Raw genomic sequence first — 52931 nt, 5'->3', positions numbered from 1 at the left:
TGGATGTACATGACGAGACAAATCTTTTAAGTCTAATTAGTGCATGATTAGTCATAAGTGCTACAGTAACCCACATGTGCTAATGATGCGGTCAAAGGCCTCAAAAGATTCGTCTCGCGATTTCCAAGTGAGTTCTGAAATTAGTTTTTTAATTACTGCCCGAAAAGCCCTCCCGACCCCAAAATTTTTTCTGTTTGGGAACTAAACGGGCTCAGAGACAACGTGAATCCCAGGGTTACAGGATAAAAAAATGCCACTGGTGGTGTTTAAACACACACACACAAATGCACAGAAAACAGAGGAGATGAATGAAGCATCTTTTTGTCTTAAAGAAATGCGAAAACGAATTGGAAGCCATGTGCCAGCCCTGTGCTTTCCCTCACCAACCGGCACGGAAAACCGATAAAAAAACGTGCAGCCCTGTCTCTCGGCGTCCCGAACTCGCGGTGCACGCCGTGCGCAGGGCACAGCAAAAGGGAAGAGAAGGCCGCTTTCGCCTCCCATTTTCGGAGGTGTGGCTCTTCGAAAATACAGTACCACGATAATTAATGCAGAAAAAAAGAAAGAATATTCGATACGTGTCGAATTTGAATTGTTTTGTCGATGATTTTGTTCCGGTGGTTTTAGTAGTAGCAAACGTTGTTACGCAGGCTGTCAGATTGCATGACGGAGAACTTGTTGTAAAATGTATTGAAATATTCTGATGGGCCACTTTAGGGCCGGATGAAATGAAAATTCAGGTGGGGGATTCTCTCCCCTCCCGGTGACCTTCAAAAAAAAAAGATTGCACGACGGATTGTGCACCAGCAAAAATGGAATGGAATGGCTTGGCAGCGACGTCAAGCTTTCACCGCGCCTCTTGCCGTGCGGTCCAAGGAGGTGTGAGATGCTGCTGCGGAGCTGCCTGCCTGCCTGCCGCTTGCGAGTCGCGGCTCGCAACCACACGCGACGACAAGGCCTTCGAGAGCCATATGGGACGCGTCGCCGAACAACTTTTCCACGTGCGTCGCGAGCCGAGCTGCAAAGCAAATGTGTGCCATGGAATGGTTCTCTTCGTCCTCGATGGTGAGGAGGAAGCATCTCTCTGAATTTTGGAATTTTCTCCCTGAAAAAAAAAGAAAGGTCTCTGAATTCCGAAATGCTCTGCTGGTTATGCGGCGCGATATGGTCCTTGCATTTCTGAGAACCAGCAAATTGGCTCGCCTAGAGAAGATACTATGCGTTCGTTTTTTTTAAAAAAAAAAGAGCACTCGGTATCTTCAATATTCTTTTTTTTTTGGAAAACATATCTTCACTATTCTAATGGTCAACCAATCAAACACCAACAACACAGTGTTCATACTGTTTTCCAGAAGCTTCTCGCCCATCACTACTACTTGCGAAGAATCGCAAAGCAGGGTGTTTTCACATTATTCCTGATCAGTGGCGCATCAAATGCAAAATGCCCTTCAACTCTGCATATTTCCATCTCTCCATCTTCATCATCAAGTCGGTCAGTATCCAAGTTTGATTCACATTTGTGCACGTTTGGTTAACACTTCAGCACGCTACCTCGGGGGAACGACCACGGAGGTGGAACCAAGCACATGGCGCCACGTTTAGGTTTTTTTTTTTAGAAACCGGGCTGTATTTATTATTATAAAATATTACATTTAAAGCTTAGGTCAGCCCACCGGGCCTGGGCGCAGCTAAAAGCGGTCACTGTTCGCTAGGCCCCGCAGCGTGCGCCGTCTCAGGCCCATCAGGACGCTGACCAGTTCCAGGTAATAAGCCGCGTGATCTCACCGATTGACCGACCGGAACCCATATAAATTTTCTTTCTATAAATATATAAATAATACTACTTGTATGCTTCCATTCCATTTCAAAAAAAATGTATGCTTCCAACAAAATGTCATAGTCGGAGATGTACATTTTTGTCGCACGTTACGAGTTGCGGCACCGGAACTCGGTAGTAGGTTTGTAGTATATTTCCAGCTAATAACTTGTCTTTTTTGGAAAGATTGCGTATAACATTATTGCATGGTATATGTATACGAAGAAAATATCGGGCATCATATCATTGAGCACATGCTGCTGAGCACTAACAGCTGCGAGGCAGCAAAACTGCACCGGAGGAAATAGCATGTCTCGATCTCCCCTTTTCTTTTTCAAGCAAATAAAGTTGACTTGCGGGCCGTTTTTATATAGCAAGTATTGAACTAAGATTAAGCGTAGCATTATTTGTCCAGCGTCATGCCAGCGGGATACAACTCAAAAAGCTTATCATACGTGTCTGAGTGCGTGCCACGTTGTGTATGAAGTAATATTGCTCCTGCCATGCAGCGTGAATCTTTAAATTTCCAGGGAGTCATGGTAATTGGTAATCTCCCTATCAAGGCTGACTGTTTGTAACGCACCCCAGGGTAATGGGCGATTAGTTACGGCGGCACAAAACAGAAATTTCAAAATACGCGGCTCCATTCGGTTCACCACCCACTGGATTAGTGGATCTCGGCGGGACGGTAACGTGCGCGGCCAATTTGAGCAGGACCTGGTCCGGCCTTAATTTGCTCCTTCAACTTTGAAATACAGTATCATTTAAAAAAACTAAAAAAAAACTTTGAAACCCACATGCCACAGGCTAGTTTACTCTAGATTTGCAGATGCCGCTTTGTGCATTCCTGCAGGTGCAGCAGGCAGAAATGTGCACATGCATTTGTTCATGATCGTTTCGCATTGGCCATCCAGCAGGCGTGAAAACGTTTTGAATTGCTTTACCGGATGATTCCAAACGAAACAAGGCGTCCACTTGGCAATTTGCCACAAACACGAACCACTGTCACGGGCTCGCTCATGTGCTAACCTAACCCGTGGCCGTTACCAGCGACCCTAGAATAAACCCCAGAAAGGAAAACTAATATACGTAGAGAAGAAGGGGGAAAAAAACTAAAAGAGGAAGAAGAGGACGACGAGGCGGAAGAAGAACAAGAACTAGAAGGACGCTGAAGCAAAGCAGGGTGGCGTACGTACGCGGTGTACGCGTCGCCGTACGTATTTGTACAGCTGGTCGCAGGCTGCCGCTGCGCTGATCTCATTTTAGCCCTAATTAAAAGGCCGTAATTAACCCTCCCTCCGATCTATGGGCGAACGCGTAGGCAAGCAAAGCAGCGGGGCCAGGCCAACGCAGCCGCACGTGGGGCCCACCGCTCCCACGCGTGCTTTATTGGTAACGCCACATATAAATGTCCCCGATAAAACGACTCCACCGATCGAGTCGAGCGCCCCCCCAGCTAGCCCAGGCCATCGATCCATCCATCCAGCCGGGGCCAGGGCCAGCGCCACCACCCCAACGAACGCGTACACCACCAACGACGCCGACCACTTCTAGGGAGGAGGACCCGACCGACCCGACCCCCGCGAGGGCGAGGGCGAGGGCGAGCGGCGAGCCGGGGGCCAAGGGGGGATTCCCCTCGTCGTCGTCGGCGGCGGCCATGGGCGCGGCCTCCGCGGCGATGTGGGCCGGGCTCGTGCTGGCGGCCTTGTTATTGGCGCAATCGGCGGCGGGGGCGCTGCCGAGGTTCGCCGAGGCGCCCGAGTACCGGAACGGGGAGGGGTGCCCGGCGCCGGTGGCGGGCGCGGGGGTGTGCGACCCGGGCCTGGTGCACATCGCCATGACGCTCGACGCGCACTACCTCCGGGGCTCCATGGCGGCCATCTACTCGCTGCTCAAGCACGCCTCCTGCCCGGAGTCGCTCTTCTTCCACTTCCTCGCCGCGGGGGGCGGCGGCGCGCCGCCGGTCGCCGACCTCCGGGCCGCCGTCGCCGCCTCCTTCCCCTCCCTGCGCTTCGAGATCTACCCGTTCCGCGCCGACGCGGTCGCCGGGCTCATCTCCGCCTCCGTGCGCGCCGCGCTCGAGGCGCCGCTCAACTACGCGCGGAACCACCTCGCCGACCTGCTCCCGCGCTGCGTGCCGCGCGCGATATACCTCGACTCCGACGTGCTCGCCGTCGACGACGTGCGCAGGCTCTGGGAGACGCGCCTGCCCGCCGCCGCGGTCGTCGCCGCGCCAGAGTACTGCCACGCCAACTTCTCCCGCTACTTCACCGAGGCCTTCTGGAACGACCCCGTCCTCGGCGCGCGGGTCTTCGCCGGCCGCCGCCGCGCGCCCTGCTACTTCAACACCGGGGTCATGGTCATCGACCTCCGGAGATGGCGCGTCGGCAACTACCGCCAGCGCATCGAGCGCTGGATGGAGATGCAGAAGGAGAAGAGAATCTACGAGCTTGGCTCCTTGCCCCCATTCTTGCTCGTATTCGCCGGCGAGATTGAGGCCGTCGACCACCGCTGGAACCAGCACGGCTTGGGCGGCGACAACGTGTTCGGCAGCTGCCGACCCCTCCACAACGGCCCCGTGAGCCTCATGCACTGGTCCGGGAAGGGCAAGCCATGGGACCGCCTCGACGCCGGCAAGCCTTGCCCGCTCGACCACACCTGGAAGTCGTATGACCTGTACATTGGAGAGAACGATTCATCAGCATCATGGCAGTCCCGGTCCTCCTTGTCATCATCGGCGGCATTGCCTGCTGGGGTGTTTTCTTGGTAGAAGAAGCTCAAGACATACACAATAATTCATTGGTTTGAGGGTGCCGTGGTTCTTGGCTGGTAATGGAATTGCCTTGCAATGCATTGCCACTGGCCACCACCACGGCTGCTGCTGCTGCAAGCGAGCTGCCGCCTTCGGCTGTACAGGACAGTGAGGGGAGGGGCGGTATACACATTGCGGCGGCAAGGGGATGAAGACAGTGAATAGAGGGAGAGCAAATTCTTGTTCATTTGCACTACGATTCAGATTGATTCGTTAGGCTGTGATTGGTGGTGACTATCAGGGGTGGGAAGGAATTACTTGATTGGTGGTGTACAATTCTTGGATAGGATAAACGTTTCAGTTTTTCTTTGGTCAGTTAGTTCAGAATTGTTTCATTTACATGTCTATTCAGTACACGCGTATAATATGGATTAAATTGATTTGAATCAAATTGAGTGGATCCTGTTCTTGTGCCTGTGCCGAGATCCTGTTATATTTGAGACATAGCCCATCATCCGAGAATGGCCTAATCTCCTGCTGTTACTATTTTCCTCGCTATATGTTGATCTAGGATTGGATGGTATAATAGCTGTTCCTTTTTTGCTTCTTATGCTCATCGAGGATGTGCCTAACCCATTGATGTGCTTGTCTTCCTTCCTTCATCAAGAATGGGCAAACATGTGACAGGTTCTGTAGTTTTGGTATTTGTTAGTAGTTTTACATTCTATTTGCTTCTTCAACCTCTTCACCTAATTGCAAGCATGTTTTCCTTGCCCATCTGTTTTGCTGTTGAGCTCCAAATGTTGCTTTCCTGTGTTCTGGAAGTCCCTGTTACTCTGGTGATTACTTGTTTGTTCTGGCTCGTGAGCTGGGGCCAATAGTGTTTCTTCAGTATTACACATTACCTGGAGCATCTGGAGTTCCGAGCATTAGGCTACGCGAGATCTTTACAGATGGATGTGCACCTAGAGGGCTGCAAACAATGGAGGAAAAGAACAACAATATTTCGGTTAGTTAGGATGAACTTTTTTATATCAGAAAGTGGAGGCGTAAGACGGGGACTTCTCAACAGACTCGTAATACAGTGCTAATGCTACTTGTAATCCCCCAACTAACGCCACCTAAATCTCCACAAAACCAGTGAGGCTGATAACCTCTCATTAAATTATCAGTCACGGGCCTCGGAATCTTTGAAAAACAGATATCTGGAGTGCATGCAGTAGGAAAGGAAACCATGCCCATTTGAAACCTGACGTAAAACATCAGTTCACAACGCTGAAGGCTCAATTATGTTCTGTGTCGATTGGGGAGGCTGAAAATGCAGCAGCTTACTGCTGAACAGGCATCTTCCATGTGCAAGGGCATCTCTCATGATAGCTTCCTGACCAGCTGTAGACTTTTGCAGCTGGACTGAACATATTGCTTTCAGTACAGACTACAGAACAATAAACTGTGATATCTAGTAGGATTCTGAAAAAAGCAAAACAAATCGCTCTCCTAAATATCATACTAGTCCCATGAACCGATGATATTCAGGGACAAACTCAGACCGCGGGGGCCCTGATCGGACGGCTCTGGAGCACGGTATCTGTTCCCCACATCGGTTGGCTACTAGACTACGCACAGCCGCCCAGGCTGGACGCCGGCGATGACCAGCTGGAGAGACGGAAACGCGAGGCAAGTGCAACTAATGATTGCCTGTATTCACATTTTTCTCTCTCTCTCAAAATCCATCACCTCCCTCTTGTGATTTGTGAAGTTGTGTGAGTGCGATGAACTCCATCCACCCACACCCGCTGCCGGTCATCAACCACCCTACGCCATCGTATTCAATTCCTTTCACATGCTTCATGCCCGTACGCCCTCCCATCCGGACAAGCGCACGAGTTCTTTTAGGCCGGCGCCATCGCCAATGATGGGCACGGCCCAACGACATCGGCCTGCGATCCTCAGAAGATCGCCGCCGTGGTTCATGCACATATCATTAGGCGAGGAGAGGCAGGCCACACCCTCCCTCCTGGAAGCTACCGGCTTCCCGCCACCATTATTGGCAGGGCAGGTCCGGTTGGTGCCGCCGCTGTGTCGGCTGGGCGGCCGGCCACCGATCCCTCACAGCCCGTGTCAACGAGGGCGCAACACCGAACGCGTTGGAAGCTTCGGAGCGGCGGGTCACGGTCATGGGTTGAGAAGACCGTGATGTGATCCGCCGGTGCGAGTTCTTTCAGGTTCACGGCGTGATGTGTTGGCCACTGTTAGGAATGGATCAATGGGAGATGGCATTTGGTGCTCGTTTGGAGAGTAGCATTTGTGCCGAACGGAAAAGTGTTTAGGCTACCCCAGGATTTTGTTAAGGAGATGATTGATCGTCGTTCATGTAGAGGGAGATGGATGGCAGCAGCAAATGGCGCCAAAGTATAGGGGGACAAGTAGCTTGAACTTTTCCCTTCGATGAAAAGTAGAGGACAGCACTTGGAAGCAAGTAATGATAGGAGCCAGCATAACAAACTCGATCAGGCACCTAAAAACCAACCACCGCGAGGCATCGATCGCGCAGCCGTGGCCACCGAAGCCCCCACTCGTTGTTATTCTAATGCCGAGGTCGACTTCAAGCAAGAACACCGTAACGGCAAGCATCGGCGACATTGACATCGAGTCCTGCTGACCAAGCCTTAGGCTCCTTCTCCTTGTCGAGTACAATGCTGATTGCCGAACGTCGAAATTTTTGATTAATTTTTATAAACAGTTTGAATCCCGCGTAAATTGGGGGGAAATTCCTGCATGGCGTACAATGGTTAATGGATTAAAGCATGGTGCATTCGTGCTTGTAACAGGCTAACAGCTCCCAACGACTTCTTCCCGTTCGTTGTCAATGTGACGATTAAGTAGCGCAAGAACAACGGATGGTGGGGCTATCTGTCCAACAATCCGAGTGTGAAAACCGTGGAATGTCTCTCAATGATTTGAGTTTGTCACTTGTGTTTTTGTTTGTGAGCTGGTTTGTTAAGCAACGAACAGGAATCTGACAGCGGGGTAGGTCACCTAAATGCGTGCAGGTAAGCTTACTCCCAGGGACGAAAGGAATATCACAGGCCCGGGTTAGTAGTACAGCACAGCCGCCGGCTGCCGGCCGTCCTCTGCTCGCATTCGGTGCACACCAACAGGCCTACTCCAAAGGAGACTGGGAGTGCAGGTTACTTGTCGTCAGTCTTCCATGGCACAGCGTGGATTTGGTGAGGTAGGTAGCGGCTGGTGTCATTGACACCTCGCTCGTTCTTGTCAAAACTCGGCGTGAGAAAGTTACTGTCCAAATTGCCTAGTTCATTAGCATTTCCTTGTCATCAGCATGGGCAAGGAAAGGAAAAATTACATAACATTCAAGAAAGTTCAGTTTGTCCAACAGATAACAGTTTGAATCGAGAGTGGAAATTTTTCCCAAGAGGGTACTGAAATGTGAAACTACCGGTGCCGGTTCATTGCTGCTGCTGCATCATGCTGCCGAAAATCCTGCAGGTGAGATCACAGAGAAGACAACGAGTAAATGGCAGAGCCCGAGCAAAGTATAGAGTCTAGTGAAGTAGTCTACTCCAAGGTATCAGATACTTGGGTAGAGGCCGGGGCACCCTTTGCTTGTCTCCTAAGCTTGTGGAACAGGCTCAGATGCAAAGCCTCGTTCCAAGACTGGTGCTTCTCCTCCACAACACACCAAACCCAAACTATTCGGGGAATAAATTCAGAGATAAGCACCACGCTAGGCACAATGGATCAGAAAGGATCGAGGCTTGGGAGGGTGAAACCCAGATGGAAAGGAAGCTAGCAAGCATCCCTCGATAACATGATAGAGCAGCAGATCCGAGACCAGCTGCACAGGCGTCGTTGTCGAAAAGAAAAGGGCGTTCTTTGCCTGCACGGCAAAAAGCACAGCCAGCATGGACAGAAATGCGAAAGGGATTCGGCGGGGGAGGGCCATCAGCGGGGGGCTTCGTTAGCATATGAATGATTTTTTTGGTCATTTGGAAAAGCTGCATGTCTTTTCCAGCTCTATCCAGTGGTCTCCACTCTCCAGTATCCAGTGAGCAAAATGTCCCATTTTATTTTTTTCATCCGGCCCATAGTCAGAAGATCAATCGTTACTTCAAACAGAACTGTGGCCCAGTTAGGCCACAGATGAATTGGGCTGGAGGACTGGACTTGCTGCGGTGAAAACTTTCAATAGCGATATGTGATTGGGATATGGATAATCATTTCGACTTTTTCTTGAAATTAGTAGTTTCTCTTTTTTTTTGAGATTTTGAAATTAGTAGTTTCTTAGTTTGTTGGCACGATCTGCTATGGATAAATACAGGGAGCGAAGGGAGTATTGACTAAATCGTGATCACGGTCTCGCTCGCAAAGCACTCCAATTATTAATGACTATTGACCTAATTTGCAAAGGCAAAAGAAAATAAAAAATGACAGGGTCAAGGACTCAAGGTCAAAAAGGTTGCTGGTTAAAGTAGTGACGGCTGACGGTAGTGTTGGAAAAACAAGCACCGTGTTGAAATATACGAGAATTTGATCCAATTTCTCACACTTAGTCCAGGTCAACAAAATGCTTGGAAAAAAAATGCGAAAGGAAGGTACCAGCCAGATAATTTGAGGTCCCATGGACAAAGGGCGCAGTATTCTTGTTTTCCAGTCCCTAGGAAAACCGTCCTTTAGTAGTTTATGACGAATTAAGTCATCAATATTTTTTGAAATAAAATAAGTCATCAATGTTCAACAACCAGCTACTAGTACGTAGTACTAGGCAACTGCTTCACCGGATTGTCCAAGGAAGCCAAGGCAACGAACTAGTCATGGGCCATCGACGAGCTGCTAGTACCATTTTCTGCTGACGAGTGCGTGCACGCGTGTGGAGTAATCGAAGAAACAGTCTTTTGCTCGCGTCGTTGCGTCGGGCTTTTTTTTCATTTTTATATTTTAAAAAACAAAATTTCAAAAATATATCGAATAGGAAAAATTTTAAAAATGGGTGCCTGTCGCCCCCCTAATGGGCGACCGGGTGACTGTCGCCCATCCAGTTGGCGACATGATTTAAATGTAAAAAAGTTTACATATTTACATTTAGGTCCTGACGCCCAGGGCGTATTAAACAGTAAGTTTATAAAATTGATATAAAATTGTAAAAAAATCAGAAAAATACAAACTCAACTGTTATGGATTCTATGAAATAAGATCTACAATTTTTGTTCATAAAGTTTTTCATTTGATCAATGTATCTAAATCAAGAAAAATAGTTCTTGTACCTAGAAAAATCTGAAATAATTCATTTGGTTTAGTTGTGCTTATCTAAAATTTACCAAACTTTTTTTTATAGCTCTTAGGAAATAAAATAATAGTAATGTAAAAGTTATGGCTTCTAATACTCAGTATAGCAGCATGGATAAATAACACATTTAAACTAGACATATTGTAAGATCTAATTTAAAAACTTATTCTAGAAATGTTTTCTGGGCCTACCAATTTTGTACAAGCCTATGCTCACCATATGCAACACTCTGGACAAAGATGACATGCATCCAAAGAATGGATATTGAGATTTAAATAAAAGTGCATTAAATTGGTATTTAAAATAGAGCAAGATACATTAATCAAATGAAAAACTTTATGTAACAAAAGTTGTAGATATTGTTTCATAGAATCCATAACATTTGAGTTTGTATTTTTTTGATTTTTCTACGATTTTATATCGATTTTAAAAATTCACTATTTAATGCGCCCTGGGCGCCAGGACCTAAATGTAATTTTTTTTTACATTTAGGTTCTGTCGCCACCTGAATGGGCGACAGGCACCCATTAGGGGGGAAACAGGCACCCATTTTTGAAAATTTCCCTATTCGGCATATATTTTTGAAATTTTGTTTTTTTATATAAAAATAAAAAAACGCCGTCGCATCTGCAAGATAATACGGCCCATTTATTTCTGGTCGTGGCCCAAATTCAGTAAGTGAAATGTTCCCTTCAGCGCAGGGCTTGGGCCGGTTCTGATCTGGGCTCCTAAATTGCTAATCCAGCAACTAACTACGGTTTTCTGCTTCCACTGACCACTGCCGCATCTTCTGAAGACTGAAACATGACTGCATGAGCTTCGAGAAGACCCCATGTTTGGGCGCTATGGCTATTCCACACGCGGTTCCCCGGCGCAGGAAAGTTCTATACGTGCTTTCAGACTACCTGGCACTGGTACTTTGACAATAGAAATTTCGAAAATTGATATGCGATTCGTGAGAGATGGTCAGGATATCAAATCTCGAAAGGTTTACGAACCGGACGACATAAATTCTATGGTCTAAGGGGGTGTTTGGATCCAGTTGATATTTAGAAGTATTAAACGTAGATTACTGGTAAAATCCATTCTATAACCCCTAGGCTATTTTGCGACACGAATCTAATGAGTCTAATTAATCCATAATTTGTTACAGTGATACTACAGTAATCATTCACTAATTATAGATTACTATACCTCGCTAGATTCATCTCGCAAAATAGCATATGGATTATGGAAGTAGTTTTGTACATAAATTTTATTAAATACTTCTAAATAGTAAGATTCTCTAAGGCTATTTTTTTTAGCTCTTTGGATTCAAATGAGCTCTAAAGTCTAACTGCTCTGCACTTTGGTGGTGGAAACGAAAGGCTTCCCAGTTCCCACAAAAATGTCAGGTAGGACTGTCACCATTGTATTACAACTTACAAGCATGTGACTAAAGCCCAACCCAGCGGTCCATGCGTCACTCACAAATCGCTCTGATTGTTAAAGACTATTGGCCTAAATTCCAACGGCAAAAGAAAGCATCGAAAAAAAAAGGGCCAGTGTCAAAACGACGCTGCTGGCTAATGTTGGCAAGCAAACACCCATTTGGGCATTTCGCCAGGACCAGAGCGTATGCATGAGAATATTTCTCGCACACCGTCCAGGTCAACAAAGTCAACAAAGTGCTTGGGAAAATTGCTTCTGCAGGATAGGCAGATGGAATGACACGAACGCGGCTATTGTTGTTATACGAGACACGAGTGTTCTTTACTTCTTTTCTTCTTCATTTATTTATTTGTTTTTTTTTCAGGTGCTCAGGTAGCCAGGTCTAATTGGTTCGGTTTTCTGTCACTTTCGAAGGAACGGTAGCCTTTCCCATGAATGAGCATCCACATGGCATGATAAATTAGAAAGGACAAAATCTAGTCTAAGGCACGTCCTAGTGGCAACGAAAATTCGCGATCTGAAACTTCCATTTTTTTAATTGACAAAAAGAATTAAATTGAAGCAGGCTGATAATATGACGAGTAATTCAATGGGATTATTTGTGAACACAGTTTGCGGAGAACCATGTTGGTGAATATTACTAAATACTCGTCATAGCAAACTGGAAGTATGTTTTTTTTTTCATTTCGAAAAATAAATTAAGCATGGAAGAAAAATGGGCGCCAGAAATGGTTGACGAAAAATAAATAAATAAAAGAAAATATTTCTTTTTCAAGTCAACTCTAATGATGAGGAACATGATGAGCTTCGTCCTTCGTACGTATAGAACTAGAGAAGGTCTCCGCCTGTCTAAACTTACGATGTCCCTACATTATCTAAAATAAATTACGCATGTAATAAGAAAAAAGGGCGCCAGAAATGGTTTGACAAAAAATAAATAAAAGGCATCTTCCTAAATCCTAATCCAGGTCAACTCTAATTGAGTACATATACTAAGGGGCCAAGAACCGGCGCAACGCCGTGAATTCTGGCCCCACGTGGGCCCCGCAGAGCACTATTCACAGCGGGCCACATATGCACTGTTCACAAGTGGGACAAACATGCACTGTTTAGAACTGTTCACAAGTGAGCCGACACTGTTGAGTACTGTTTGTGAGGGGTTTTTTTTACCCATTCCGGTATAAGTCTGCCTTCTGTTTTTTTAAAGAAAAAACTTCCCAATATTTGCTTTCTAATATTTAAAACACCAGTTATCTAATATACACTTGAGACTTCCTAATATTTATAGCACCAGTTATCTAATATACACTTGAGACTAAAGTTCTAACAACATTTATTTATATGAACGATCCAGCATATAAAGGGGTAGCCTATGTGTTAATCATCAACTGAGAATTTTAGATCGTTAAAAATATTTACCATCTAACTAATTGATTGTACTAAACCAAACTTAAAAAAATATATCATAGCATCTTATCTGTACTATACGATCTCATAAGTCCATGATGTCCATAAAAGACAATAATAACTATCGTTACACACTACAAGTCTATTGTAAAATAAAAAAATATACATTTTTATACAAAAAAAATAATTTCGTATTTCACAGTAATATATTTTTTTATATAATTTAAAACATCGTATGATCCTCTTTCGAAAACATTAAAAAAATATTACTTTGAGTTAGCAATTTCCTATACGGGCGCGCATAGCGCGCCTACCAAACTAGTAATATGAAACATGAAGGAGTTTCGTATGCAACTAGAAGGTCTACTGTGTAGGAAAAAGTACGATGCCCCTACATTATCTATAATACATTTTAAAAAAGTACCATCTTCTTATGTGAAAGAATGGAAGACGATCAGGATCAAAAATTGAACTGTTAATAATGTTTCCGATCCATTATATTGAGTCAAGTTCTCTCCAAAGTTACCCAGTTATCACCTACTCCTACACCGCAATAGTACGTGCGTTTTCCAATGGTTCGATCAAATCCTACGCCGTATCTCGACGATACCATAGCTTTTCTTCCTGTCCTCAACGATTTACAGTCAATTCAACAACAAAAAAAGCCATGCATCACCTATGCACACTTAATACTTGGGAATTTGGGATTATTTGCATGGTGAGTACTGCAAGTGTAAGACTAGTTTGGTATAGTGTTGTGCCCACCTGTGGATGCCATAATTGTTCCAGTTAAAACCTGCAATTGCTATGAAGAACCGAGGCTTACGATAACGGATGGTCGAGTGCACGACTCATTTAAGAAATAAGTAGAGTTACTGCACGAAATTAAAGAAAGGAAAACAAAACTGTTTTCATGTGCGTCATCTGAGTTGAGGCTGGTCAGCGGCACTCACCAGTTAGCAACCCCCTTAGAAATAAACGCAGGAGATCGGGTAGTTGTCTTCTTGACGAAACAAATCGTCTGCTTAGGAAAACATTTGTCTCGTCAGATCGCGAACCAGTCATGCGTGCGCGATGGAGCCAGTATCCTCCTCCTCTCTCTCTCTCTCTCTCTCTCTCTCTCGATGAGAGTGAGGTAATCGAGGATGCGGTCTTTGGCTACGACGACCCTCTCCGACGGAGTGGTAGAAGGAGTCCTCGCACGCAGCCAAGCACCTACAGGCCGCAGCTACAAAATGTACGCGATCGTTTTGGTCGCGACACGAGATGGTACGGTACGCACGCACGCGGGCTGGGCAGGCAAGGCGCAGCACGTTACGACGTCAGCACACGAGCAACTCGCCGAGCTACTGAACGCGAGCGACGCCAAAGGACGTCGGGCCAATTGGTTCGGCCAGTCCGGCGGCACTCCGGAGGTCGTGGGTTCGATCTCTGGAAGGGGCGAATTTCCGACTCCGGTTAAAAAAACTCCTCACCTGCCTCATGTCCAAAGCACTGTGGAGCCCGGCCTAACTCACAAGGCGACAGGCCCCCGTGTATGGGTGGGGCAGGGGTTCGGGGGTTTTCTTGACCTGCTATGAGAAAATCATTCTACCTCTCAAAACAATGCCGTGCGGCGGTCTACAGCTAAGTGTTTACTGAACGCGAGCGACAGCCATCAGCTCTCCGGCGTGACGACCACCTAATCCACTGACCTCTGCCTGCGTCGATGATCCTCATGTCAGTGGAATGGAAGTTAACGCCGGTGGCAGCATGCACCAGACCAGCTGCAGCCGCCGTGGCGTTTTGGACGCGGCGAGCGCTCCCGGGCCGGCAGGCGATCGAGCACCAGCTCATTGGTGCTGGCGGCCGAATCCAACGACGCGGCCTGGGGACTCCCGCCCCGCCGGCGCCGTCCACCGGCCATGTGCGCCCGAACCAAATCCACTGGCAGTTCAGTTCATCAGGAAATGGAATTGCTGCAGCCAGCACTCACTCGATCCACACATCATCAGCAATGAAAAAGCGCCGTTGGGCGAACGCGCAATCTGCCGCTCCCGACCAAAAACTAATCCCGGCAACTTTCTTTTTTTTTTAAAATATTTTTTAACAATTATCATCCCATCAACTTTTGAGAAGTGAGAAGAAAGCGCCGTGCGCTGAGTGGTGTCGGCTGTCGCTGTACAGATCGGAGCCTTTCACGTTTCACTTTCACCCCCGTGCCGGGCGGAAGCAGTGCCACTACCACACGACTTGCCGGATTTTTCACTCGGAACGCGACGCTTTGGAGCCGTCAGCCGTGACTCGGACTTCCACATCCGGAGACGCCGTAGAGGATTTCCCGTTCAAATTCCAGAACTAGGAATCACCTTTCTGACCACCCGATCTGAAACCGACGCCCCGGATGGCATGGATCCCACCGTGTCAACCCCGCGTCCCAGCAGCCAACACCGAGCGCCCCGGCGGACCGCATGCAACGGCTCGGCAGCGACGCGGACGCGCGGCGGCGGCGGCCGGCCGGCCGCGTGGTTTCCGCCCTGGCTCCTTCCTCCTGGCCTCCCTCCGCAGCAGCTCATTCCTCCTCCTCTGCCAGTGCCAGGGACCAAGGCCGCGAGCCCGCGACGCGTCTTGGCTTCGGCTTTCCACGCCGACCCACCCACGAACTTGCCTCGCCACGCCATCGTCCCGTCTCGTGTCGTCCCGCTCTCGTGCCGGCTCGGCCGGACCGAGTAAAAACAAGCACAAAACCCCCCACCCCACCCCCGAACCCGACCAAGTCAACACACGCCGCACGCAACCCGACCCGACCCAACCCAACCCAACAGCAACGTAGCCGGCGGCAGCAAGTCAATAACGCCCACCTCGTTCTCACATCCCGCCCCCGTCAAATTTCCATTCCCCCTCCCCCCACACCCTACCTCCACCTCATCGCGGCGATGGCTCCGCGTCCGCGCCCGCTCCTCCTCCACCTCCTCCTCCTCCTCGCCGCCCTCGCCCCGTTGGCCGCCGCTCAGACGCAGCGGAACATCCTGACGACCTTCCCCTCCGTCCGCACGCCGGCCTTCGCCACCCCGCCGCCGGCGATCGTACCCCCGTCCGCGCCCCCCACGACCGCGCCGCCCTCCGTCCCGGGGTCGTCGCCGCCGGCGGCTTCGTCGTCCGTGAAGCGCAGCGACATCGCGGTGGCGGTGGTGAGCACGGCGCTGAGCAGCTTCGCGGTCTCGGGGGTCGCCTTCTTCCTCTTCCTCCGCCACGGGAGGAAGAAGGAGCTGACGCCCGCGGGCGGGAATGGGTACCCCGACGGGCGGCAGGAGGGCGCCTTCGCGGGGAAGCGCCCGGAGAGGGAGCCGCGGCGGCCGCCGCGGGGCGGGGGAGGGGGAGGGGCCGGCTTCGGCATGGTGGACGAGAACGGGCTCGACGCGATATACTGGAGGGAGTTCGAGAAGGACGGGGATGGCAGGGGCAGGAAGAGCTGGCGGCCGCCGCCCCGGCAGCAGCAGCAGCGGGTGGAGATGTGGCCGGAGCCCCAGCAGACGTCGTCGCCGCCGTCCCCGCCGCGCCGGTCCAGGAGGAACAAGATAGATCAGGAGCCGCTCATCCCGGTCGGCTCCCTGGACTCCGCGTCCGACGTGTCGCTGCGCCCGCCTAGCGCTGGCTCCAGCTCATCCTTCTCCGTGGCCGCCGCCGGGTCGTACGCCGTCAGCTCCGTGCCCCGCCCGTCTCCGCCGCCAGCCCACGCCGGCCCACCAAGCGCATCGCCGGGGCTGCCACCGCCGCCTGGAAGAGCAAGCCCGCCACCTGCTCCATCCATCGCTGCTGCCTCAGCCGCGTCGCCTCCCCCGCCACCGCCAAAACCAGCAGCCGCGTCGCCACCCCCGCCTCCGCCACCTAGGGGCCCATCTCCACCCCCACCCCCGCCGCCCAAGGGTGGCCCACCGCCGCCACCTCCGAAGGGCGGCCCGCCTCCACCACCACCGCCCAAAGGCCCATCCCCGCCGCCGCCGCCGCCGCCAGGAGGGAAGAAAGGAGGACCGCCTCCGCCACCTCCGAAGGGAGGCGCATCGGCGTCCTCCTCGAGGCCGCCGACAGCGCCGGGCATGCCCTCCGGGGCCGGGGAGCAGCAGGCGAAGCTGAAACCGCTGCATTGGGACAAGGTCAATGTGCAGGCCACCGACCACTCCATGGTGTGGGACAAGATCACCGCCGGCTCATTCAAGTAAGTCCCAGTCCCTCCTGAATTTTAACACCGGTTCTCATTTCAATTGCTATCTAGCATAGTACGGGCATTATACGATCGAAATAGGCATGATAATTCCGGAATTCGGTGCTTCATGAGCCACTGGGATCAGGAGGAACAGAGTACTGACTACTGAGGCATAGGAATGGTCGAATGGAGAGTACAAAGTACGCAGAGTGCAGTCAGGACCTGAATTTCTAGAGTTCAGGTGTGGGTATGGTTACCATGCGAGGCACTGCGAATTTTGGAAACGCATAAACCAAAGTTTCGTCAGCAGCATTTAGCGTTATGTTTTTCAATAGTACTATTGAAATCACAGACCCATCAAAGTTGCAGAGTAGTTTAGAGAAGTCACAGACCCATCAAAGTTGCATGAAAAAGAATCGTCCCAGAATATACAAAGAGAGAGGCAAAGAGTAAATTAGTGAAAGGCCTCTTCGCTAGCATTTTAGTGGGAGCACTGCACATTCCTCGATGGGATCGCAAACCCAAACCCTGGATGTCGCTTTTTCGGTGGACTGACGTCGCAGCATCCTTGATCGGATGCCCAAATCCAGGCTCTCTGGTGCCTTTTTGTGCGCGTATGTTCTAGTATCTGGAGTACTTTATATGCAAGCTGCGACAAAGACAGGTGGCGAGATTTGCTTTTTATATCAAGCGCGTTCTCTGTCGAACATGAGCTTGCTCATTAAGAAATGAGTAGTAGAATTGGTATAGGGGATTTCGTGGAACAAGTATGCGAGTTGGTGTAGTATGCATTTCATTGAACAAGTATGATCTTTTTAGTTGACATAATCAACTATTGCATAAATTCGCACACTAGCAGTACTATTCTCGCCTTCTATGATGTGTCTTTTAGGTACGAATTTATTTATTAAGATCAAGACTTTGTGGTCAAAATCATGGCCCGTGATTGGAAATGGGTCCCCTATATTAGGGGTGCAAATGGATGGCCCTTAGTGCACAATGGATGGAATCTCACTTTGAAATAGTACAAAATTTTGAACTAAGAAGGGTTGGAGATGCAACTAAAAATCACCTATTTGCACTCCAACGCTATATTGCTCCCCTAGTCCCATGAACTTAGTAGTCAGAATCATTGCTTCGACGAACTTACAAGGGATGTGCCCTAGTGGCCCAGTTAGAAAGCAATCATGGATTCATGGGAACCTAAAAAAGAGTGTGTGAACGCCTGTCCCGCTCCACCTTTGGCTTGAACTCGGTCAAGGTGGGCACCGAGTTTTGTCTCTGTCAGCTTGTCACCACAATACCGCATCCCTTTGCATGATTGGAGAATTCCACCTGGTGTCGCTATTAGTTACTGCAATTTTAACACGAGCAATTTCACATGGATTTGCTAGTATTATCTAGTGATCAGAAAAGTCATGCTTTTCCCAACATTCCCTTGTGATGGATCGAGGCCATTTCAAGTTTCTAACGGTGTTAATACTGGTGTGTTTTCAGCTTGGACGAAGGCATCATCGAGGCTCTGTTCGGCACTGCAGCTGCAAACCGCAAGCCGAAATCTGCAGATTCCAAGGACTCCGCTGAATCCTCGGCTGGCCTTGGGCGCTCAAACACGCCGGAACAAATATTCCTGCTCGAGCCCCGCAAATCGCACAACATTTCCATCATCCTGAAGTCCCTCACTGGGGGGCGGGATGAAATCATCGACGCCCTCCGCGATGGGCACGCAGAACTCAGCACTGAGGTCCTGGAGAAGCTATCTCGGCTCAACATCTCCAAGGAAGAAGAATCCACCATTCTGAAGTTCTCTGGGAATCCCGAGAGGCTCGCCCCAGCTGAGTTCTTCCTTCTGCGCCTCCTCCTTGACGTGCCCAACCCATTTGCTCGTGTCAATGCACTGCTTTTCAAGGTGAACTATGGCGCTGAGATTGCACAGCTCAAGCACTCGCTTCGGACCTTGGAATTAGCAAGCCAGGAGCTGAGGAACAAGGGTCTGTTCTTTAAGCTGCTCGAGGCTGTGCTCAAGGCAGGAAACAGGATGAATGCTGGAACAGCACGTGGCAACGCGCAGGCCTTCAACCTTACGGCGCTCCGCAAGCTCTCCGACGTGAAGAGCACTGATGGGAGCACCACGTTGCTGCACTTCGTCGTTGAGGAGGTCGTTCGCTCCGAGGGAAAGCGGCTTGCCATCAACCGCAACTACAGTCTCCGCCGCTCTGGCAGCCTCGCCAGGTCTGGCCACGAGGGCGGCAGTTCAGCAGCAGGCCAGGGCCCATCAAGGGAGGAGAGGCAAAATGAATACATGAACCTGGGGCTGCCAATTGTTGGAGGTCTCAGTACAGAGTTTGCCAACGTGAAGAGGGCGGCAATGGTGGACTACGATGCGGTTGTCAGCGAGTGCTCAATTTTGGGCAGCCGACTCACAGACATCAAGAAGCTTCTGGAGACCTGCACCGATGATGGATTCGCAAGAGGGTTGCGAGGATTTGTGAAGGCTGCAGAACAGGAGCTGAAGACACTGAGAGGAGAGCAAGAAAGAGTGCTTGAGCTGGTCCAGAAGACAACAGAGTACTACCATGCAGGCGCCACCAAGGACAGGAACGCGCATCCACTTCAGCTGTTCGTTGTGGTGAGGGATTTCTTGGGTATGGTTGATCAGGCATGTGTGGACATCAAGAGGAAATTGCAGCAGCAGAAGAAACCACCACCAACGACATCACAATCAATTACAGCTGCTGTGCCCGCGGCGGCATCGTCGACGGTAGCAGCGGTGACAAAGGAAGCAACCCATGCTAAATCAGAACCAGCTCAGAAACCACCGGAAGAGGAAGACAGCAAAAGGAAGAGGGTCATGCCAAGATTTCCAAACCTGCCAGCGCACTTCATGAAGGATAGTACAGATTCTGATTCAAGTAGCGACGAGGAATAGAATGGATAGGGAAGGTGTAAATGATGATTGTTTGCGTTGTTTTGAATTGGTTATTGTGGAGGTATAGGTTAGCTGCAGACTGTACATAAAGCAAAATTTTCATTAGTTATTTTGTCCATTTCTTTATACAAGATCCATATCGAGAGGAGTGTACAAAAATTGATGTGAAGATATCAATCGCTTGGAAAAATGATATCTTTGTTAATATCAGGTAATAACTCGCCATAGTACAACAAAGAATTTCCTACATATAACAAATGTAGAATAAGAGGGCAGAGAAGGGAACTCTGCGTTTGTAGGACTTACATGCTTCAGGCTTTCAACCGGCAAGCTCACTAATGGGTACTCGGTCCATGACGCTGCAAGCAATTTGTGCATTCTTTTGGAGAACTGGATCAATGTCTGGTAATTTCGGAATCTGGAAGATTAAGCAAAAGAGATATTGTTAATGGAAATGCTTATCATTAGAGTCTTGTGCTGGAAAAAATAAGCTGCTGTAAGTCTTGTTTTCCCCTATAAAAGGATCTGCACTCATAATATACCTGAGCTAGTAAGTCGATTGTGCGCCTGAGCAGACGGGCTAAATCTCCGTCATCCATTGCAGAGTCCATCATTATCTCCCTCCAGGTCAACCCTGAAGCCCAGGCTTCAACCATCCCAGCAAACTGGGCATCTATTTCGCAGGGTATCTATATTCAAAGGAACAAACAAATGAGAACAGTAGAAAGCCAAGGACAACAATTGGTTGAACAGCACTGGAAAATAGGGACATGATATGCCAGACCTTAACATTATGTCTATCCTGGAGATCGATGAGCGAGTTTCTCTGCTCTTCTAAATAGCTTATAACACCGGTGACAACAGAAGAAGGTTCGTATACATAACTACAAACAGTCATGAGTTAGCAGGACATCATTAGAAAGAGACCAAAAGGAGTTTTTACCAAAAAATAAATTCAACCATATGCAGCTAAAAATGCACTAAAGCCTACAGGAATTCCTTTCAATAAAGAGGAAAAACACGCTTATCTTTAATATTTTGACATCAAATTTCTCATATGGCAAGTTGTGTTTTGGAAATTGTTCTAAATCTTTCCGTATCTTCTCACGAGGAATAGATTTGCAAACAAAAGCTTGTAAAGACGTTGGCATGGGCATGTATATCACTTCTTTTTTTAGGGCCAGCGTAAATCACTACTTATTGGGGCTTGGTGGTGTATGGCAACTTTGAATAGACATGTCTAATTAGTAAAACAGCATGGTCGAGATGTCAATATCTTTGTTAGTGAAGTATTTCAATTGTTACAGTGGAAAGCATATATGACAGACAATGTGCTGGTCCACATTTTTAGAACACCTCGTGGGACAGACACCATTGATCTGTGTAGGAGAGAATAATTGTTGTATTCCTCCAAACCCTAGAAGGGTGGGATATATAGATCCTATAGATAGGCCTCTAGATGGGCCTCTATACATGGGCTCATATATACACCAGCACCCCCCCGCAGTCTGAATTACCGGAGCAGCGGTGTTCAAGACTGGACAACAAGAAAGCCAACACCCCCCCCGCAGTCTGAACTACCGGCGTAACGGTGTTCAAGACTGGACAAGAAGAGAGTACAAAGGGCAAATACCCCAGGAAGACGGCGTAGCCGGAAGTGGAGTGGCGAGTGTCCGGGCAGCCAGCCCAGTCAGCGTCGGTGTAGACCACCAGCTCAGAGGTGGGAGAGCGGTGAAGAACCAAGCCGAAGCCAACAATACCACGGATGTAGCGGAGGAGACGCTTCAGTGCAGCTAGGTGAGACTCCCGGAGATCATGCATGTGAAGACAGATCTGCTGAACGGCATAGGTGAGATCCGGCCGGGTGAAGTTCAGGTACTGCAAGGCACCGGCAAGGCTCCGGTAGGCAGTAGGATCAGCCACGAGATCACCCAGATCAGCAGACAGCTTCGCCTGAGTATCGACAGGAGTGGAGCATGGCTTGCAATCAGTCATCCCAGCCCGCTCTAGAATGTCGAGTGCATACTGCCGCTGGTGAAGGAACAGGTCAGACGGGCGAGTCTCAACAGTAACGCCTAAGAAGTGGTGGAGCTGACCAAGATCCTTCATAGCAAACTCCTGCTGCAGATAGGAGATGACGCGCTCAAGCAACTGCTGACTGGAGGCTGTGAGCATAATATCATCAACATAGAGCAGCAGGTAGGTTGTAAAGAGGGGTAAAGGTAGACCTAAACTGACGTAGGATGAGTCGGTTAAGAGACCTTGAGGATTGGAATATCTCTAAAGAGATAGCTTTGGATAGGAGCGCTTGGAGACTAGCTATCAATGTGCCTGAACCTTGAACTTATTTCTTTCGGGTTTCATCTCTAGCCTACCCCAACTTGCTTGGGAAAAAAGGCTATGTTGTTGTTGTTGTTGTTGTTGTAGAGCAGCAGGTAAGCAGTCTCATCTCCACGGCGGTAGATGAACAGAGAAGTGTCAGCCTTGGCCTCGGTGAATCCCAAAGTCAGCAAGAACGTGGCGAACCAAGAGTACCAAGCCCGAGGAGCCTGCTTCAGACCATAGAGGGACTTGTTGAGCCGGCAGACCATATCCGGACGACTCGAGTCCACAAATCCCGCTGGCTGAGAGCAGTACACTGTCTCTGACAGAGTGCCGTGAAGAAAGACATTCTTCACATCCAGCTGGTGCACAGGCCAGGAGCGAGAGAGCGCAAGCGAGAGGACCGTGCGCACCGTAGCGGGCTTCACCACTGGACTGAAGATCTAATCATAGTCCACACCAGGCCACTGAGTGAAACCCTGGAGAACCCAGCGAGCCTTGTAGCGCTCCAGTGTGCCGTCAGCCCGACGCTTATGCGTCCAGATCCACTTGCCGGTGACCACATTGCAACCAGACGGACGCGGTACGAGGTCCCACGTCTGGTTGGCAAGGAGAACCGCGTACTCCTTGTTGGTGGAGAGTCTCCGGAACGGACGGACACTACAACAGTAATGAGCAAGCACACAATTCAAATAGTGAATATTCTCTCTATTCAATGTCAGCACCGAGGAAGTAGCTGCACCTCGTCGGGTGGGAATTTGCTGTATGGGGCATGCCTCTGGCAATTTGGACATGTGCGAACCACATCGTGAGCGTCCGCCACCGCCGAGGGACAATAAAATCCTTCACGAAAAGCTTTGCCGACCAGGGCCCTCGTTGCGATGTGCGAAGAACACATCCCTGCATGTATCTCTTCAAGCAGCTGTTTGCCTTCTTCTCGTGAGATGCACTTTAGGAGTGGTGCGCAGACTCCCCCTCCGTCCGTTCCGGAGACACTCTCCACCAATACTCCTCTTCCATCGCGCGACGCCAGTGAGGATCCGCCAGGGCGTCGCGGACAGAGGAGGGTACCGGAGAGACCCGCGGCTCGCCCTCGGTGGCGGAGAGGGTCGCGGCCTGAGACGTCATCCGCTGAGTCACCATGGGATGGATATGCCGAGGATCCCGATGGCCCTCGGTGGCGGAGAGGGTCGCGGCCTGAGACGTCATCCGCTGAGTCACCATGGGATGGATATGCCGAGGATCCCGATGGATGACTGACGGGTGGTCCACCTCCGGCTCGACTCGAGAGCAAGTCGGCGGAGCCGGCGGCGGAGGAGCCTCCGGAGCCAGAGTCGGCGCCAGTGCCGGCGCCGAACGACGCCGGTACATCTGCACCGGCTCAGCATACCGCGGCGGCGCCGGTGTCGGCGCCGAGCGACGCTGGTACACCTGCACCGGCTGAGCGTACCGCGCAGGCGCAGGGGAAGGCACCGGGGCCGCGCGTGGCGCAGGAGGAGACACCGGGGCCGCGCGCGGTACGATCAGAGGTCCAGGGGCCGCGCTCGGCGCAGCAGGGATCACTGGGAACGGTGCCGGTGTACCGGGAAAACCTGCAGGGAAAGAGCAGACAGGAAAAGGTGGCTGAACCACTGGGTCAGTCGGAAACAGAGACTCCAGCTCGGGGTCAGGAGAAGGTGTGGAGGAGGTGGAGTAGGGGAAATCCGACTCGTCAAAGACGACGTGTCGGGAGATCAGGACGCGGCAAGAGGTGATGTCAAAGCATCGGTACCCCTTGTGGTCAGGGGAGTAACCAAGGAACACACAACGAGTCGAGCGGGGCGCCAGCTTGTGAGGAGCAGTGGCGGAGGTGTTAGGGTAACACGCACACCCGAAGATCCGCAGGTGGTCGTAGCGAGGAGGGGTACCGAAAAGAGCGTGGTGTGGAGTGGGAGCAGAAGCAGTGGACGGAAGACGGTTGAGGAAGTAGGTGGCGGTGTGGAGGCTCTCAGCCCAGAAGCGCGGGGGCAGAGAGGCCTGGATCAGAAGGGTGCGCACGACGTCGTTCGTCGTGCGAATCATCCGCTCAGCCTTGCCATTCTAAGGAGAGGTATACGGACAAGACATACGCAGCTGAACACCCCGAGAGAGGAAGAAAGAACGGGAGGTGGAGTTGTCGAACTCCCGCCCGTTGTCACACTGGACGGCCTTAACGGTGAGGCTGAACTGAGTGGACACCCAGGCAAAGAAGTGGAGGAGGGTGGGGAAGGTCTCAGACTAGGCGCGCAAAGGAAACGTCCAAGAGTAGTGCGAGAAGTCATCGACCACCACCAGATAGTACTTATAACCAGAAAGGCTAAGTACAGGAGAGGTCCACAGGTCACAGTGAACAAGATCAAATGCATGCGTCACACGCAAAGAATAAGAAGAAAAAGAGAGCCGAACATGACGACCGAGCTGGCACGCATGGCAGAGGGGCTCAGCAGGAGCCCTAATACCAGGAACATCGGCACTACGACTAAGCTGAGCCAGAACGTCGCGGCCAGAGTGACCAAGACGGCGGTGCCAGGTGGTGGAAGACGGCGTCGCGGCAAAAGCGGCAGACCAAGACGGCCAGGGCGAAGAAGAAGGCGAGAGTGGTGCAGCGGAAGAAGAAAGGCGCAGGGTGTAAAGGGGCCTCGTACTGTCACACCGGAGTAGCGGACGCTGGGAGGCCGAATCCTTTACAGTGAGGCCAGAAGAATCAAATTCGATGGAACAAGAATTGTCAGCTGTAAACTGACGAATGGAAATAAGGTTATGAACCATCGGATGAGTAACAAGGACATTGGGAAGACGAAAGGAGCTAGGAGCAGAACCCACGGCGGTGACAGGAAGGCAAGACCCGTCACCAACCATGATGGAAGGACAAGAGGGGTGTGGGGGTCGGACAGAAGAGAGGATACCGGCATGTGGGGTGGTGTGGAAGAAGGCACCCGAGTCGGCGATCCACTCGGTGCTAACCGGCGGCGTCCGCCCCATGGCGCTGAAGGACTGCGCGAACAGAGGAGCAGCAGCGGCAAGCATGGCTGCCGGTTGGGGCTGAGGACGAGGGGCCCCCCTGACCCTGAAACGGCCACATCGGGATGCGCCCTGGCCATGGGGCGCTGAAGGATGGCCAGGGCGTACCTCCAGGACCAGGAGCAGGAGTGGGAGCCGGAGTCGGGGTCAGAGTGCCCCGACGGCCTCCACCAGTACCACCAAAGGTAGCGCCGCCAGCACCACCACCACGTCCGCCCCGACGACGACGCCCGCGACCTCCCCACTCCCGGTCTGGCCGGTGAGAGGAGCACCAAGGAGGGGGTCGGTCCGGGATCCAGATCCAGAGGGCGGAGACTGGTGGGTCTTGACGGCAAGAAGGACCGCGGCGAGAGCAGCTTCGGCAGTAGCAGCGCCGGCGGCGATCGGCTGCCCGCTGAAGGCGGTGGCGGCGAACGGCGCGGCCGCGGGGGGCATCCCGAACGCATGCCACGCGGCGGCGAGGGAGGCAGCGGCCCGCGCTGGGTCCCTGGGCGCGACGGCGTGCACGGCGGCGAGGGAGGCGGCGGCCCGCGCGGCCTGCGCGACGTGCGCGGCGGCGGCCTGCGAGGCTGGGGCGGCGCCGGCGCCCTGGGGCGGCCATGCGCATGCGCCGGGGGCGCCCGTGCCAGTCGCGGCGGCGGCAGCGGCCTGGAAGGGCCACGCGCGCGAAGAGGCCGGGGCCAGAGGAGGGAGGGCCCCGCCAGCCGCGCCCGCGTGGGCAGCGGCGGCAGCAGTAGTGGTTGCGCCGGCCGTGGGAGCAGCAAAGGAGGCGGCGGCAGCCCCCTGGGGCCACGCCCCAGCGGCAGCAGAGGAGGGCGCGGCTGCCGCGCCCGTGGCAGGGGGCAGCCGCGTGGCAAGCAGCAGGCAGGCAGTAGCAGGGGGCGGTGGCAGCTGGGCCGGCCCAGGGGGCGGCGCGTGCGGCCCAGCCCCTTCCGCGCCCCCGGGCTCGTCCGCAGCGGCGACCCCTGCGGCCCCGCCCGCACCCCCGACCACGGCGCGCGGCAGCCGCGACAGCTGCGGCACCCGGGTCTGGCAGGGGAGCGAGGGCAGCGACAGGAGACCAGGTGAGGGCCGGAGCAGGGGAGGCGGCGGCGGCAGGGTCCGGGACCCCTTCGCCCGCTGCGCCCCCCGCGCGCGCGCCAGGAGCGGCGGCGGCAGGGCCAGGCAGGGGCCCGAGGGCGGCCGCGCCCCGACGGCCCCCGACGGCGGCAAGAGCAGCGGCTGCGGAGCCGGCGTCGGCGGCGGCGGATCGGAACAGAGAGGTCGCGGATCCAGCGTCGTGATGCCAGGCGCGCGAAGCAGAGGAAAGGGCGCCGCCGGCAGCAGAGGAAGGTGCGCCGCCTGCAGCAGAGGAGAGTGGAGGGAAGGAGGAGAGGGGAGGTGGCGCCGGCGGCCGGCCAGCCATGGCGGCGGCGGCGGCGGCGGCTGCTCGAGAGAGGAGAGAGGAAGAGAAAGGCTAAGCTGATACCATGTAGGAGAGAATAATGGTTGTATTCCTCCAAACCCTAAAAGGGTGAGATATATAGATCCTATACATGGACCTCTATACATGGGCTCACATATACACCAACAATCTGTATTATTAAATGCAAGCACATTTGAACCAGCTGGCTATAAAAAGGATATGAACTCAAGTGTGTAGATGTCAACATGATATATAACAGGAGGGTAAGCAAGCGAATAGAAGTGGTAAACAAAAGAGAAAAAAACACTGACCAGTTTTTTACCTGCTATTTTTCCAAGGACGAAGTTTGATCCCTTCGGACACTAAACTTCCACAAACTGCTGCCAATTGAGATGGCTTTAGATCCAAGAGGACCTTGTTCCTAAGAACCATAGCAAGCCATAGCTCGTTTTCTCCTCGTATAGCTGCTGCCGTCTCACCCAAAGGATAGATTACCTGAGTGTTGATATCTAATGCTCTAGCCTCTTGTATAACTTTGCTAATCTGGTAAATATTCATATAGAGAACCACAAATTAATATTCATAATGATGGCAAACATAAGGATATACCTAGCAAGATGAAAACCGTATATTAGTTATCTAAAACTATGAACACCCTAAGTGACCTGAGTATGTATGTGGAGATATGGTAGGAGCCATCAAATCTTAAGAATTATCAAGTGCCAGTTCTGTTGTGAGGATGTAAGTGAGCAAAGGCACCATTGGATGGGACCCAAATTTGGAATGATTGGTAGAAGGGGGAGGGAGGGGATTGGGGACACGTTCACCGGCAACAGCAGCTCATATGCCTAAAATTGTAGAGAGATATGATTAGGGTAAACACCACACACCCTAATGGGGGGGGGGGGAGGTTGACCTCATACATATATATAGCGAATATGGCTTGGAGTACAAGCAATACAATCATGTATGTATGGAAACTATACATGCTAGGCTATACATATCTAATACCCACCCGCATTAACAATATCAGGAAAAGACATGATAAGGAACTTGATGCATGGAAAAGGTAAAGGGCCAATTAGCTCAGCATTATAATATTCTACTACTACATCAAACAATTTGAAAATAACACTGAGTCAACTAAGAGATTCATGGGGAAAAAATATGAATATAGAAAAGATGTATGGTAACCTGGAGAAATTCTTTCCAACCAGTTGGTTCAATTTGTTTTATCCGTCGAGTCAAGCGTCTGGATCTAGCTTCCAAGCGCTCAATCTTTTCTTTTGTAAAGTTTCTCATGTCAATGATCTTTTGGAATTCTTTGAAGCCCTTAGTACTCTTGATTGTTTTCTTCAAGTGTGAAACCTTCCTCCTCTGTTGCTTGTAGCATTCTACTGCATCTTGATGTTCCAGGGAGAATCGTTCTACCTGTGAATGTTAATCAAAAGAAGTTAACGATTAAAAAAAGCTACTAAATTTGAAAGGACCTCCTAACTTCAGACATGATTATTTGAGTAATATTAACCAACATATACGGAGGAAACAGGATTGAGTCCAGATGAAACTCTCACAGAAAATTGCCATTATTCTGCAGATGACGAAATGGCATGTGGAAGCAGGAAATCATTCTTACCGAACTAATTTAAGTATGTCTACTGCGGAATGGGGACTGGTAAGTTGGAGACTAATAGAACATGGCTTATTTGATACTATTGATTGGTTTTTATATTACCAATAGATATAGGACTGCCAATGGTAAGGTACACTAGTCGTATGCTCCTATCCAAGGATCTACCATTACAATTTATTGCTAACCAACCTATAATAAGAAAGATGAAAACGGAAGACTTTTGCAGAAATCTTTTTACATAACAGGAAGTTAAACGTGGTGAAATTTCAAGAAAAATATGTATTGTTTCTTCTAGAAGGTACATGATGAAAATAAACATATTGGATCATCAACTCAGTGTATGTTTAGTCAAGTACTCTGCAACAATTTCCCAGAATAGTCAAGGAGCAAATGATAACCTCATCGTCTTCCGAAAGGCTATTAAGCACTGGAACATTGAGACTCCACGACCAAGTGTCTAGAGAACCATCTGTGCTTAACAAAGAACCATATTCTGATTTCGCAAGTTTATCCCACATCATCTCTTCACGCAAAAGGAGCTGCTTCAGGATTTCTCGAGGGAGCGTGCCCCCTTCAACAGAAGGGACAGCAGGAAGACCTGTCTTGTAGACAGTTTTTATCCATTTCTCTGTGAACAGATACCATGAATTATCTGAACTTAAAGCTACGTAGTAAGATGGCCAATAAAGTTGTTCCCCACTGTCAACTTTATGCTTGCCTATACCAAGTGAATCTTCTTCTTCCACCTGCAGTAAGTATATTTAGGTTCTCCTTCTGCAGTGCCTACACCAAAGTTTAAAAAGAATTTCCATACAAAGTTTTTTTAAAACAGTAGCTTACCATGTTCGCAATCTTTTGATCAGCAAATAATTTGAGGTTTCCAATAAATACAGCAGGGATAGTGTGCTGAATTGAATCCTTGTCCTTATACTGCAGACACATGAAAGGAAGATGGCCACTTTCAAATTCTTCCAGCCGATTTTTCCATGCAGCCATTCTCTCCAGTTCCATCCTTTTTTTCAGTTCATTTCTGATCTGCTTCTCTTCCTGAGGAACAGGGGTGTGTAGACCATTGGATGGATCAGTATATCATTAAGTTTGATAGATCAAAACAAATAAGCAACCAATATTACCTTTAGTCTCTTTTGTAAAAGGGAAATCTCAGCATAATCTTCCTCTGATAATTCTTCCCTGCATTTTCGGTCAATAGATTCATCGGTAATTTCTGAAGAGAGGTATTGTATTTCTTCCTGTATTCTTTCAATCTCTTCTTTGGCAGCAACCATTACATTGCTCCCAACATAATTCCCAAAGCTTTGCTCCACTAGCTTTCGAGCTTCTTCTAAAGTTCTTCCAGAGCGCTTGACCTTAAGATCATCTGATTCTTTCTGATTATGAGTAACTTTGGAACCCTGAACAACATATTCCAACCCCATTAGGTAAAGATCTGGAGAAAGCAGGAACATATGCATAAATATATACAAAAAAGGAAAGGAAAAATCATACAGCAAGGAGGTTCAAAACCATCCCATATGATGCAGTGAATTGTGAGACAAGTGGCTCAAGTCCAGCAAATATAATGTCACAACACTCTTCAGGTCCTTCATATGGAGTCTGAACAAGAACAGTATGCCCAATCGTATCAATCCCTCTCCTTCCAGCACGGCCTGCCATCTGGAATAGTTCATTTGGGGTTAAGAGCTGACGCCCGGCATCTATTCTTTTGCTGAGAGAAGAAATCACAGCTGTCCTCGCAGGCATGTTAATCCCTGCTGCAAGGGTTTCCGTTGCAAAAACTACTTTAACAAGGCCACGCTGAAATAATTCTTCAATGAATGATTTCCACAGTGGCAAGCAACCAGCATGATGGCCAGCAACTCCTCGCAAGAGTCCTTTTACAGCACTTTCTCGGACAGCATCAGGATATTGCATCTTGAATCTCCTGAGTTCCAGTTCAACTTCACTAGCCTCAGTGTCATGCAACAATCTGCAATCCTCAAGATACTCAACAGCTGCATCACACCCTCTTCTACTAAAAATAAACCAAATAGCTGGAAGCATGTCATTTTCCCAAAGTTGTGATAAAGTGTCGCGTATTAGTGGAACCTGCATTGCAAGGTACCAAGAAAATGGCATCAGTTAGGTATGCCACATTTTGGGTTGCACATCATCTAGAAAATAAATAGCAGTTCAATATGTGAGGAGCAAGTAACTGAAGATTAAGGGGATTTTAGTCCATACTTGGGAGCGGCGCATATTGCTGAGTTCATGCTTTGACAACCGAACCTGTTTTGATATGTCCAAAGGGCTTCTATTACCTTGCTCATTTTTATTTGTCCTAAGTCTCCTCTTTCCTTTCACATAATAGAACTCACTCTTTGGGGATGCCAAGTTTTGAAAGTTAGACATCCACAGTTTCCTGTATGGGTAGAATAAGAAAACACAGCTTAAAGTGTCCCCCCTTTTCAAATATGAATTTCACTAAGAAAGTTGTTGTATTGTATAGTACCAGAAAGGAAAAGAAATGCACCTGATATAATTCATATGCATTATTGTAAGAGAGAGGATAGGAGAGAATAGTGGCTTGTATTCCTCCAAACCCTAGAAGGGTGGGATTTATAGTTCCTATACATGGGCCTCTATACATGGGCTCAATATACTCCAACACCCCCCCCCCCCCCGCAGTTTGAACTACCGGCGCAGCGGTGTTCAAGACTGGACAACAAGAAAGCTAACACCCCCCGCAGTCTGAACTACCGACGCAGCGGTGTTCAAGACTGGACAAGAAGAGAGTACAAATAGAGTACAAAGGGCAAATACCCCCCCCCCCCCCGCAGCCACAACTAGCCACCGGCTACGTTGAGGCTGGATCGAAACTCCGAGAAGGTCGACGAGGGCAACCCCTTGGTGAAGATGTCAGCAAACTGGGAGGAAGTCGGGACATAGAGTACCCGAACATCGCCGATGGCAACTCTGTCGCGGACAAAGTGTAGGTTGATCTCCACGTGCTTCGTCCGCTGATGCTGGACGGGGTTGGTGGAGAGGTACACAGCGCTGACGTTGTCGCAGTAGACGAGCGTGCTCTTGGCTAGCGAGCTGTGAAGCTCCGCCAAGAGCTGTCGTAGCCAGGACGCCTCCGCCACGCCGTTAGCGACAGCCCGGTACTCCGCCTCGGCACTGGAGCGAGAGACAACCGGCTGCCGCTTGGACGACCATGAGACCAGATTCCCGCTCAGGAAGACGGCATAGCCAGAAGTGGAGCGACGAGTGTCCGGGCAGCCAGCCCAGTCAGCGTCGGTGTAGACCACCAGCTCAGCAGAGGACGAGCGGTGAAGTACCAGGCCGAGGTCCACAGTGCCATGGACGTACCGGAGGAGACGCTTCAGCGCAGCAAGGTGTGACTTCCGGGGATCATGCATATGGAGACAGACCTGCTGAACAGCGTAGGTGAGATCTGGCCTGGTGAAGGTGAGGTACTGCAAAGCGCCGGCCAGACTCCGGTAGGCAGTAGGATCATCCACCGGAGCACCCAGATCAGCAGACAGCTTCGCCTGAGTGTCGACTGGAGTGGAGCAGGGCTTGCAATCAGTCATCCCAGCCCGCTCCAGAATGTCGAGGGCGTACTGCCGTTGGTGAAGGAGAAGACCAGACGGGCAAGGCTCAACAGTGACGCCCAAGAAGTGGTGGAGCTGACCGAGATCCTTCATAGCGAACTCCCGCTGCAGAGAGGAGATGACACTCTGAAGCAGCTGCTGACTGGAAGCTGTGAGCACAATGTCGTCGACATATAGCAGCAGATAGGCAATCTCATCCCCACGGCGGTAGACGAAGAGAGACGTGTCAGACTTAGCCTCAGTGAACCCCAGTGTCAGCAAGAATATGACGAACCGAGAGTACCAAGCCCGAGGAGCCTGCTTCAGACCATAAAGAGACTTGTTCAGCCGGCAGACCATATCTGGACGACTGGAGTCCACAAATCCCGCTGGCTGAGAGCAGTAGACAGTCTCTGACAGAGTGCCGTGAAGAAACGCATTCTTCACGTCCAGCTGGTGCACAGGCCAAGAGCGCGATAGCGCAAGCGAGAGAACCGTGCGCACTGTAGCGGGCTTCACAACTGGACTGAAGGTCTCATCATAGTCCACACCAGGCCGCTGAGTGAACCCCCGGAGAATCCAACGAGCCTTGTAGCGCTCCAGTGTGCCGTCAGCCCGACGCTTATGCGTCCAGATCCACTTGCCAGTCACCACATTGCAACCAGACGGACGCGGCACGAGGTCCCACGTCTGGTTGGCAAGAAGAGTCGTGTACTCCTCTTCCATCGCGCGACGCCAGTGAGGATCCGCCAAGGCGTCGCGGACAGAGGAGGGTACCGGAGAGACCCGCGGCTCTCCCTCGGTGGCGGAGAGAGTCGCGGCCTGGGACGCCATCCGCCGAGTCACCATGGGATGGATATGCCGAGGATCCCGATAGATGACCGGCGGGTGGTACACCTCCGGCTCGGCTCGAGAGGGAGCCGGAGGTGGCGGCGGCGGTGACGGCTCCGGTGTCGGCGTCGCAGAAGCCTCCGAAGCAGGAGGCGGCGCCAGTGTCGACACCGAACGACGCCGGTACACCTGCACCGGCTCAGCGTACCGCTGCGGTGTCGGGGTCGGCGCCGAGCGACGCCGGTACACATGCACCGGCTGAGCGTATCACGCAGGTGCAGGTGAAGGCACCGGTGCCGCGCGTGGCGCAGCGGGTGACACCGGGTCCTTGCGCGGCACGACCGGAGGTCCAGGGACCGCGTGTGGCGCGACCGCGGGCACCGGGGCCGCGCTCGGCGCAGCAGAGATCACCGGAAACGATGCCGGCGTGCCGGGAAAACCTGCAGGAAAAGGACAGACAGGTAACGGTGGCTGAACCACCGGGTCAGTCGGAAACAGAGACTCCAGCTCGGGGTCAGGAGAAGGTGTAGAGGAGGTAGAGTAGGGGAAATCCGACTCGTCAAAGACGACGTGTCGGGAGATCAGGACGCGGCGAGAGGTGAGGTCAAAGCATCGGTACCCCTTGTGGTCAGGGGAGTAACCAAGGAACACACAACGTGTCGAGCGGGGCGCGAGCTTGTGAGGAGCAGTGGCGGCGGTGTTAGGGTAACAGGCACACCCGAAAACCCGAAGGTGGTCGTAGCGAGGAGGGGTACCGAAAAGAGCGTGGTGTGGAGTGGGAGCAGGAGAAGCAGTGGACGGAAGACGGTTGAGCAAGTAGGTGGCGGTGTGGAGGCTCTCAGCCCAGAAGTGCGGGGGCAGAGAAGACTGGATCAGAAGAGTGCGCACGACGTCGTTCGTCGTGCGAATCATCCGCTCAGCCTTGCCGTTCTGAGGAGAGGTATACGGACAAGACATACGCAGCTGAACACCCCGAGAGAGGAAGAAAGAACGGGAGATGGAGTTGTCGAACTCCCGCCCGTTGTCACACTAGACGGCCTTAACGGTGAGGCCGAACTGAGTGGACACCCAGGCAAAGAAGTGGAGGAGGGTGGAGAAGGTCTCAGACTTGGCGCGCAAAGGAAACGTCCAAGAGTAGTGCGAGAAGTCATCGACCACCACCAGATAGTACTTATAACCAGAAAGGCTAAGTACAGGAGAGGTCCACAGGTCACAGTGAACAAGGTCAAATGCATGCATCGCATGCGAAGAAGAAGGAAAAGGGAGTCGAACATGACGACCGAGCTGGCACGCATGGCAGAGGGGCTCAGCAGGAGCCCTAGTACCACGGACATCGGTGCTACGACTGAGCTGAGCTAGAACGTCGCGGCCAGGGTGACCAAGACGGCGGTGCCAGGTGGTGGAAGACGGCGTCGCGGCAAAAGCGGCAGACCAAGACGGCCAGGGCGAGGAAGAAGGCGAGAGTGGTGCAGCGGAAGGAGGAAATCGAAGGGTGTAAAGGGGCCACATGCTGTCACACCGGAGTAGCGGACGCCGGGAGGTCAAATTCTTTACAGTGAGGCCAGAAGAGTCAAACTCGATGGAACAAAAATTGTCAGCTGTAAACTGACGAATGAAAAAAAGGTTATGAACTATCTGAGGAGCAACAAGGACATTGGGAAGATGAAAGGAGCCAGGAGCAGAACCCACGGCAGTGACAGGAAGGCAAGACCCGTCACCAACCATGATATAAGAAGGACAAGAAGGGTGTGGGGGTCGGACAGAAGAGAGGATACCGACATGTGGGGTGGTGTGGAAGGAGGCACCCGAGTCGGCGATCCACTCGGTGCTGACCGGCGGCATCCGCCCCATGGCGCTGAAAGACTGCGCCAGTGCGGCCTGATCCCACCCCCCAGGCCAGGGCGGCTGCTGGCTGGGTGGAGCGGGCGGGGTCCAGAACGGCGCGAACAGGGGTGCAGCAGCGGCGAGCATGGCCGCGGCGTGCGCGGCGGGCACAATGGCCCGCGCGGCGGCGAGGGAGGCGGCGGCCCGCACAGCCTGCGCGGCGGGCGCGACGGCGGCCACAAAGGCGGCGGCGGCTGCCAGGTCTGCGGGCGCGACGGCCTTGGCCTGCGCGGCGGCGAGGGAGGCGGCAGCTGCGGTGGTGTGGCCCGCGCCCTGGAGCAGAGGAGGGGTGCCCGCGCCGTGCTGACCGGCGGCGGGCGGGGCACGCCAGGAGCTGGCGGCGGGCAGGGCACACCAGGTGCCGGCGGCCGGAGCAAATCCGGCGGGCAGGGCAGCGGCCGCAGCAAGGCCAGAAGCAGTAGCAGTTGCTGGCAGCGGGCCGGGAGGAGGTGGAGGTAGCCTGCCCGCGCTGGGCCCCGCGGCTGCAGCGGCATAGGGCAACACAGCCAGCCAGCCAGCGGCAGCAGTGGTGGCTGGCCCACCCGACGGGCGGCTGCAGGGGAGGGGCCGCCCCAACAGGCGGCTGCAGGGGAGGGGAGGAGGCGCCTGTGCCAGCCAGGGCGGCACTGGCAGCGCCCAGCAGGGGGGCCTGCAGCAGGGCCTGCTGGGCGGCGGGATTTGCTCCTGCGCCCGCGGCCTCCGCACCCCCTCCAGTCGTGGCGACGGCAGTAGCCAGGATGGCGGCCGGCAGGGGCCCCTGCAGCGGCGGCAGGCCCTGCCCGGGCGGCTGCAGTAGCTGGGTGCCCGCGGCGGCGCACCAGGCTGCAGCGGCGCCAGCAGAGGACGGCGCAGGCCATGGCGCAGGGGCTGAGGCTGCAGGCGCGGCGACCTGCTGTAACACCCCGGTGTTAATTTCGATGCTAATCGGGTGCTTAAACCGCTAATTACGGACTTAAGCTCATCGTTAGCGTTAATCGAGTTCGTGCGGTAAATATCATTTTAGCAGTATTCGATCGAGTTTTTGTCTCTGATCCGAGCTTCAAATCAAGTTGTGCCCAAAAACAAAGTTGTAGATCATCTTGTCCTCTACAACTTCTATTTTGGTCAAATTTCGGGTTTCAATGTGAAAATTTGAGTTTTGGGCGGTCAAACTTTGATCAATTTCAATTCAAACGAATTAAACCCGGTTACTGTGCTCTCCAGTGAACCGTACGCGCGCCCATGCCGTGAACCGCGTCGTCGCCGGCGACGCCACGCGTCGGCCGTCGACGATCCTCGCTCTCCGCGCGGGCGCATTCTATCCCTTCTCGAGGCCACGTTGCCCTTATCCAGTCCCGGTTCCGTCTCCGTTTTCCCCACCCCATCGTCTTCTTCCTTGGGCTCACGCCGAGCAAGCCGAGCAGAGCTCGCTGCCGGAGCTGCCCCGGCCAGACCTCACTGCCCCGCCTCGTTTCCTTGCGCTCAGTGCCGCGCGAGCTCGCCCCGAACCTCCTCCATCCATCCACGAGCGCGGCCGTGCCGTATCCCGACCGAATCGAGCCCGCGACCGCCGGCCACCATTGACAACCCCGTCGAGCTCCGCCCCCTCTCGTCGAGTTCCACTTTCCGGCCTCCCTTCGCTCAAATCGAGTCGCCGGTGAGCTTCTCCGCGCGCCCCTCTCCCTTCCCAACCCTATCCCCGCTCGATTCCGCGGCCGCCGGCGCTGGACCACCGCCGCGCCACCGTGGTCGCCATGGCGCCGCCGCTGCGCCCGCTGCGGGCTGCCTCCGCGCGGGTCCCAGCCGCGCGGCCGTGCGCCCCCGCTCCGCCGGACCCTACTGGCCGCGACGCGCCCCGCCCCTTCGCCGGTCAGCGCCGCCACCGGCGAGAACGCCGCCGCCGCAGCAAGCCGCCGCCGCCCCGCGTGCTTCCCGCCCCGCCTCGCATGCGCCCTTGCCGCCCCCCCCTCTCTCGCGCCCTGCTCGGCCGCGGGCCCCGCGCTGGCTCCGCGCGCGAGCCGCTGCGCTGCCCCGCTAGCCGGCCCATGGCCGCCGCGCGCGCGCAGCCGCGCCGCCGGCGTGAGCGGCCGGGCAAAACAGAGGAGCCGCCCGTCCCCTCTCTCTGTTCCACCGCCAAGTGGGGCCCACGGCTCCAGATTTGTTTTTCTTTTTGTTGTTTTCAGCTGAAAAGTTTGATAATTTCTACAAAAATGCAGAAAAATCCTAAAAATACAAACTAAAGTTTGTTAGGTTTCTAAAATCAAGGTCTTCAGATGAAAAATATTTGTGCAGGTGAAATGTCACCTTTGCCCCTGCTTAAATTGTGTTTTGTGTTTAAACTAGTTTATTTGCTATCGGTTGTTTTGTTTGTCTAAAAATCATGAAATTTATGCAGTGGCCTAATATTTGTATGTGTAATCCTCTATAAAAATTTCAGGTGTGGGTGCTGTGCACTTTTGTGTAAGTTTAATTGTGTTTAGTTTAACTGGCTAGGGTTAAAGTAAATGCTTCCCATCGTCGATAAATGTTGGAGATTTTATGTGGCATGCTTTACCAAAATCATTGTTATTCTGATAATCCTTGTGGCTTGATCATACCTGCAGGTTAGTCTTGCTTTTAATTTGATCCTAGCTAGGCTCTTTTCTTTATAGTTGTTGTATTTAATTCTTTCATGCATGCATGTGTTTTGCAACAAAACAAATCCCTAGTTAAGTTGATCCATGTTGTTCTAGGGTGGTATTTAAATCTTTCGAAGCGAGTTTAGTAACTTTTGCTTGATAGGAAACACTTCAGGCTAAAAGACATTTGAACCAGGAACCCGTCTCAGCGCTGAACCATCTCTTTTGAACCATAGTTAGGGCTGTGTTTTATCCATGCTTTCTTGTATGTTTACTGCATTGCGTTGCATCATTTCATGAGTTTCATGCATGGCATATTTTATTCGTGTAGACGCTGAAACCGACGTCGTCTACAAGCTGGTTGCCGGGCCGGTCCAGGAGCCTTTCGCAGGAAAACCGCAGCCAGGAGAAGTCGTTAATCAAGCTCCCGGAGAAACCACTAACCCTGCTGACCTGCAAGGCAAGCCCCGGAGCATAACCATAATTTAAAGTATTCAATGTTTATTTAAGTATTGTGCATTTATGTTCTAGGAGTTGAATGGAACCATAGTATGCATATTCCCTAGGTACCGTGGGCCTATACTAGTATGCAGGTGTCGATAGAAATGCTTTGCTAAATAGGATTTCGGTAGAAGTCGAGTGATTACTGTCACTCGCGAGTTTAGGATCTTGATCCCTTAGCTTTGGCTTGAAATGAATTGTTGAGTAAAGATAAATGGAGACCGGGCGGAAATGAGTTGGTTTTGGTATGGAATGGATGGAAAGTAAGCTCCGCCTGTGTCGATTGAGGACCGTACCGTTGTTGGCCCTGATGACCGAGTTTGAACAGTACTAACCACATACCGGAAGTAGGAGGTAGTCGAAACCGGTAAGCTGTGTACCACATTACAGCGGTGATTTGAATTCCGCCATGCTACGCTGGGCGTGGGAGTTGGCGGGTGTTGGATAGGATGCCGCCTCCGGGTTCTCCGGGAGTTCACCGCGAGGGGCCCATCACCTGGGTTTTAGCAGGCGTAGTTCAGATGCCGTGGTAATGTGGGAACAGTTGACGCGCATGGCCCGACGGGGCTTACATGTGTCGTGTGAGTTAGGTCCACCTTGCAAGGTTAAATCGGATCGATTCGCCGTCTCTCTCGGTTAAGAGAACCTTGGTCACTGCGTCACATCGTAGTAAGAAGTGAAATAAGTATTGGAAGGTAGCGAGGGAATGCTTTACCTGTTGTTCTGAAGATTAATATAATCTACCATGTGTGCTCTAGATGATACGGCGAACTTAGTTAATACTTGATTTACTAATCGGAGCTAAAATATTGAAAGTAAGGATTCAATCCTAGCAGCAACTCAGCAAAAGAACTCCAGAGCCAAAAAGCCTTGCATGTCTAGGTAATGGGCTAAGTATACCCAGAGTCGGGTAAGCCTTGCTGAGTATTAGTATACTCAGGGTTGTTGTTGTAACCCCTCTGAGCAGGTTGTGTCCCGGCGGACTTCGAGGAGATCTGTGCGTCCTGGATTGGACAGCCGCTTCCTCCTGGGTGGACCGTCGAGTGGGCCCCGTCTTCCCCGTGAAGAGTGGGCAGGTTAGCGTCACATCGGTGGGCAGGATGTGGAGCTCACCTTTTATCGTCGTCGTAGCTATCGTATTGTATTTCGAACTCAGTTTTGAACTTCCGCTGTGCGTTTGAACTCTGTTGTTTGTATTTAAGACTTTTATGTAAAATCTGTGTTGTAAATTAATTTGAAGATTTCTGTATGCTGGTAACACCTGTGCTCGTCTTCGTACGGGTCTAAGTGCAATTGTGATCCTGGAGTACAGTAGTTTAATCGGGATTTTACCCGACAGCCTGTCAAGTTACACCGTTTTAAGTGCACAGTAACTGGATTAAGTATTAAGATGATGGTTAGTGCATTTAAGCCGGTTTAATTGGACGGTGCTGCTACAGCTGGCATCAGAGCTCTAAATTGCACTGGGGTGATTACCTTGCAACGATTTTGGGTTTTTCGAAAAGTTGACGCTAGATGCGCTAAGGAATAGAATAGATAGTTCGTATGCCCTAATTATGTTTTATAAGTTAGGTGGCAACTAAGTATCTATTTTATTCCAGCACTTCCAGCTTTTACTTTTTGTTAAACCTTATTTCGGTAACGACGCACCTACGCTGAGGTAAGCAAGGTAAGCATTCTGGTAGTCCTTAGAATAGCCCACGTGTTTCATACGTGCGCGGGTCCCGTATGTTGAGCATACGAGGAGGTGATAAGACTCGATTCAAACGAGCCTGTCGCTATCTGCCGCCTGATATGGAGTGCGGATTTCATGTCGTGTGATTATGATCACGGCCATTTCGTAAGGCAATGTTACGAGATGTAAACCTGTTATGCGGTTGGCCATGACCGTGACCCTTGGGACACGTCTACCCTTGGATGTCCCGTAAGGCGAGTGTACGGGAAGTGAATACGTTGTTATGACGTATGCAGCGCTGCCCATTCAGCGTCGAACGTCTGGGTGCCATCTCTATAGTGGACGGTAATGTATGGGTGAATATGTGGGAAACTGCATATGCGTTACCCATGTGGCGTAGGACACATGGGGGCCGTTCGTGTGTGCTGGCACGAAGGGTCCAGAAATGGATAATTATATCTCTCCTGTTGTCTTGGTTTGTCTGCAGGAACACTAACTTCGTTAAACGCGTTATGAAATCCTTGATCGTAGGAACGACTAGTATATATAGGGAGAGTACGTAATTGTGCCACCGATTGTTCTCGTATACCATATTTTGGTACTTGCTTGGGTGAGAAATGATAGAACGTGCATGCATCTTGGCATAATCTTGAGTTTGATTGATTGTCATGCCTGTCGCGTCGTTTGCTAAAATGTGATGCTTTTACCTAAACGTTCACCTAGAATTTGTGTTGTTAGTAGTGAGACCTATACAATCTGCTAGTCTGACCCTGGTTGAGAAGATCTTTCTCAGCGGCTTTGGATCATGTGAGAACCTTTCCAGTAGATCTTAGCTTGTCATTCAAGTCAACCTCTTGATTCATGTCTTGGACCAATTCCAACAAAACCACTATTACTTTTCATGGCAAAGCCTTGAATTTGCCAACAACGTCTTTCAATCCATCGTTCAATGATCGGCCTATCATTGATTTCGTAATCTATATTGTTGGCTATTTTGATTCTAACACCGGAACTTTGTACATTCCATTCTTGCTCAGTAGTTTTGGATAAATTAAAAAAAAAAGTTTATGACAAAATAACTTTTTGAATACAGTCATTGCAACAATCATGCATCACGTCATTGGTCAGTGCATGGTGTTGCATCATCGTCGAGAATCCATAGATTGACTAACGGGAATGCATTCGAGTGTAACATCGTGGGTTGTCTTGGATTCCCTCTAACCTATCTTGACTCTTTTGGCCTGTTGGGTTGCTACTCTTGTTTTCTCTTGTGGTGGTGTTTAGTTGCATGACCCTGATGCCGCGACGGAACCTAGGGCCTCATGTGTGTTGCAGCCACCTGATGGAGCCACTAGGAGCGCGCTGGTGTCTCGGTATATGTGACATACCTCACCTCAATCCATTCTTATGCAACCCTTACTAGTGTCCTAACTTCTAATACTTACTCAAGGGTATGGGGTTAACGCGAGTTTAGTCACGAGGGAACAGTCATAAGACGCGTGTTGCATTGTGTGCATCGCAAACTCACGTGTGTATGCATCATATTTTATGCATCTCATACATGCATACATCAAGAGCATCATCATTTTTGCATCATGGTGTATGCATCATTGGGCCAGCATCATGGCAAATGCATCGTGTCATATGCACCATTTCATCCATCTTTTTATTGCACTGGCATTGCAATCATCCATCTCTAGGGTGCATCATTATCATGGCTATCGAGCATTTGCACTCTGAGTTGGAATATATTTTGTCATTATTCCTTGATTGCATCGGCATAAATGGGCATGTTTTGCAACTAGTATCGTGCAACTCAATCAAATAATACAATTCTGAGCAAGGATGTTCCGAAATTTCCATTTAAACCCATCTTCCGTGCTATCCTCACTTGTTCTCCCAAGCCTTGTGCTGAATCTCACCGACATCCGCTTTCTTCATGTCATGATCTCAGCATTGTGAGAACTGACCATCTTGTCTCATCATCATTCCTTGTTCGGTTTAACTTTTCTTTTAAGATCTGAAAACCTTATTTTGACTCAGTTATCCTATCTAGCTGAAGAACCGTGTACGAAACGAGTTTGATGCTTTCTTAAAAACGATCATCGTCATCAGGAGGCGTCCCTGGCTGCATGCAAGGAGGAAGTTCCTTTCGCTTTAGTGGCAAAATCCTAGAGCTGGAATGCGTTCGTAATCTTTGGAGTTCCATAAATGACCCTGATCAAGGTTTGGAGCTAGAAATCTTAAACGCAGTGCTAGTTACGGTTGTTTGTGTTGTAAAAATCCAGGATCTAAGCGTCCTGTAGACATTTTCGTTGACACGCTTACCCTGGCCAAGTTTCACCAAGTGCTTGTCTATGTCTGTGGTCTGCTCATGTGCCTGATGGTCAAAAGCCATACCTACAATCATGGTGGAACCTCTCTGTCGCTTATTCTAAAGATGATCTTATGCAATGCTAATCTCCTTTTCTCCTTTAGCGTCAAAATCGTTCCGTTGTAAATCACGTCATTGCTTTATCAGGTAAGTCTCTGGAAGGTACATCAGTTCTGTTCCAGGTGTCTGCTAGTTTCGTTTACAGATCCCGTAGGTTCCTGAATGGTTAGCGGACTTGATCTCATGTTACTGTCCAACCGGACCGAATCCCCTGTTGATCGGTAATCAGGTAATCTCATCGGTAGACGGAAGCTGTATGTGAAGCTTAAGCAAGAATCTTATTTCCAGCAATCTGTGGCAGCTAATCCCTGTTGCTCTCATGTTATGCCCCGTTTTTGGATCGCCTCCTTGCTATCCCTCCGTCTCGTAATGCTTATACATGCACGATCTATATGTGCTACAAGAGATTCTCGTTGGAAGTATGCCTGACGGCGCCGCAATGAAACCAAGAGCCTACTCTGAGCAATCAACACATGCTTGTACTACTCGACACACGCTGGTGCGGAGATTGCTGATTATGATCCCTTATACCACTGTGTCGATGTGATATCTCCTCATGGGCATTTTCCGCATCTATCGTTCGCCGTTTTGCCTAGAAATCTCTATACCGGACCTAAATTTAGTGAGTCTTTCTTCCGAAGTTACCAAGGGGATTGATCTTTCAAAGAACTGCTAATGGACGAAAATGCTAGAAGACTACAAGATGTGGTAGACAAAGGACCTTGGTTAATTTACCAAGATGATCAACTAGCTGGAGCTAAGGTATTCTCAAAAATAGATCTACGATCTGGTTATCATGAAATCAAAATCGGACCGGTGGATATACCAAAAACAGCATTCTCCACTCGTTATGGTCTTTATGAGTATTTGGTCGTGTCCTTTGGATTAACCAATCCTCCAGCCTACTTCATGTATCTCATGAATTCGGTGTTCATGTCAAAGCTGGATAAATTCGTCGTGGTATTCATTGATGATATCTTAATCCATTCCAAGACAGAAGAAGAACATGATCAGCATCTTCATATAGTACTCCAGCGTCTTAGGGAACATCAGCTATATGCTGAACTCAGCAAAGTGCGAATTTTGGCTAGAGGAAATTTCTTTCACCATAGTAGGAAATTCTGGTTTTGGACTGCATGTGTAATCTTGAGTTCCCTAAATGACCTTGCTTAGTTTGGGCTAGAAACTTGCGTATGCCTTGTTGTGTATAGCTATTTATGTGTATGAGGGTTGTGTGGGTCCTCCCGAAATAGAAGTTGTCCTACTGCTAAAGATGTCTCCACTTCATTCTGTTTCTCAGGTGAATAATGGAGTATACAGTGGGAAGTAGTAGAAAGGAACCTGGTCAGGGGCACATCAACCTTCTACCTTCCGACGTCGTGATAACTAAAGCACCAATGAGGCAATTTGAGCCTTGCCACTGTTGCAAGATGTACGACCGCCCTTGTCTACGAAGCAGCTCCACAGAAAAGAAAAGTGAGCATAGCGAAGTACTTGAAGAATATACTAACCCCAGACCGGAAATAAGTTGGAAGCAAGAAAAGACGCAGAATGTTTATTCGGACTCCTTAATGCCACCATCGCAATTTCCGATGGGATTTAAAGATCACCAGGTAGATTGTCGGACTCCCAAGCTCGGTGCAGGAAGCATAGACTTGAGTGGATGGGAAATTACATGCACAGAATTCCGTCCACGTGGTAGGAGGCAAGCTAGCCGTACCACTGATGTCGACCCAGCCATAAGAGCAAGAACTCGTTCACCTGTTCGGAGATCAATGAGGTCAAAGAAGAAATGTCGTTGCACCGGGTGTCAACCTTGTTTCAAGTGTGGCGAATACGGCCATTTTATCAGAGATTGCCGTTCATCTACTTGGAAAGATCCACCGAATTCGGCTAGTACCTCTAATAATCTAAACTGGACAAGGATACTATCCGATGTTCGTAGGTCGGGAGGTGACTCAAGACATCTACTTCGGATGTTAGCTGCACAGTACGAACCACCTACCCAAGGTCAGAGGTCAAATAAGCAATGCGATAGAAACAAGTCCGGCACTTGGTACCATCGGGAAGAGATAGTTCATGCTGAATGCGCTACCCCAAGAAAGTTTCCGAAGGTAAGACAGTTGAGGAAGGTAATTTTTGGATAGTGCTAATATTCTGAGTTAACGAACATCTTCTCTCCTTATCGGTCACTTACGCGTGTGAATCTCGGGACGAGATTCCTTTAAGGGGGGAAGGCTGTAACACCCCGGTGTTAATTTCGATGCTAATCGGGTGCTTAAACCGCTAATTACGGACTTAAGCTCATCGTTAGCGTTAATCGAGTTCGTGCGGTAAATATCATTTTAGCAGTATTCGATCGAGTTTTTGTCTCTGATCCGAGCTTCAAATCAAGTTGTGCCCAAAAACAAAGTTGTAGATCATCTTGTCCTCTACAACTTCTATTTTGGTCAAATTTCGGGTTTCAATGTGAAAATTTGAGTTTTGGGCGGTCAAACTTTGATCAATTTCAATTCAAACGAATTAAACCCGGTTACTGTGCTCTCCAGTGAACCGTACGCGCGCCCATGCCGTGAACCGCGTCGTCGCCGGCGACGCCACGCGTCGGCCGTCGACGATCCTCGCTCTCCGCGCGGGCGCATTCTATCCCTTCTCGAGGCCACGTTGCCCTTATCCAGTCCCGGTTCCGTCTCCGTTTTCCCCACCCCATCGTCTTCTTCCTTGGGCTCACGCCGAGCAAGCCGAGCAGAGCTCGCTGCCGGAGCTGCCCCGGCCAGACCTCACTGCCCCGCCTCGTTTCCTTGCGCTCAGTGCCGCGCGAGCTCGCCCCGAACCTCCTCCATCCATCCACGAGCGCGGCCGTGCCGTATCCCGACCGAATCGAGCCCGCGACCGCCGGCCACCATTGACAACCCCGTCGAGCTCCGCCCCCTCTCGTCGAGTTCCACTTTCCGGCCTCCCTTCGCTCAAATCGAGTCGCCGGTGAGCTTCTCCGCGCGCCCCTCTCCCTTCCCAACCCTATCCCCGCTCGATTCCGCGGCCGCCGGCGCTGGACCACCGCCGCGCCACCGTGGTCGCCATGGCGCCGCCGCTGCGCCCGCTGCGGGCTGCCTCCGCGCGGGTCCCAGCCGCGCGGCCGTGCGCCCCCGCTCCGCCGGACCCTACTGGCCGCGACGCGCCCCGCCCCTTCGCCGGTCAGCGCCGCCACCGGCGAGAACGCCGCCGCCGCAGCAAGCCGCCGCCGCCCCGCGTGCTTCCCGCCCCGCCTCGCATGCGCCCTTGCCGCCCCCCCCTCTCTCGCGCCCTGCTCGGCCGCGGGCCCCGCGCTGGCTCCGCGCGCGAGCCGCTGCGCTGCCCCGCTAGCCGGCCCATGGCCGCCGCGCGCGCGCAGCCGCGCCGCCGGCGTGAGCGGCCGGGCAAAACAGAGGAGCCGCCCGTCCCCTCTCTCTGTTCCACCGCCAAGTGGGGCCCACGGCTCCAGATTTGTTTTTCTTTTTGTTGTTTTCAGCTGAAAAGTTTGATAATTTCTACAAAAATGCAGAAAAATCCTAAAAATACAAACTAAAGTTTGTTAGGTTTCTAAAATCAAGGTCTTCAGATGAAAAATATTTGTGCAGGTGAAATGTCACCTTTGCCCCTGCTTAAATTGTGTTTTGTGTTTAAACTAGTTTATTTGCTATCGGTTGTTTTGTTTGTCTAAAAATCATGAAATTTATGCAGTGGCCTAATATTTGTATGTGTAATCCTCTATAAAAATTTCAGGTGTGGGTGCTGTGCACTTTTGTGTAAGTTTAATTGTGTTTAGTTTAACTGGCTAGGGTTAAAGTAAATGCTTCCCATCGTCGATAAATGTTGGAGATTTTATGTGGCATGCTTTACCAAAATCATTGTTATTCTGATAATCCTTGTGGCTTGATCATACCTGCAGGTTAGTCTTGCTTTTAATTTGATCCTAGCTAGGCTCTTTTCTTTATAGTTGTTGTATTTAATTCTTTCATGCATGCATGTGTTTTGCAACAAAACAAATCCCTAGTTAAGTTGATCCATGTTGTTCTAGGGTGGTATTTAAATCTTTCGAAGCGAGTTTAGTAACTTTTGCTTGATAGGAAACACTTCAGGCTAAAAGACATTTGAACCAGGAACCCGTCTCAGCGCTGAACCATCTCTTTTGAACCATAGTTAGGGCTGTGTTTTATCCATGCTTTCTTGTATGTTTACTGCATTGCGTTGCATCATTTCATGAGTTTCATGCATGGCATATTTTATTCGTGTAGACGCTGAAACCGACGTCGTCTACAAGCTGGTTGCCGGGCCGGTCCAGGAGCCTTTCGCAGGAAAACCGCAGCCAGGAGAAGTCGTTAATCAAGCTCCCGGAGAAACCACTAACCCTGCTGACCTGCAAGGCAAGCCCCGGAGCATAACCATAATTTAAAGTATTCAATGTTTATTTAAGTATTGTGCATTTATGTTCTAGGAGTTGAATGGAACCATAGTATGCATATTCCCTAGGTACCGTGGGCCTATACTAGTATGCAGGTGTCGATAGAAATGCTTTGCTAAATAGGATTTCGGTAGAAGTCGAGTGATTACTGTCACTCGCGAGTTTAGGATCTTGATCCCTTAGCTTTGGCTTGAAATGAATTGTTGAGTAAAGATAAATGGAGACCGGGCGGAAATGAGTTGGTTTTGGTATGGAATGGATGGAAAGTAAGCTCCGCCTGTGTCGATTGAGGACCGTACCGTTGTTGGCCCTGATGACCGAGTTTGAACAGTACTAACCACATACCGGAAGTAGGAGGTAGTCGAAACCGGTAAGCTGTGTACCACATTACAGCGGTGATTTGAATTCCGCCATGCTACGCTGGGCGTGGGAGTTGGCGGGTGTTGGATAGGATGCCGCCTCCGGGTTCTCCGGGAGTTCACCGCGAGGGGCCCATCACCTGGGTTTTAGCAGGCGTAGTTCAGATGCCGTGGTAATGTGGGAACAGTTGACGCGCATGGCCCGACGGGGCTTACATGTGTCGTGTGAGTTAGGTCCACCTTGCAAGGTTAAATCGGATCGATTCGCCGTCTCTCTCGGTTAAGAGAACCTTGGTCACTGCGTCACATCGTAGTAAGAAGTGAAATAAGTATTGGAAGGTAGCGAGGGAATGCTTTACCTGTTGTTCTGAAGATTAATATAATCTACCATGTGTGCTCTAGATGATACGGCGAACTTAGTTAATACTTGATTTACTAATCGGAGCTAAAATATTGAAAGTAAGGATTCAATCCTAGCAGCAACTCAGCAAAAGAACTCCAGAGCCAAAAAGCCTTGCATGTCTAGGTAATGGGCTAAGTATACCCAGAGTCGGGTAAGCCTTGCTGAGTATTAGTATACTCAGGGTTGTTGTTGTAACCCCTCTGAGCAGGTTGTGTCCCGGCGGACTTCGAGGAGATCTGTGCGTCCTGGATTGGACAGCCGCTTCCTCCTGGGTGGACCGTCGAGTGGGCCCCGTCTTCCCCGTGAAGAGTGGGCAGGTTAGCGTCACATCGGTGGGCAGGATGTGGAGCTCACCTTTTATCGTCGTCGTAGCTATCGTATTGTATTTCGAACTCAGTTTTGAACTTCCGCTGTGCGTTTGAACTCTGTTGTTTGTATTTAAGACTTTTATGTAAAATCTGTGTTGTAAATTAATTTGAAGATTTCTGTATGCTGGTAACACCTGTGCTCGTCTTCGTACGGGTCTAAGTGCAATTGTGATCCTGGAGTACAGTAGTTTAATCGGGATTTTACCCGACAGCCTGTCAAGTTACACCGTTTTAAGTGCACAGTAACTGGATTAAGTATTAAGATGATGGTTAGTGCATTTAAGCCGGTTTAATTGGACGGTGCTGCTACACCTGCGCGATGGGACGACGGGAAGGAGGCCACGGCGCAGGGGTGGCGACTGCAGAGGAGGTGGAGAGAAGGGGAGGGACCACGGCCTGGCCCGGATCTGAGCAGGGGAGGACGACGCCCGGAGTAGAGGAAGCCCAGGCGCCGGGAAAGGAAGAGGGGGGTGGCGCCGGTGGCTCCGGCGGCCGGCCGGCCATGGAGGCGGCGGCGGCGGCAGCCATAAGCTAGCCTGATACCATGTAAGAGAGAGGATAGGAGAGAATAGTGGCTTGTATTCCTCCAAACCCTAGAAGGGTGGGATTTATAGTTCCTATACATGGGCCTCTATACATGGGCTCAATATACTCCAACAATTATGAGTTTTTTTTTTTGGTTCTTACATCAAGGAAAAAACAATAGATATTAAAGCTTTGCATGTCTCACATTACCAATAATGCATTTTTGCAAATGGTACGCAGGAACTCATGGGCACCGAAACTGCATTCCTTATCTTTTAAAATAGTCTAGCATGTGTGATACCTATTCATTTTCTTCCCCTTTCCATCAAGAAGTGGTTGTAGGGCGTATTTCTTTGAGAAGTGCCACGTAAGTGGAACCGGACGTTTGTTTGATGTTACTAGCTCCGTCTTACCATGAATCTACAAAGAAAGAGACATAAGAATGTTTCCATACTTCAGAAAATGGAACAATGTTTTGCAATGCTGAGCAAATAAATGTTAACTAAGAAACCCCCACTGTGGTGTATTATAGTTTATTCTAAAAATCCTAGGCCTATGATAACGAAAAGGTGTGCCTAACTTATAAGTAGGAAGCAATGGTAACATTGGTGCATAAACATCACTGTAAAGAAAACAGTTCAAAAATAATCAATCATGAAATATGCAATTACCTGACTTATCCAGCCCGCTAGTTCATCAGGATTTGCAACAGTAGCTGACAAGCATATAAGCTGGACTTCCTTTGGACAATATATGACCTAAGATATGATGAAAGTAGCTAAATAAAAGAATAACATGAACACACATGATTAACACGAGTAATACAATAGCATACAGTTTCTTCCCAAACAGTGCCACGTGAGATATCACTCAAATAATGAACTTCATCCAAAACAATGACATCAACTTGAAATAATCTACCTTCAGATGCTGTCATGCCAACACTGCAGTACAAACAGAGGATGTCAAGAGTTATCTCAGAGATAGGAGAGGCAACATCAGTTAGAACTTACAACCTAGAACTACCCACCTGCAAAAGATGAATCTCCCAAAGAAATTACCTTAAAAATATCTAGAAAAGAAACAGTGCATATTGTAAAGTGGGTGTGTACAATTTGGAAAAAAAAAACTGCCAAGTTTTAACTAAAGTCAAATCTATATCTACTGTAAGCGGATCACCTCATAGAATGCTTCTGCAATATTTAGTATGACGCAGAGTGAATATTTGTAGCAATCCATACCAATTATAAGAAAACACTCGTAAAATACCTTTGGTACAGCATGTTACGCAAAATCTCTGTCGTCATAATTAGGATCTGAGCATCTTTGTTGATAGCAGAATCTCCTGTAAGAAGACCAACATTATGATCACCAAAGGTATTCCTGAAATAATTGTACAACAAATTGTGTCAAAATGAATTTACTAGATAAACTAATGGGTGTTTCTGTTTCATAAGATATTGTTCACTCTTTTGCTTTTTATTCCAAACAAGCTATTGGGGTTACAATTTCATATGTTTATTTCAGTTTCTGCCTCAAAATAAAAAAAAATAGAGGTTTAGAAGGTTTGACATCAGTTATTTTGCCAGATTTAGTCATAAACATACAAAAATCAGGAGAATAATGAAATAACATTTTACCGGAAATCACGAAACTTCTGATTTGACAAGGCCTTTAATGGAGTTGTGTAGAAGAGACGCCTTCCTCTAGCAACTGTTGCAACAGCTGCAGCTTCTGCTATTAATGTCTTTCCACTACTTGTAGGTGCAGAAACTACAACAGATGAACCTCTCAAAAATGCTTGTATTGCCAAGCGCTGTAAGAAGATAGGAAACAGGGTAAGAAAAACGGAATATAATATCTTGCGGACCTTGGGATAATGCTCTGAATGCTCAATAATTATGGAAAGCACAACTCAATGATTAGATATGCATGCAGCTTAAAAATGCATCCACCTTCCAGATGTTTTATTGCGGAAAGAGGGGGATGGGATTGCATATATTATCCTTCCAATGCCAGCACCCAATGACTTCAGTTGGAATTCACAAATCACAGTTTCAGTTCCAATTAACTCGAAAACCGTTACACCAATTCGATTTCGGACATTAGTAAAATATTTTTTTTATCAAGGAACGAGAGTGTTTTTGTTGCCTGCTTAGCTAATATAGGAAACATCCCAAGAGTAGCTCGTCCCAAACAATGCCATCAGAAGTTTGTAGTGACAGTTTTTCACTCGAAAAAGGTGATAGAAATTGTAATATTTACAGTGAATGAGACGACCATGGTCCGAACACAAAAAAAAAAACCCACACACAAAATCTTACCATCTAACAAGACCCAGAATTTAAATGTGTTTTCTGAACTCAAATTTGAATGCTTCAGTTAGAAAGTGTGGCAGCACACACGATAGAAGAACTTCTGTACCTGACACATTACAAGTTAGTTCGCGAAAAGGTTTGGATTTTGGTACTGCAGCACATTTCGTTGTTACTTGACAAACAATATCCAATTATGGACTAATTAGGCTTAAAAGATTCATCTCGTGCTAATCAGTTAGACTGTGTAATTAGTTATTTTTTGAACTACATTTAATGCTTCATGCATATGTCTAATGATTCGATGTGACGGGCACTGTAGGAAATTTTTTAGGAACTAAACAAGTGTGAGGAATGCTCCAATCCCCATAACAATTCAAAACTGTATTTAACTTTACCGGCCCAGCATCGGAGTAGCACCACTGCTACTACCCCCGAACCCATGAGAGATCACCAACACACACCGATAGTTCAACGAATTGAAGCAAGGCTAAACACATTCGCATCAGAGACCAAAACGATACCTGAAACTTGTCGATGGGAAAGTCGTAGATCCCGGCGAGCTCATTGTAGTCGATGATGTCCTCCCCGAACTCCCGCACCTCAGCGACCAGCTTCGCCACCCGGCGCGACTTGTACTCCTCCGACTCCCGCCTCCGCGCCGAGGTATCCTCCCGCTCGTCGTCCTCGTCTTCCGCCTCTTCCTCGTCCTCGCCGCCGATGTCCTCGTCCACCGCCTCCTCATCGACCTCATCCCCGTCCTCGTACTCGTCGTCCGCGTCGCGGATGCCTATCTCGTCGTCGTCGTCGTCGTCGTCCACGTCGACCTCCTCCTCATCCTCGTCGTCGTCGGAGACGGAGGCGGCGGCGCGGGACGGCGAGCGCGCCGAGGCGAGGTGGAGCCGAGCGGCGCGGGAGGGGAGTCGTAGAGGAAGGGGTGGGGTTTGGGTTTGAGGGAGCGCGTGGCGCAAGGCGGTGGGTAATGGGAGGAGGAGGAAATGGGGGGCGAGGCAGTGCATGGCGGGAGGGGTGAGGATGCGGTGGTTCGGGGCGCGGCGGGAGAGGCGCGAGGAAGACGGAGATAATGCTCGGATTTTGTTTCGAGATTTTAGCACGGACACGGTGACAGACAGACAATACGCCAACGTATAGTGGGGTTATACGTCAATAGGAAAGCGCCATCTAAAAGTTATAGCAAAACTTTAAGATTAAATTACACCCACCATACAATACTTGTCAGGTGAGTGCGAATTGGTCCAACAATTTGTAAAATGCTCAATTTAGTGCAATAACTTAACAGGTGGGTGCAGATCGGTCCAACAACTTGTAAAATGTCCAACTTAATATAATAACTTGGCAAATAGGTGCATTCACAGTCCAAACATTACATGACAATGTAAGTAACGCAAAGTCTCGATAAAGAGTATATTCATGTCAGGACAAATTATTAAGTATTATTTGACCATTGATTTTTGTGTTGCGCCTTCGTGGTAATGTATTTGGCCAGGATAAAAAACCCTCACTGTTTAGAAGAAATTAATGTTATATCTTTACATTATTTTTTGTATAATGATTTAATTTTAATTAAAACTATTTAATTTGCTATTCAATATTGAAAAATCCACCCTCACTATTTATAATATGTTTGATTATATTCACTATTAAACTAAAAAAGCCAATCCGTTGATACAAACTATTGGGACCTTTTAGAAGCTTGGTACATATATTTTTAAAGCCCCATATATTCGTTAGAAAGGAAAAATGAGCTAAATAATCAGAAACAAATATGAGCATTGTTGAATACACGAGCAGAAGCGCAGAAGAAAACTAAGGTTTCAGGGTCTCTCTTATCGACTTAAGTGTTTGAGTGATGCTAATGGTGTAATTCTAAAAATTATTTGCATTTGAACTAATAAAAAATTATACATAGTTGAAAAACAACAACTGGATCACCATCAATAATTTCCATTTATAAAATTTAAGAATTATTGATGTTCATCTACTTTACTTAATATGTTGCTATTGTAATAGTGGTTAAATAATATAATATTTTAATAGAATCATAATTAATTTACTCTGAGAATAAAATTATTGGTGTCTATTGTGACACAAGAATCTACGGTCAAATAATACGTTCCGATGTGAATATATTATCGTGTAATGTTTGGACTGTGAATGCACCAATTTACCAAGTTATTGCACTAAATTAAGTATTTTTTAAGTTGTTGGATCAATCTGTACCCAGCTATCAAGTTATTGTACTAAATTGAGCAATTTACAAGTTGTTGGACCAATTTACACCCACATGTCAAGTTGTTGTTTGATGGGTGCAATTTACTCAAACTTTAATTGTAGTAAGTAGAAGGGATTCAACAAAAGATAGAAACGCATCCACCATTGGTTTTATGTCAAGCAATAGATATCCTGCGGATCTCTGACTAGGCTTGAGCACGAGTGCACGCTCCTCTAAAGTGAGGTTGAACCTTTGGCACGTTAGCATGAGCCATACATACCACGAAAAATCAGAGCATGACACACATCAAATTCAACTAGAGCAATAAATCTGTAACATCCACTGTTACAGATTATTTTAGCCAAAAACATTTTAGATAGAGATTGGCATTTCCATGAATAGCTGGTAGACTAACCATAACCTAACCATGGCAAAGAAAAAGGACCATCAGCAAAACCTCTTATTAACAGTTTCTCAATATCCTCCGATATGATAAGGGGTTAGTAGGTTCATTGATGCTGCCTTTTGTATCCAATAGTGGTAAGAA

At 49.7% G+C, this 52931-nt stretch overlaps 3 protein-coding genes across 4 annotated transcripts; 2 read left to right on the top strand and 1 right to left on the bottom strand.

Moving 5' to 3' along the window:
* Positions 1 to 3247: 3247 nt before the first annotated feature.
* Positions 3248 to 5043, top strand: LOC120641214 (probable galacturonosyltransferase-like 9). Its single transcript, XM_039917242.1, has one exon. The coding sequence runs from the start codon at positions 3474 to 3476 to the stop codon at positions 4584 to 4586; it is 1113 nt and encodes a 370-aa protein (XP_039773176.1). The 5' UTR covers positions 3248 to 3473; the 3' UTR covers positions 4587 to 5043.
* Positions 5044 to 15551: 10508 nt separating this feature from the next.
* LOC120641207 (formin-like protein 16) lies at positions 15552 to 19963 on the top strand. Its single transcript, XM_039917228.1, has 2 exons — positions 15552 to 16909; positions 18395 to 19963. The coding sequence occupies exons 1-2, from the start codon at positions 15630 to 15632 to the stop codon at positions 19824 to 19826; spliced, it is 2712 nt and encodes a 903-aa protein (XP_039773162.1). The 5' UTR covers positions 15552 to 15629; the 3' UTR covers positions 19827 to 19963.
* A 14-nt stretch (positions 19964 to 19977) lies between these two features.
* Positions 19978 to 51273, bottom strand: LOC120641198 (DExH-box ATP-dependent RNA helicase DExH15 chloroplastic). Of its 2 annotated transcripts, XM_039917211.1 has the most exons (16): positions 50676 to 51273; positions 49477 to 49652; positions 49106 to 49219; positions 48672 to 48780; positions 48508 to 48594; positions 48138 to 48256; positions 30467 to 30644; positions 29732 to 30331; positions 29359 to 29637; positions 29066 to 29272; positions 28624 to 28971; positions 27787 to 28023; positions 26915 to 27135; positions 20611 to 20710; positions 20369 to 20515; positions 19978 to 20244 (listed from the first exon to the last, which is right to left on the bottom strand). In XM_039917211.1, the coding sequence occupies exons 1-16, from the start codon at positions 51168 to 51170 to the stop codon at positions 20146 to 20148; spliced, it is 3516 nt and encodes a 1171-aa protein (XP_039773145.1). In that variant the 5' UTR covers positions 51171 to 51273; the 3' UTR covers positions 19978 to 20145. The 2 variants fall into 2 exon arrangements, 1 of the variants encoding a protein (XP_039773145.1); XR_005662175.1 differs by lacking the exon at positions 20611 to 20710 and having other exon boundaries at positions 50676 to 51272.
* Between the last annotated feature and the right edge of the window lie 1658 nt (positions 51274 to 52931).

This window comes from Panicum virgatum, chromosome 1K, assembly GCF_016808335.1.
Source record: "Panicum virgatum strain AP13 chromosome 1K, P.virgatum_v5, whole genome shotgun sequence".
In the NCBI taxonomy this organism is placed as follows: Eukaryota; Viridiplantae; Streptophyta; class Magnoliopsida; order Poales; family Poaceae; genus Panicum; species Panicum virgatum.
The sequence above is the reverse complement of the archived record's forward strand: the minus strand, read 5'-3'. Positions and strand labels throughout refer to the sequence as shown.

Coding starts and splice junctions, on each gene's coding strand:
- LOC120641214 (XM_039917242.1), top strand. CDS start 3,474: ATGGGCGCGGCCTCCGCGGCGATGTGGGCCGGGCTCGTGCTGGCGGCC.
- LOC120641207 (XM_039917228.1), top strand. CDS start 15,630: ATGGCTCCGCGTCCGCGCCCGCTCCTCCTCCACCTCCTCCTCCTCCTC. Junction 16,910..18,394: donor ATCACCGCCGGCTCATTCAA/GTAAGTCCCAGT, acceptor GTGTGTTTTCAG/CTTGGACGAAGGCATCATCG.
- LOC120641198 (XM_039917211.1), bottom strand. CDS start 51,170: ATGCACTGCCTCGCCCCCCATTTCCTCCTCCTCCCATTACCCACCGCC. Junction 30,645..48,137: donor AAGGGGAAGAAAATGAATAG/GTATCACACATG, acceptor CTACCCATACAG/GAAACTGTGGATGTCTAACT. Junction 20,516..20,610: donor AGGATAGACATAATGTTAAG/GTCTGGCATATC, acceptor CTTTGAATATAG/ATACCCTGCGAAATAGATGC.